This window comes from Aquarana catesbeiana, linkage group LG11 (genome assembly GCF_042186555.1).
Source record: "Aquarana catesbeiana isolate 2022-GZ linkage group LG11, ASM4218655v1, whole genome shotgun sequence".
Taxonomy (NCBI): Eukaryota; Metazoa; Chordata; class Amphibia; order Anura; family Ranidae; genus Aquarana; species Aquarana catesbeiana.
The window spans coordinates 231,609,417-231,667,296 of NC_133334.1; the positions used below are offsets into that span (position 1 = coordinate 231,609,417).

Consider the following 57,880-nt stretch of genomic DNA (forward strand, 5'->3'; position numbering starts at 1 on the left):
GCTGAAGTGGTTAAAGTTACAAAATTGTGCTTAGGCATTAAGATTTGTTTTAAGGTAAATCTAAAATCAGAAAAAAAATGCTTTTACATACAGTTAGAGACTCTGGGCTCAGCACCATCTTAGCAGTGGAGCACTCATGAATGCTCATATGCATGTGCAAATACATATACCAAGTTGTCCGATGTCTGCTGCAGCACATCTGCATCCTTCCATAGGTGCACTTCATTGAGCAAGAGAACATTTTGTGACATTAAGTGTCGGTTCACACTAGACGCGGCACGACTTGCAGGTCGCCTCACCGAGGCGACCTGCACACGACTGCCGGGGCGACTTGCAAGACAACTTCTGTATAGAAGTCTATGCAAGTCGCCCCCAAAGTAGTACAGGAACCTTTCTTCTAAGTCGGAGCGACTTGTGTTGCTCCGATTAGAACGGTTCCATTGTACAGAACGGGAGGCGACTTGTCAGGCGGCTAGGTCGCCTGACAAGTCGCCCCCGTGTGAACCGAGCCTTAGTCTAGGTTTCCACTTCTGCGCGATTTTGCCACAATTTTGATGCGACTTGAAGCAATGCCTGTGTATTCTTGAGGTCTATGGACCTCAAGTCGCATCAAAGTGGAACCACAGTAGTGCAGGGACTACTTTGAAGTCGCACATATATGAATGGTACTCATTGGAAATCATGGGGTACGACTTGTCATGCGACTTTGCAGTCCCAAGTCGCATGACAAGTCGCACTAGTGGTAAAGTAGCCGTAAACTGAAACCTACAGTGGATCTGAGCCCTGATTACGAAGGACCAGCTTCCTATTGTCATCAGAACAAAAAAATACAAAAAAGTACAAAAAAAAGAAGACACATGAGATGCCACATTACATATACTGTACGTAAGATCGCCATGTATTCAGACAGCCATGCAAGTCCTGTCCTGCCTCTGGCTGCCTGGCTTAAGCTCAGATTTTATTTAGGAGGAGAGTCAAAAAGAATGCACATACTGAAACAACTCCAGATGTGCTTATTTGGCAGTCAGTAGCAAGACGCTCACACACAAAGAACACCAGAGACCTCTAGAACAAGGAGAAGACCCTGGTGCAGAGTAACAATGGAGGATCTGCCCCTCTCTGACATCTCGCTCTTATGACAAGCCCAGTCTGGCCAGTTACCAGATCTTCCGTGGGGGATCCAGCGGTTGCGGCTGGCTGTTCCAGCTGTGTCCACAGTATAGAGATTCATGTTTTCTGCCACATCACGGACAAGCCTGGACCTCATGTATCAGAAATCCTGGAGGATCTAGCAACACTCCCATGGGCACCTAGCAATTCTGAGCTTCCAAACTTTGAGAGGGTAAGTGATCTACCATTCATTTTATATCCAATGTGTAGATTTTTGCTTCTGAACTGTCAGCTCATAAAGCTATATGTGCAATTGTTATAGACCAGACCTGGCTCCAATCTTTATTCAGAGCAAAACACCTGGTGCATAAAGTGATGGTAAGTCCAACATGGTGCAGGGTGTGTTCTGTGTGCGTTTTCCACACAACTTTCAGATGCCCTGTCCTTGCGATTTACATGCAAGTGCCAATTAAGTGTTAATGGCACCCCAAACACACATCGCAAATTCAGTGCGTATGCAGGCATTAAATCCCATGGTACTGCAGTGCCATTTGGTGTGGCATGTTTTTTAAAAGTGGTGCATGTACTACTTGTTCCGGGTCCTGGTGAGATTTGCAATCATATTGCACCAAACACGAATGTGTATTGTGAACTGGCCCTTAATCCTTGCCTGTGATCTAGTTTAAGCTGGAGCCAGTGGCAGCCCGTAATGCAAGGTGCAGGGGTGCCACCCCCCTAATCTATGCGTCTGGCCCCCTAATCTACATGCGGATTCCAATGGGTTTTTTTTTTTTTTTTTTTAGAAGCACGTGATTAGAGCCAGAGGCTCTAATTAGCTTAAAAAAAGGGTGGGCTTGGGGCACAGAGCACTGCGCCCCGAGCCCACCCAGTTGTGTGACAATAGCGAATTAACATTCGCTATTGTCTTCCTGATTCTCCTCCCAGTCAATCAGGAAGCGGGTCCTGAGCATCACCCGATTGGCCGAGAGGAGAAGTGATCCTATTGTACGCCGACAAGGAGAAGGGAGGAGATGCAGGGGAAGCCATCATGAAGCACCAGTAGGAGATGCCGCCCTCGACCTAGATGGGGTAAGTGCAGGGCTGGTGACCGACCGACTGGGGGGGGGTGTGTCTGCGGGTGGATGGTTTGCCGCCCCCCCTTTCCCCCCCAAAATGAAAACCCCAGCCGCCACTGGTTGAAGCCATGACCACTGCCCTAGGTTTCCTGTTTCAGGGCAGCTCCCTTCTCTTGCAGGGTCCTATGGAGCCACCCTTGCATGCCAAGACTAGAGCTGTATTTCCCTACACTGTGTGCATCAATAGAAACACACACCATAGCGTAGGATGGCCAAGGCATTGCCTTGCTACACCTCCTCTTTCCCCCCCTTACTCCAAGCTAACAGATTGACTCCAGACTCCATTAACCAGTAAGGATGAGCTGAACTCTCTCCCCCCCCCCCCGGTTCGGTTCGCACCAGAACATGCGAACAGGCAAAAAATTTGGACGAACACGCGAACACCGTTAAAGTCTATGGGACATGAACATGAGAAGTCAAAAGTGCTAATTTTAAAGGCTTATATGCAAGTTATTGTCATAAAAAGTGTTTGGGGACCCGGGACCTGCCCCAGGGGATATGTTTTAATGCAAAAAAAAGTTTTAAAAACGTCAGTTTTTTCGGGAGCAGTGATTTTAATAATGCTTAAAGTGAATCAATAAAAATGAAATATTCCTTTAAATATCGTGACTGGGGGGTGTCTATAGTATGCCTGTAAAGTGGTGCAGTTTTCCCGTGTTTAGAACAATACCACAGCAAAATGACATTTCTAAAGGAAAATAGTCATTTAAAACTGATCGTAGCTGTAAGGAATTGTCAGGTCTCGGCAATATAGATAAAACTCATTGAAAAAAACGGCATGGGTCCCCCCCCCCCCCCCCCCAGTCCATTACCAGGCCGGGGCCGATGCGAGTCGCGATGACTGGGCTCCCGCGATCGCTCGTGCCACCGCGAGAACCGGGATCTCTGTGTGACCTTTGGGTCTGGTATGAATATTAAGGATAACCCCGAACCAAAAATGTAAAAAAGAATTGCGTGGGGGTCCCCCCAAAATCCATGCTAGGCCCTTCAGGTCTGGTATGGAAATTAAGGGGAACCCTGCGCCAAATAAAAAAAAATTGGGGGTCACCCCCAAAATCCATACCAGACCCTTATCCGAGCACGCAACCTGGCAGGCCACGGGAAAAGAGGGGGGAACGAGAGAGCACCCCCTCCTGAACCGTACCAGGCAACATGCCCTCAACATGGGGAGGGTGCTTTGGAGTAGCCCCCAAAGCACCTTGTCCCCATGTTGATGGGGACAAGGGCCTCATCCACAACCCTTGTGGGGGTCTGCGGGCAGGGGCTTATCGGAATCTGGAAGTCCCCTTTAACAAGGAGACCCCCAGATCCCCGCCTCCCTATGTGAATTGATAACAGGTACATTGTACCCCTTTTTTACTAATTTTGACACTTTTTTTGTGAAATGGTAGGGGTACAATGTAAAGGGGGCTTCCAGATTCCGATAAGCCCCAAGCCCGCAGACCCACACAACCAACCAGGCAAGGGTTGTGGGGATGAGGCCCTTGTCCCCATAAACATGGGGACAAGGTGCTTTGGGGGGCTACTCCAAAGCACCCTCCCAGACCTGAAGGGCCTGGCATGGATTTTTGGGGGACCCCCATGCAATTTTTTTTTACATTTTTGGTTCAGGGTTCTCCTTAATATTCATACCAGACCCAAAGGTCACACAGAGATCCCGGTTCTCGCGGTGGCACGAGCGATTGCGGGAGCCCAGTCATCGCGACTCGCATCGGCCCTGGGGGCGAGCGGTGGCGCGTGCATGCCCCTAGTGGTCACAAATAGAAGCGACGTAACATGAGGGCGATTCGCGCAGCCGAGCCATGTTGCCGCAGTGCTACTGCGGCGGCTGGCCGGCAAGCGATTAAAGGAATATTTCATTTTTATTGTTTCACTTCAAGCATTATTAAAATCACTTCTCCCGAAAAAAACTGCAGTTTTTTGCCATGATACAGGTCCCCTGGGGCAGGACCCGGGTCCCCAAACACTTTTTATGGCAATAAATTGCCTATAAGCCTTTAGAATGAGAACTTTTGGTTTTCCATGTTAATGTCCCATAGACTTTAACAGTGTTCCGCGGCTTTCGAATTTGCCGCGAACACCGCATAATGTTCGCTGTTTGGCGAACAGGCGAACACCTGTTCGAATCGAACATCGGGCTTATCCCTATTAAAGAGGAAGTAAACCCTGATGTGTTTTACTTTCTCTCTTTTTCCCCTGCAAAGTAAAAGCATACTTAGTTTGCCTGCAAGCAAAGCCTGCGCTGTCCCCTGCGCTGTCCCCGCATCCATCTTCGCCCCTCTTCCTCCCGGGGGGCCACAGGCTCTGGCTCTGTGACTGACCGGAGCCACGAGATGTCACATCCGCGCATGAGCTATCAGTCACGGCACTTGTGAGTGAACAAACGGCACGGAGGTCCGTTTCTTCACATCGCATGCGCCGATGACATCATTAGCGCACTACAAGGTAAATATCTCCTAAATGGTGCACATTTAGGAGATATTTCCACTACCTATAGGTAAGCCTTATTTTAGGCTTGCCTATAGGTAAAAGTGACAATCGAGGGTTTACAACCACTTTAACTCTTTCATGTGAAAACCAGATATTCAGGGAAGCAGCACTTACAGAGCAGAAGCCAGCAGCATTGAAAGTTGTAAACGGCAAATGCCAGGGTAAGAATTTTAACATATAGTTTACTGGGAATGTTTATTTTATTGTGCTCAATTTGTTAAGATAAAACACACTGAGGGTTTAAAACGATTTAGTGATAATCTGCCCTGGGGAAAGACAGCTGTCATCTGATTGGCAGCTTTGTGCAGCTCTAATTTGTCTTTAATAAATCAGCTCTTCGATATCAGCATACAGAATTTTTTTTTCCATACAACATTTTGTAATACAGTATAGTCAGAGCTGAAACTTACACTTCTTCCAGCTGGAGTACATAGATCACAAAGGTTTGCTCTTCAGTGAAGGAGGAGGAAGAACATCACAATCTCCCCTCCTCTGATCACAGAGATCATGTTGAAAAGAATGCATGATATTTTCAGAATTGTCGAGCTGCCAAGCAAGCGACCCACAATGATCTGTGTACTCCGGCCAGAACTGTAAGTTTTAGTGTAGGATGTTGAGTGCTGACTGTACTGTACAGAGGAAATGAAAGTACGATTATTACATGACACAGCAGGGGCCACACACTGAAGACACAAAGCACAATGACTTAGTGGTTAGCACTTCTTCCTTGCAGCACTCAGGCCATCGGATACCAAACATGACGCTAACTGCATGGAGTTTGCATGTTCTACCTGTGCTTTTATGGGTTTCCTCTGGATGCTCCGGTTTTCTCCAACATTCCAAAGACATGCTGGTAGGTTAATTGACTCCTGTCTAAATAAAGTGCCCTAATATGTGTATTATGCATGTTAGGTAGGGACCTTAGGTCGTAAGCTTGTTGAGGGCAGGGGCTGATGTGAATGTGTATATATACACTATATTACCAAAAGTATTGGGACGCCTGCCTTTATACATACATGAACTTTAAATTAATGACATTAACTTTTCTGTTAAAAAAAAATTAATGACATTAGGAGGAAACACAATATTGGTATAATGTTCAGCGCTAAACCATCTGATGAAAAATATTAAATATTTTAATGAAAAGGCATGCATCTGCATGCTGATACATGAAGGTGCAACCATGTGAATGGTGAGTGGATTGAAAGTTCTGGGGGATGAACCCCTAAAAATTTGTCTCTAAAAAAAGTCTCTAAATGGAGGCTGTAAAGGGAGCGAAGCTGCTTCAGGCGTTGGCTGGAGAACCCGATCACTGAACAAAAGGAGGAGAGAGAAGCGCCAAGCCAATCCTTTAGACAGCTTAGGAATTTATTCAGTATATAAGTATAAAACAACACTAAAAACTTGCGTGAAAAATGTTGGAGCACTTGCAGAGGGTGGGAGCTTCTACATGCAGTGTCACAGGAGCACAGGAGGACCGACCGAAAGTCTCTATTGAGGGATCCACGAGCGCCGTGTGTTAGCCGCAGCTGGAGCCTCGATAAGCCTCAGGGAGACGTTGGCTGTGTGTCTCTGGGTGGGAGTGGTCCAGGGCTGTCAAACTGGGGAGCCGCCCACACGCTGTCTGGCCAATCAGAACGCACTTCGAAGGGTACATATCTGTACCCACTACAGATAAGGACGCTCCTTATTCTCTTAGATGTACCCTGTACCCACTACAGATAAGGGTGCTCCTTATTCTCCTAGATGTACCCTGTACCCACTACAGATAAGGGTGCTCCTTATTCTCTTAGATGTACCCTGTACCCACTACAGATAAGGGTGCTCCTTATTCTCTTGGATGTACCCTGTACCCACTACAGATAAGGACGCTCCTTATTCTCCTAGATGTACCCTGTACCCACTACAGATAAGGACACTCCTTATTCTCCTAGATGTACCCTGTACCCACTACAGATAAGGACGCTCCTTATTCTCTTGGATGTACCCTGTACCCACTACAGATAAGGACGCTCCTTATTCTCTTAGATGTACCCTGTACCCACTACAGATAAGGACGCTCCTTATTCTCCTAGATGTACCCTGTACCCACTACAGATAAGGACGCTCCTTATTCTCTTAGATGTACCCTGTACCCACTACAGATAAGGACGCTCCTTATTCTCTTAGATGTACCCTATACCCACTACAGATAAGGACGCTCCTTATTCTTCTAGATGTACCCTGTACCCACTACAGATAAGGACGCTCCTTATTCTCTTAGATGTGCCCTGTACCCACTACAGATAAGGACGCTCCTTATTCTTCTAGATGTACCCTGTACCCACTACAGATAAGGACGCTCCTTATTCTTCTAGATGTACCCTGTACCCACTACAGATAAGGACGCTCCTTATTGTTCTAGATGTACCCTGTACCCACTACAGATAAGGACGCTCCTTATTCTTCTAGATGTACCCTGTACCCACTACAGATAAGGACGCTCCTTATTCTCTTAGATGTACCCTGTACCCACTACAGATAAGGATGCTCCTTATTGTTCTAGATGTACCCTGTACACACTACAGATAAGGACGCTCCTAATTGTTCTAGATGTACCCTATACCCACTACAGATAAGGATGCTCCTTATTTTCTTGGATGTACCCTGTACCCACTACAGATAAGGACGCTCCTTATTGTTCTAGATGTACCCTGTACCCACTACAGATAAGGACACTCCTTAGGCAGACCATACACGGTGCAATTTTTTTCCTGCAAGCACAGACAGTTTTGACAGGGGAATCCCTCCTACCATTATATTCACCCGGTGGGGGGGTGGGGGAAGCCTTTCAAGCCGGGAAAAGACAGTGATTATTGCTAGCGGCTATAGCAGCTGCTAGTGAAAATCGCATGTAAATCAGGCAGGCTGGTTGTACCCAAGTTGATTGATCGATCAATTTGGTACATTCAGCCTGCCCATGCATGGTTCAAATCTCGGACGGTTCCTGCTGAACCAGGCGAGATTTGAACTATCTATGGCCAGCCTTACTCTCCTAGATGTACCCTGCACCCATTACAAAAAAGGGCTCTCCTTACACTCTTAAGCCTCGTACACATGATCAGATTTTCCGACAGGAATTGTGTGATGACAGGCTGTTGGCAGAAAATCAGACTGTGTGTACACTCCATCGGACAATTGTTGTCGGATTTTCCGCGGACAAATGTTGGATAGCAGGTTTTAAAATTTTCCGCGGACAAATGTCTGTTGTCGGATTTTCCGATCATGTGTACACAAGTCTGTCGGACAAAAGTACAAACACGCATTCACGGAAGCAAGGACGAGCCAGAAGCGGTTGGTCTTGTAAACTAGCGTTCGTAATGGAGAAAAATATCATTTGTGACGTGGGAAATTATGAAATCTCGAAATGCAGCGCACAATTTTCTTCTTTAATGGGATAATAATGAAGCTGCTTTGCTGGTGATACTGATGGAGTTATTGCAAACAAATTTTCAAGGGCTTTTTTTTTCTAGTGATATCAAGAATAATATTATGATTTTTTTGTTTTGTTTTTTTTTTTGGGCAAGTTACCATGCCATTATCCCGTACTTTTTAAGATCAAATATACAACTAATTTGGTGTCCCTTGTCAATTTTACATTGTATTTTTTTAAATGTAACTGCCGACTCCAAAAATGTCATTTGAAGTAAAACACATAGCCAAGTATTATTCTCCAAAATTGTTTTATTGTGCATTTAAAAAAAAAAAACAAATAAAATTAGACATGCTATCTGCCAATAGAACTTAACAAAAAAGTGCATTTTATGCATCCAAAAATATAGAAAATCTACCAAATCAAATCATTATTATTCAACCCAAAAAATAATGTCAAAGCAATAACTCCAAGGCCGATAATAAATAACACATTATGTTTTATTTATTATTGGCCTTGAAATTATTGCATCACAACATGTCTGGTTGACGAATGGCTGTTCAGAAATTAACTGAAATGCACAAAATGAAAAGCGCTAAATGAAAAGCCCGAATCAACACTCACCAAACTTCTACTAACATGAAATTAGCAGAAGGAGCCCAAAGAGTGGCGTTAAAGAGCTGAAAAACCATGTAGCACGTCACTACATTCGTAATTGTTGGCCAACAATTGTGTGCCGTGTATATGCAAGACAAGTTTGGGCCAACGCCCTTCGGACAAAAGTTCATGTTTTTTTTGGCCAACAACCCGATCATGTGTACGAGGCTTTAGATTTACTCTGTACCTATTTCGTTCCCGGAAGTGGCTGTAAAGTAAAAGGGTGCTGAAGCAACCGCTGGCTGGAGACTAGAACGACTCAGACCAAAGAATAGGTCACCAGCACACCAAGAATCTCCATTGAAGGGTCCAATGCTTTATTAAACAATCACATCACAGCAAAGAACAGCTGTTCTTTGCTGTGATGTGATCATTACAGATAAGGTCTCTCATTATTCTCCTAGATGGATTGCAAGTTGTACTCTGTACCCATTACAGGCAAGGGGGTACCAGCACTCTACTTTTGTTTTTAACCACCTCCCACCCGGCCAATGCACATATACGGCCGGGTGGGAGCTTCCTCCTTCTGAGTTGATGTTCAGGAACGTCCCTCAGAAGGAGGGGGATCATGCGTGTGCGTGCCCTCGCAGCGGCGCGATCCCGATGCGCTCGTGTCACCTGGCGCATCTCCGATCGGCAGGAGGGCTCTGTGATTGGCCCTCCTGATCACATGACGACTGTGTCCAATCACAGCCGTCATGTGATGTAAACAGAGAGCTGGTTGCTAGGCGATCGGCTCTCCTCTCCTCACACAGAAGTTGTCAGTGAGGAGAGGAGATCGCTGCAGCCAGCCGGTGATCAGTGATCGAGTATGAGCTGTTTTTTACAGCTTTTTACACACTGATCACTGGCCCAGTGTCCCCACACAGTGTAGAATCACAATGTCCCCAAAACACTGTCCCCACACATGTCCCCACACATTAAAAACAGCTGTCCCACATATGTAACAGTAAAATCATCTGTCCCAATGATCATTTGCACACATATGTCCGTGATCATCTGCGCACATCTGTACATGATCATCTGCGCACATATGTCCGTGATCACACAAATCAATTATTATACACTTAACAGGATTTTTTTTTACCAAAGACATGTAGCAGAATGCATTTTGGCTTAAATTTATGACAAAATTTCATTTTATTGAATTTCTTTTAAAACAGAAGGTAGAAAATATTGTTTGTTTGTTTTTTAAATTTCCGCTCTTTTTTCTCTTATATCGCAAAAAATAAAAAACTGATTTATGAATAAATACCACCAAAATAAAGCTCTATTTATGTGAACAAAATGATAAAAATTTCATTTGGGTACAGTGTTGCATGACCACGCAATTCTTATTGAAAGTGCGAGAGCGCTGAAAGCTGAAAATTGGCCTGGGAAGGAAAGAGGCCTGCCCAGTATTGACGTGGTTAATTAGACTGACTCCATGCATTTGTGAGCATGCTCCGATTTCATCAAACATCCAGGGTAGCAAAGAAAAAAGTCTCAATAATGTAAAAATGGCTCAGACAGAGCACACAGCATGTACAAAATACCTTATTAAAACTTCAGATGGTTTTTTGTATTACAAAAACACTATTTGGAAAGAACACAAAACCAAAACGGTTGCATGCTAGGAAGTGTTAGGAATTTATAAAAATAGACAATCAGGTTTAAAACCGTACCGATGAACAAAAAAAAAGGAAAAAAAGAAAGAAATATCAAAAGGCAGTGGGGGTTATTTACGAAAGGCAAATCCACTTTGCACTGAAAGTGCAGTTGGAAGTGCAGTCGCTCTAAATCTAAGGGGTAGATCTGAAATGAGGGGAAGCTCTGCTGATTTTATCATCCAATCATGTGCAAGCTAAAATGCTGTTTTTTATTTTCCTTGCATGTCCCCCTCGGATTTACAGCGACTGCACTTCCAAGTGCACTTTCAGTGCAAAGTGGATTTTCCTTTAGTAAATAACCCCCAGTGTCTAGTATTCATAGTCCACCTTTCTAACATGTTTCATCCTGTCATCAGGGTTCAGGATGTTCAGCGCTGTGTCCTATTAAGAGTATTGCATAACAAAGCAGCAGCCACATATTGCACACATTTTATTAGGTTCATTTATTTATTTATTTTTTATTACATTTTTATTTATTCATTTATTTTTCCAGTGCAAATAGGCAATAATTGTTTTGGCTGGAGTTCAGCTTTAAGCTTAGTATAAAATTAAAGATAAACTCCAAGTTTATATATATTAATATATTTTATATTATTAAAAAGCACAAGGAAATAAAGATGTGAATTTAAAGGGTTAGTTCACCTTTTCCAAAAAAATGAAAAGGTGAACTAACACCGTACACTGTGTCTGTCTGTCCCCCCACCCACCCCCGGTCCCCACTGTACTTACCTCTGTGAGTGATGAGCTGTCAGTGCCCACGGGGACAGGGATGTCAAATCCACACTATTCTCCCTCTTCTCTATGCAGCACTTCTAAGACAGAGCTGAGCAATTCTTTGTGTCTGCATTGACCAATCAGAATCAATCTGGACTGTCTCCACAGTGCTGTATAAAAAAGAAGGAGAAGACCAGGGATTTCAAATCCCCAAGCCGCTGCACCTTCTACAGTATGAGGACACTGATGGTTCATCACCAACAGAGGTAAGTACAGCGGGGACCTGGGGGTGGGGAGGGTGGAAAGTGAACTTACACTTTACATAAAAATATTGATATTTATTTTAAATGCATCTGATAAACATATCTTGTTATTCTACTTCCAATATTTAACATATTTAACCACTTTCCACCCACGCTATACAGTGCAGGCTTCCAGTGCTGGGAGGGCCTCAATAGGCATCCTCCCGTGATCAAGCTGCTTGCGTGCCCCTTGCAGCACGCGGGCGGCACGCTCTGTGATCACTGGTTCCTTCGGACTCGGCTGATCACAAAACAGGGTAAAGGGCCAATCACAGCGGCCCTTTACCACATGATCAGCTGTCAGCCAATGACAGTTGATCAGGGAAGTAAACAGAAGCCGGTTATCTGCTTTTTTTTCTCCTCAAGATCGGCGTGAGAATAGAAGAAAGACGTAAACCAGCTTCTGTTACAGGGACATCGGTCCCAATCTGTGCCTGCCAGTGCTGCTAATAAGTGCCAACCAGTCCCACCAGTGCCACCTATCAGTGCCCATAACTGCTCACCAGTGGCACCTATCAGTGCCCATCAGTGCTACCAATCAGTGTCACCTATCAGTGCTGCCTATCATTGCCGCCTATCAGTGTCCATCAGTACCACCTCTCAGTGACCATTAATGCCACCTCTCAGTGACCATCAGTGCTGCTTATCACAACCCATCAGTGCAGCCTCATCACTGCCCACTAGTGCCACCTATCAGTGCCCATTAGTGCAGCCTCATCAGCAACATCATTAAAGGAGAAAAATTACCTGTTTGCAAAATTTTATAACAAACTATGTAAAAAAAAAAAAATTTTTTTTCAACCTTTTTTGGTATTTTTTGTTTGTTTCTTTAGCAACAGATAAAAAAACCAGTTGTGATCAAATACCACCAAAAGAAAGCTCTATTTGTGTGAAAAAAAATGATAAAAATTTTGCTTGAGTACAGTGTTGCATGACCGCGCAATTGTCATTCAAAGTGCGACAGAGCTGAAAGCTGAAAATTGGCCTGGGCAGGAAGGGGGTAAAAGTGCCCGGTAACCAAGTGGTTAAATCATTTCCCCCTTTCTCCCCTCTCAACTGCTAAGGTTGGGAGGTATGTGATCAAGAGCCAATATTGTGAAAACCTAAAATACACTCATTTAAAAATACAGCCTGTATGATTATCTTTAAAATTAAAAAAGAGGCAACAAGAAAGCATTTATTCGGTCCACAAAATACCTAAAATGCTGCTTCATCGCGGTTGCGTTTGGCATGCTTCTAAGTCCAACATCCAAATACACAAACTGTAATCCTGCACCAGTCCGGCACACAGGAAAGGTGTACAGTTGTAGGATGTTTAATTAAGTATTTAGGACATCATGCAGGCTGTGAAATAAAATAACCATGTACTGTATTCATTTTTCACTGAAGGTCCTCCTAAATGTTCTGAAAAGCTGAAACAATTTTATTTGGCTGCTATTGGGGCCAAGTCATAAAAGCTGGACGGATGAAAAAGGAGCTTTTGCCAACAGAAATCATACCTTTCATTTCATGGAAATATTACACAAGATGTCTGCCATGGGCAACAAATCCACTAATTCTTATTTTCTTTTTTTGACTTGCTATGAATTATCCATAGCCTTAAGCCTCGTACACATAATCGAAATGTTGGCCAACAAAATTTCAGACTTTTGTCCGAAGGGTGTGAACTTGTCTTGCATACAAACAGTAAACAATTGTCGTCAACAAACACGAACGTAGTGACGTATTACGTGGAATTTCAGCTCTTGGGCGCCACCCTTTGGGCACCTTCTGCTAATGTCGTGTTTGGTGAGCACTGATTCCGAGCATGCGTGTTTGTACTTTGGACTTTTGTGTGACGGACTTGTGTACACATGAGACAAAACTCTGACAACAGACCGCTGTCCGCTGAAGAATTACTAGCCTGCTATCCAACATTTGTTGGCGTAAAGTTGAGCAACGATCGTCTGATGGAGTGCACTAACAGTCAGACTTTAGGCCAACAGTCTGTAATCACACAATTCCCAGACGAAAATCTGATCGTGCGTACGAGGCTTTAGGGTCCTTTCACACGGGCTTCTGCCCGGTGGACTTTGCTTGCTCAGCAGGAGATCGCTCCATTGATCCCCGCTGAGCAGGCAGATGACAGATCCGTCTCCGGTTACTGTGCCGCTCACTGTCCCCTCTGTTTTCATCCGATCCCAAGCGATCCAATCCGCCAGACGGCTGGAAAATAGGGTTTCCATCCGTCTGGATTTCACGGACAGGATTGGATAGCAGCAGACATGACATCCACTGCCCCATAGAGATGAATGGAGGCTCTGATCAGGTCCACCTGAAATACTGACTGGTGGACCTGATCGGAAAGCCCGTGTGAAAGGGGCCTTATAATTTGGAATGAGTGAATCTGTGTGGGTTTGATGACTGTTTGATATTTACAAAACCTTAACTTAGTAGTGGATCCTCTTGAAGTTTATGGGGGTCATATCTTGATATTAAATCCCATTTTCAAGACTAATAGGCAAGATTTTGTAAAAAAAAAAAAAAAAAAAAAAAAGGCATTGGAAACTAGGCACTGCCCTTGGAAGCATGTGCCAATGCTAAAAAATACAGTAGAGACAGGGTCTTGTTTATGCAGCTTTGCAGACGACAATTTTTCTTTATGGAGATGGTTCACATCTCCACTCCAAGTCGCCTGAAGCCAAACGCCTGAAGCTCAAACAAGTTCTGGGCCTTTTTTTGTCGCTCGAATCGGGCAGATTTGGGTGTTTTGTGCGTTTGTTTTCCCATAGAATTGAATGGGAACAAACAATTTGCGCGGTTTTGCGTGTTTCTGCACGCGTTTTTGTGCAATTTTCTGCTCAAATGAAAAAAAAAGTAAAAAATAAAATTAGTACTAATATATAAATAAATAAATGTAAAAGAAAATACACAAATAACTAAAAATCATCATAAATAAGTAAAATAAATGAATAATATGTAATAATACATTAATAAATAATAATTAACCTCTAACCTTAAAAAATATTAAATACATTATTAATAATAAAATAACACCCAAACTCTAACAAAAAAATACATTAATAATAATAATAATTTTTTTGTGTTAGGGTTCGGGTGTTTAGTTATGTATTATTATTTTATTTTTTAAGGGGTAAGGGTTAAAGTTAAGGGTTAATTATTTATTTATTGTTACTTAGTATAAATTTATTGAATGTATTTATTTTGTATTTATTGGTGTATTTATTTTACATTAGTTTATTCATTTATTATTATTAGTATAATAATAAATAAAATAAAAAAATATATAAAATAGAATAATAATAAATAATCCTAACCCTAACCTAAACTGAACTCGAACCCCTTACCCCAACGAAAAAACATTATAATAGATGAATAATAATAAAAGAAGAAATAAAAGGTAATGGAAAAGCTAAAAAAAATCTCAAATACCTAGCAACAAATGATGCAACAGATAATAGTTTTCTCTGTTGGTTAATAAAAAACGCCAAAGCCCAAAAATGCTACATACAAACGCGCAAAAATGTGCCAACAATGTGCAAAAAAACACCGGAGAATCGCTCAACGACGCTACGCTCAGGCATGAATGGGGGAAGTATAGGCAGCATCAAATGTAGGGGAGAAGTTTACAGCCAGGGGAAGAGCAGGCAGTGTAGGAGATAACCGGCGCAGGCTCAGGGAGAACATGCAAACTCCGCACAGGTGGTGCTGTGGTTGGCATTGGAATCAATGACCCTATTGCTGCTAGGCAGAAGTGCTAACCTTTGCCACTGTGCTGCCCTTTAACATAATATTATTGGGAAAGTCTTTATTTTTTTTAATTCTTAGCTTTCATAAAAATAACAGCTGGTGATACTGACATAAAGGTCCTTGTTTGTGCACTTTATGTTATGCGGTGACAATGCTCCGCCACTGTCCCCCTACAATCTCCCAATTGTAAATCACCCCGTCACATGTTCCCCCAAAGGAAACTACGAGCTTCTTTGCTAATGTACATTGACCAAGCACACTCCAGTGTTGTCATCATTTAACTGCTTCATTTTTTGCAATAAGGCACTGCGTTACTATAACTGACAATTGTGCTGGCGTGCAACGCTGTACCCAAAATGTATGTTTGTTTTTCTCCCACAAATAGAGCTTTCTTTTGGTGGCATTTGATCACCTCTGTGGTTTTTATTTTTTGTGCTATAAACAAAAAAAGGTCATCAATTTAAAAAAAAAAAAAAAAATATTTTTTACCTTCTGCTATAAAACATGGGGAAAAAAATGGAAAAATCTAATTTCTTCATCAATATAGGCCAATAAGTATTTGGCTACATATTTTTGGTAAAAAAAATTCCAATAAGCGTATATTGATTGGTTTGCACAAAAGTTATAGCGTCTACAAACTATGGGATAGATTTATGGAATTTTTATTTAGTTTTTTTTTTTTTTACTAGTAATGGTGGCAATCAGCGATTTATAGTGGGACTGCAACATTGCAGCAGACAAATCGGACACTAAGTGATACTTTTTGGGGACCAGTGACACTAATAGAGTGATCAGTGCTAAAAAAATATACACAGTCACTGTACTAATGACACTGGCTGGGAAGAGGTTAACATCAGGGCCGATAAAAGGGTTAACTGTGTGCCTAACATGTGCTTGTGTACACTGTGTGAGGTGCTTGTACTATGGGAAGGCAGAGATCCGTGTTCCTGCTTTGCAGGAACACAAGACCACAACCTTCCCTTCTCACAGAACGGCGATCTGCCTTGTTTACATAGGCAGACTACTGTTCTGCCTGTGTCCCAAACGATCGGCGGGTCCCGGCTTGAAGGACATCAGAAGCATTGAGATGTAACAATGGATGAAAAAAAGGTCCAAACTCCTCTTCCCCCTCCCCAATTATCTAAGATAGAGAGAATTTTGCTACTTACATGACATTCAGTAAAGATTTACATCTACTTCAACAGACCTTATCAGCAGCGCTTCCCTTACTATACCGCAAAAAAAAATACAATGAATGGGTGTGTTGACATCTTAGTGCTTTTTTCGTTGGCAGGACCAACAGCAAAAGAAAAATTGTCACACAAATCAATCAGGTCTGTTCATAGTTTTGTTATGCAGTGTAATGTATTATAAAAAAAACACTGCCTGTATAAATTTTGCGCCGTTAATATGTGTTCTGGAGTCCATAGATATTAAAGCTGAACTGCGGTTAGCTTGTCAAAAATTGCCCATTGGTAGCTCCCCCTTCTTTAGTAAGCCTCTAATGCTCAAGTGTAAGGGGTGTAACAAAAAAGCATTCTCTGACACCACCCCCCCACCCCCCCCACACACACAGCTGGTGTTCTCCTTTGAATCTGCAGTGTAGGAGGGTTCTTGACAAATTTATAAGTGATGAGGTTGGTGACCAGTCCCAAGAATCCACTTGTATGTTGGGGTGCAGCGTGGTGCAGCAACAATAATTCACACAGTCAGGTGTAATAATAAACTTGTATTGAAGCAATACAGCAACAGTTCACAACATTCCCGGTAGGAAGACTGCCCGACCAGGCGCACTCACAGTTACAGCAACGTGAACAGCCATAATCACAGCGTCTATAGAGAGGGGCAGAATGCGGCCTGGCCGTCTCATGCCCAGTCGGGAAGATGTGGAGAAGAGATGCAAACCTCTGCTTTGTCTCCTCATCAGGAATCTTTCCGTACCATTACCACTGTCCCTAACAGATGGTACCTGTCCCTGCACTACCCACTTGCATAAAGCAAGCCAATCACAGGAACCAGGGCCTTAAATAGGCTCTGCCCAACCCAAGATGGCTGCCAGAGTCACATGGGGCAACAGCATCCAACTGGATCACTTCCCCAGTGACCGAGAAAACCATAGAGTAATCAGGTTCTTCCTCTCCAGTTGGAGAGCTGCTGTGGTTGAGCATCACCTGCAGTGGAGAAAAAAAACTGCACCTGCCTACACACTCATCCTCTATAACAGGGATATGCAATTAGCGGACCTGCAGCTGTTGCAAAACTACAAGTCCCATCATGCCTCTGCCTCTGGGTGTCATGCTTGTGGCTGTCTTGCTATGCCTCATGGGACTTGTAGTTCTGCAACAGCTGGAGGTGTGAATCCAATCCTAACCTTAAAACTCACATGTACCTTACAAAATAATAAAAAATGTATTACCCCACAGGAGTTAACATAAAAAAGTAGATCCCACAGTCTGCATTTCTCACCCTTTGGCATTGTCCCTCACAGACTCACCGATTCAGTCGTTCATTGTCGGTCTGATTAGAGTCATTCAACCCACCCCCTGTGAGCCCATGGCATCAAGCACATGCCCCCTTGGGGTAGGTCATCAACTTGTCCTGGGCTCTTAGGAGAATGCAGTAGGGAAGGACACCACATCATTGCCATACTCTGAAGCATTCAGGATCTGCCCAGGGAGAAGAAGAAGACCCAAAAGTTATGGAAACCATACCAAAGAAGAAAGGAAAAAAACATATGTTTCGACATTTGAAATATATAAATAAATCAATTAATAAATAAAAAGAGGAATTAAAGAGTGCAAATATGGGGAAAAAAGGGAAGGGGTTGGGAAATGGAATAGAGGAACCCTGGAGTGACTTCACCGCCTATCCATGTCGTGTGATTACATTGGTAAAAACTAATACTAGAATGGGCTGTTGGGGGCCTATTGTACCCACCATAAACAAGAGCCTTCTGACTCCTCTCAGCATCCCCGCACCAAATTCCATATACAGTTCTCTTGCTGAATTTAGTCACAAATGTCTAGAGGTGGACAGAATAAAGTAATACAGGGACAACATTGGCACAGGTCATAACTGTGGAGGCTTGTTGCCACCCCATTAACCCATTTGCTGTAGGATGTGCCCTCTAAGTGGCATTATGGTAAATATAGCCCTGCCTGGCTAAACACAAAGGCCATTCTTTTACTCATTTATACAAAATAACTTTAATCCTGTTGATCTGTGAGTCATGTTGATTGTGAAAGCAGATCTGGTAGACAGATGAAAATAAAGAGCCAAGTAAACACAAATTGATGCTGGGAAGATCAGGGCAATGAGCTCATTGTACAAAATTAGTTAAATAAAGATTAGTCTTTTTAGCTACATAGAGTAACAATATATAAAATATAAGTATTGGAAAATAAAAACATTTTTATTCCTACATGGAAGCACTCATTTTAAAAATTGTTCTCATATATCCTAAATATTCCTAGATATATTCTCCACTGCAGTGGGTCATTTTTGTAGTCCTAAATACTTACCTCACTCGATCCAGTGCTGTGCCATCTGTAGCGGCTCTTTCTACATTCACAGGACAGAGAGCTCCCTATGGTGGCAGAAGGAGAAGAGGAGGACCCGAACTGTCGGTGGGGGATCCCAGAAGGGTTCGGGGCTGCTCTGTGTAATACTTGCACAGAGCAGATAAGTATAACATGTGTAGCCAGGTACTGGGCTATACCAACATGGAGAAGTAGACAATGTCCTTTGTTGCCCGACTATTTAGTGATGCTGCACTATTCCCTCCAGCCAGCTGAGGGAGAGCCACAGCCAACCCAGCCCATGGACTCCTATGCAGAACACTGAGAATCATGAAAGTTGTAGTTTGAGATGGCAGCCATACAGTGGGGCCAATGGATTCTTTCACTACGGTTCCCAAGAGACACTGAGGAGTAGGGGGAGTGGTGAGATGGCTTTTACTGACCTGCCCAGGAAACATTGCTTTTTTGGCACCACAGGACTCGGGAAGTACGCATCTGCACGACTGTGGGGCCAAACCCGCAGGATCAAGCAGAGGCCCAGGAGGGTAGAGACGCCCTTACCTTGCAACACAGACCACAGTGATTGCACTGCACAATTGCCACAGGGAAACTGGAGTGTCCTCTCCCCCTCTGCTTCCCACAGCGAGGGTCTGGAGGCATCAGAGGGGGGGGAGAGAGGGCAGGGTGCCCCATTCCACAGTAAAAGCCCGCAGCTGCAGAGTGGGGACTGGTGAGAGGGCTTATCGTCTATCATTCACACTGTTATCAGGAACTGAGTCATTGGAGACAAGACATGAAGCATAACACATCCATACTGCCTCTGTGCCTTACTCATTCAGCACCTATACCCCATTGATACTGCACCTGTGCTATATCTGTGTTACACTTCTACCACCCTATACTGAATGCGTATTTATTAAGATTGTCGCCAAGTGCACCACAGCCTCTTAAAGGGTCCCAATGATAGCCGGCTGAAAGGACTGCCCTTACTGTTAAAGGACTGTCACTCCCATTAAGCCATCCTACAGGTCCTTTTGCCCCCCCCCCCCCTTATCCCCTTTTTTACTATTTTTTTTTTTATCGATAGTACCTTCAAACCAGCCAACAATGACAACTCCCATAGTTCTGTCATGGCTAGTTACTTTTAAGTCAAGCTGGCATTTTTAGCCTGCATATCTGACTGACTTCTAAGGTGTATGAGCAGTCTTGGGTCCTGTTCAAATCTGCATGCTGCAGAGCAATGCAAAAAACCCATACAACACACCTGCAATGCAGTGCATCCACAGAAATGCTAAAACAGATATGTATGACTAAAATTGTACTGTTTTTTAGTGGTGGAGGTTCCATCTCTCAGGCTCCTTATGTCCTGCTAACTGAAGGCTCCTACAGTCATGAGCATAGATGGCTTGTATACAGGTTTATGGTTCCAACCAAATCTACTTTTAGTTTAAATCAGATAAATATGTCCCTAGGTACATGAAAAATGTGTCTTCTTTGGAAAGCAGCTAGTCTGTGTAAAATAAAGTCTGTTCCCTGGAAGCAGCTGCAGAGCGGGAACCTTGCTCTGTGTGTTGAAGCAAAGGGGTCCGACAAGTCCCCTATTGAGTCATACTTTGGCTCTGCAATCAGATATCTACTCATCAGACAGCTCTAGCTGTGACTCAGCAAGGGGTATGTTGGACTTCTGCAGGGTGATTAATGCTTCTTTGCAGCATGCTGGCAGGGGACAGGCATTTCCACTCAGGCTGTGGCTGTTTTTTTAAGAAAAATTACACACTATTGCAGCGTGGCTCCATTCACATGAGTGGGTTGTGTTTAGCGGTGGTGCTTTAGACCCGTGGAATAAAATTTGACGCACCACAGCAGTGTGTACTAACATGGCTGCTGGCCGTGTTAACTTGTGTCTCAGTTGTCGGGGAGATAGTAATACTGGCTCAAAAGCCCATTTTTTTGCCCCTGCCCGCCTGTGTAAATGAGGCCTAAGGATTCTTTCACACGGGTGGTCCGCCCGGCGGACTCCGCTTTGCTCAGCGAGGGGATTGCTCCACTAATCCACGCTGAGCAGGTGGAAGACAGGTATGTCTCCACTCACTGTGCAGAGACAGACCTGTCAGAGCCCCGCACACCTCTCTGGGGAGATCAGATGAAAACGGACCATCCGATCCACCAGACTGATGAAAAATAGGGTCTCCATCCGTCTGGATTTCACGGACGGGATTGGATTGTATAGCAGCGGGTGTCAGCAGACATGTCACCACTGACATCCGCAACTCCATAGGAGTGAATGGAGGGTCTGATCAGGTCCGCCTGAAAAACTGACAGGTGGACCTGATCAGAAAGCCCGTGTGAAAGGGGCCTAAGACCTTCCACATACACTCACTGGCCACTTTATTAGGCACACCTGTTCAATTGCTTGGTAACACAAATTGCTAATCAGCCAATCACATGGCAGCAACTCAATGCATTTAGGCATCTAGATATGGTGAAGAGGACTTACTGAAGTTCAAACCGATCATCAGAATGGGGAAGAAAGAGACGGGCTACAGCAGCAGAAGACCACTCCTGTCCCTTAAGAACAGAAAACTGAGGCTAAAATTCGCACAGGCTCACCAAAATTGGACAATAGAAGATTGGAAAAATGTTGCCTGGTCTAATAAATCTCGATTTCAGCTGCGACATTCAGATAGTAGGTCAGAATTTGGCATAAACAACATGAAAGCATGGATCCATCCTGCCTTGTTGTGGTGTAATGGTGTGGCGGAAATTTTCTTGGCACACTTTGGGACCCTTAGTACCAATTGAGCATCATTTAAAGGCCATGGCCTACCTGAGTATTGTTGCTGACCATGTCCATCCCTTTATGACTACAATGTACCCATCTTCTGATGGCTCCTTCCAGCAGGATAATGCACCTTGTCACAAAGCTCAGATCATCTCACCACTGATTTCTTGAACATGACAATGAGGTCACTGTACTCCAATGGCCTCCACAGTCACCATATCTAAATCCAATAGAGCACCTTTGAGATGTGGTGGAACAGGAGATTCGCATTATGGATGTGCAGACGACAAATCTGCAGCAACTGCATGATGCTATCATGTCACTATGGACCAAAATCTCTGTGGAATGTTTCCAACACCTTGTTGAATCTATGCCACGAATAATTAAAGCAGAGTTCCAGTCACCTGTGGAAAAAATAAAAGTCAGCAGCTACAAAAACAGTAGCTGCTGACTTTTAAAAAACAGCCACTCACCTGTCCCACGATCCAGTGGTGTGCTCACCCCAGTCGGTCTCACCCGCTGTTTTCGGTCCCCAGTGCCGGCATCTTTACTATGGGCACCTGGCTGTGACAGCTTGCGGCTTCACAGCCAGGTGCCCACTGTGCATGCGTGAGTCTCGCTGTGCATTGTGAGTGGTGAATGCAGTCTTCTGGGACCTGTCAGTGTCCCAGAAGACTGCAGGGGGGAGGGAGGAGAACTATCAGGCTCCTACTTACCAGACCGGCGAGTCCTGTCGGGCAGAGAGGAGGCTCCCTTACCCTCCGACTATCGGCCCCCTGGTAGAGTAAACAGAGGGTACGAAAGTACGGAGTGGTATGAAGGCCTGTATTGTAGTCCCGGTATAGCAGTCCAGACAGTGCAGGGTTAACAGGTGAGTAGGCTGAAGGAGGCTGGAACACAGGCACAGAGCTGAGCCGGCTTTGCAAGGACAACAGGCTGGAAGTAAGCTGACCAGCAGATAGGATCCAAGGGAGCAGGCAGACGGATGGTCAGGAGACAGGCCGGGTTTGGTAACAGACGGTCAGCAAAGGTACAAAGGAACAGGCAATCGGATGGTCAAACAAGCAGGGGTCGATGCAGGCAGAGTTCAGAGAGAGATCGGGGGACAAGGCCGGGTCAATAGGTATTTCAGGAACAGGAGAGATACAAATCAGGCTCTAGGACGACTAGCTGTTGATTAGGCAGCACTGGACACAAGAACACACCGGCTTAAATGGGGCTCTTGGCGCCAAACGACGTGCACGCGCGCGCCCCGGCACACACAGGCACGCGCGCCCGCCAATGCCCGCGCGCGCGCCCACGCACACCGGCGCGCACAACGGAACGATCCTGAACACACGCGCCGGTGCCGCGAGGAACACGCACGGCGAGGTCCGCTCCGCCTGCCGAGGTAAGCCCCCTGACAGTGCCCCCTCCTCAAGGGCAGCCTCCGGATGCCCAGCTGGGGCAACCTGGGTGCATGGGAGTTCTTAAAGGCACGTAACAGTTCGTTAGCATGAAGGTTACTCTAGGGTTCCCAAGAGTTATCTTCGGGTCCATACCCCTTCCACTTAATGAGGTACTGGAGCTGATTCTGCCTCTTCCTACAGTCCAGGATTGCTTCAACTTCAAACTCCTCCTCATTGTTGACCAAAACAGACTCCGGTGGCTTGGCCTTACGGTCAGGAAAGGGATCAGGGACAACTGGTTTCAATAACGACACGTGAAGACCGGGTGAATTCTAAGAGACTCTGGTAGACAAAGTTCAAAGGCAACATCATTCACCTTTCTTTTCACCTGAAACGGGCCCAGGAACTTAGGTCCCAACTTCCTGGAGGGACAGGCCAACTTTAGATTAGTTGTGGAGAGCCACACTTGGTTGCCAGGCTCAAGGACGAGTTCTCCTCGCCTTTTCTTGTCAAACATCCTTTTGAAGGAAGCCTGAGATTGGGCCATGGTTTCCTGCAGGAATTTACAGTTACTAGAGAAGAACTCCATTGTTTCCGTTACTGCGGGTAGGGTACATTCCGGAATAGAACTGGGAAGGAAAGAAGGATTGAATCCGTAGTTTGCAAAGAAAGGAGTCTGGTTAATGGCAGAATGCAGGGAGTTATTATATGAGAATTCAGCGACCGGTAACAAGGACACCCAGTCGTCCTGCGAAAATACAGAAAAACAACGGAGGTATTGCTCCAGCGTCTGGTTAGTTCTTTCAGTCTGGCCGTTCGTCTGAGGGTGGTAGGCCGAGGAAAACGCTAATTCAATTTCCAGGGCGGCACACAGTGCTCTCCAGAACCGGGAGGTGAATTGGACACCCCGATCGGATACAATATTCGCAGGTACCCCATGTAATCTCACTATTTCTTTGATGAATATTTTCGCCGTTTCTACGGCTGTGGGAGTGCCTTTCATAGGGAGGAAGTGTGCCATCTTGGATAGCCTATCGATCACCACAAAGATGGTTGAGAAACCTTCGGAAGGGGGCAACTCCACAATGAAGTCCATAGACAACATTCTCCAAGGTCTATCAGGAATCGGTAAGGGCCTCAATAAACCCCAAGCCCTTGAGCGGTTGCATTTATTCCGGGCACAGGTGTGGCAAGAACCCACATACCTTTTACAGTCCTCCAGGAGACAAGGCCACCAAAAGGTGCGTAACACCAATTCCGAGGTTTTCCGAGCCCCGAAGTGACCCGCCAGCTTGTGGTCATGGCATAGTTCCAGTATCAGCACTCTAAGTTTTTCAGGTACAAAAATCTTGCCTTCATGCCAGAGCAACCCGTCATTTAAACTGGTTCCGGTAGGTAGGGGAATTTCAGAGGAGGCCTGTTTAATCCTGGAAATTAAATCTTCCTGGAGGAGTAAGAAGTTTCCTGCTGGCAAAATAGTATCGGGAGGAGCAATTTCCTTGGAATCGTGAAACATTCGTGATAGGGCATCAGGTTTTCCATTCTTGGATCCGGGTCTGTACGTAATATGAAAGGAGAAGCGGGAAAAAAAAAGTGCCCATCTAGCCTGTCGTGGTTTAAGTCGCTTGGCTGCCCTTAGGTATTCCAAGTTCTTATGATCGGTAAAGATGAGAACCGGATGTACAGCACCCTCCAACAGATAGCGCCATTCCTCCAGAGCCGCCTTGATGGCCAACAGTTCCCGATCTCCCACGTCATAATTCTTCTCAGACGATGAGAGTTTACGGGAAAAGAATGCTACGGGAAACAGGAGGGCTTTGGGACCCTGGCGTTGAGAAAGTACCGCCCCTACTGCGATCTCCGATGCATCCACTTCCAGCACAAACGGTAGCGCAGGGTCCGGGTGTTTGAGGATAGAAGCAGAAGTAAACAGTCCCTTTAATTTCTCGAAAGCTGCCTGTGCCCGGGGCGACCAGCAGAATCGTACCCCCTGTCTAGTAAGTTCAGTAATTGGTGAAATGATCTTAGAGAAGTCTTTAATAAACTTTCTGTAGAAATTAGAAAATCCTACGAAGCGTTGGACCCCTTTTTTGTCTGTAGGAGCAGGCCAGTCCAGGATGGCCGACACTTTTTGTGGATCCATCTTAATTCCATCTACCGAAATAATGAGTCCCAAGAACTGAATACTCTGGCGTTCAAACTCACACTTGTCCAGTTTAGCGTATAGGCCGTGCTGCCTGAGCCGGGCAAGAACATTCCTGACGTGCCTGCGGTGATCAATCAAAGAAGAGGAGAAGATGAGTATGTCGTCCAGATAGACAATGACGTAGAGGTCCAAGATTTCTCTAAAGATGTCGTTTACAAAGTGCTGGAACGTTGCTGGGGCATTACAGAGACCGAAGGGCATAACCTGGTACTCGAAATGTCCAAAGCGAGTGCGAAACGCTGTCTTCCACTCATCACCCTCTCGGATGCGGATTAGATTGTAAGCACCCCGAAGATCTAATTTAGTAAAGATTCTGGCAGTGCCCAGCCTTTGGAATAGTTCAGGTACCAGAGGGAGTGGATAACGATTTTTAATAGTTATCTTGTTCAATTCACGGTAATCAATGCATGGCCGCAGAGAATGGTCTTTCTTTTCCACGAAGAATAAGCCCGCACCGGCCGGGGAGGTGGACGGGCGGATAAACTTTTTCTTCAGATTTTCATCTAGATACTGCTTCAGGGTGCCCAGCTCCTGCTCAGTCAGGGGGAAGATCCGGCCAAAGGGTACCTAGGTACCTGGAAGTAATTCAACTGGGCAGTCGTAGGGCCTGTGTGGAGGTAGTACTTCTGCCCCCTTCTTACTAAACACATCCGCAAAGTCTTGATAAGGCTCAGGGATAGCTTGAAGCAGATCAACATCCGGAAGTAGACCGAGGAGTTGGGTACCCTCACGGCCAATCCCCTGTAAACAGTGTTGAAGACAATATCCAGAGAGGAACTTGACATTACCAGAAGCCCAGTTGATTTGAGGGTTGTGCACCTGCAGCCAAGGCATTCCGAGAATGACAGGAAAAAGGGGGGACGAGATGGCGTCCAAACAAAGATATTCTCGGTGACGTTGGCCAATGATGGCTTCTAAAGGGATAGTTTCATGAGTGACCGGACCGGAGCAGAGAGCAGATCCGTCTGCAAGATGAACAGCTAGGCTTTGAGTCTTGGGTTGGAGTGGAATGGCATGTTGGGAGGCAAAGGTCCGGTCGATAAAACAGCTGCAGGCTCCGGAATCAATGATAGCTGGGACTTGGATGGCCTCTCCGGGAAGCTGTAAAGTGACAGAAATGGTTAGATGCGAGCCAACAGTGGGTACAACAGTAGCACAGATACGATCAGCAGAGCGACACTTACGTGTCTTGTTGGGGCAGCCGTTGGCGTAGTGCCCAGATTCCCCACAGTAGAGGCAGAGATTGTGTGCCCGTCTGCGTGTCTTCTCTTCAGGGGTTAAAGAAGGGCGGAATAGACCGAGTTGCATAGGTTCTGGCGCTTCATTGGTTGTGGCAGGTGGAGGAGCGAGAGATCTGCTGGGAGGACAGGGTACTTGTGGAATCATCCAGGTGGGGCGAAAGGTACTGGTGGTTCTTTCAGCACGTCGCTCTCGTAATCTTCGGTCTATTTGGATGGACAGGTTGATAAGCTCCTCCAGGGTCTGTGGTACCCCTACCCGTGCCAATTCATCCTTGAGGGGATCTGATAACCCCATCCTGAACTGATGGCGCAACGCGGCGTCATTCCACGCAGTGTCAGAACTCCATCGTCTGAACTCGACGGCATAGTCTTCTGCTGCTCGACGGCCCTGACGAAGGGCCTGCAGGGAGGCTTCTGCGGTGGCGGTAAGCTGGGGGTCTTCGTATAGTTGGGACATTGCACCAAAGAAGGCCTCCAGGCTATCCAAGACGACTGACTTTTGCTCCAAAAGTCGGTGAGCCCATGTTTGTGGTTCACCAGAAAGTAAAGAAATAACGAAGCCCACCTTAGTGGCTTCAAGGGAGAACGTGCGTGGCAGTAGGGCGAAGTAGAGATTACAGGCATTCCGGAAGGCACGATACCTACTTCGGTCTCCGAGAAATCTTTCAGGTACTGGTACTTTTGGCTCAGGAGGTAACATGACCACGGAGGGTGCTGAGGTGGCTGCTGCGGACCCTGGTGGACCGGTAGGTGCGGACAAGGCCTGTACACGTTCTTCCAGGCTGGAGTATCCCTCTTGTAGGCTCTTCACTGCCTGGGTTAACCCCGCCAAATGTCGGCAAAGTTCGTCCATGGGGGAAGCCCCCTGCCCGGACTCGGTCATGGCTGCCTAATACTATCAGGCTCCTACTCACCAGACCGGCGAGTCCTGTCGGGCAGAGAGGAGGCTCCCTTACCCTCCGACTATTGGCCCCCTGGTAGAGTAAACAGAGGGTACGAAAGTACGGAGTGGTATGAAGGCCTGTATTGTAGTCCCAGTATAGCAGTCCAGACAGTGCAGGGTTAACAGGTGAGTAGGCTGAAGGAGGCTGGAACACAGGCACAGAGCTGAGCCGGCTTTGCAAGGACAACAGGCTGGAAGTAAGCTGACCAGCAGATAGGATCCAAGGGAGCAGGCAGACGGATGGTCAGGAGACAGGCCGGGTTTGGTAACAGACGGTCAGCAAAGGTACAAAGGAACAGGCAATCGGATGGTCAAACAAGCAGGGGTCGATGCAGGCAGAGTTCAGAGAGAGATCGGGGGACAAGGCCGGGTCAATAGGTATTTCAGGAACAGGAGAGATACAAATCAGGCTCTAGGACGACTAGCTGTTGATTAGGCAGCACTGGACACAAGAACACACCGGCTTAAATGGGGCTCTTGGCGCCAAACGACGTGCACGCGCGCGCCCCGGCACACACAGGCACGCGCGCCCGCCAACGCCCGCGCGCGCGCCTCCGCACACCGGCGCGCACAACGGAACGATCCTGAACACACGCGCCGGTGCCGCGAGGAACACGCACGGCGAGGTCCGCGGGAACGCGCGCGCCAACGCGCGCCGACGCGCCCAGACGCACACCACCGCGGACGCTCCGCCTGCCGAGGTAAGCCCCCTGACAAGAACATCAATTTCTGACCGCCGCGGCGGTTGTAATGGAAGTGGGAAGCAGATACCTGTCAAAATTGGGTACCTGCTCCCCCCACTCCCCAAAAGTGCAAATTGTTCAAGAGAAGCAGGGAATGAGTCCCTAAAGCGAAACTTCCCCTTTTGGTTGGAGCGCCACTTTAGGGCAGTTCTGAAGGCAAAAGGAGTCCAACCTGATACTAGCAGGGTGTACCTTAAAAAGTGGCCAGTGAGTGTATTTTCTTTTGATAGATCTGTGTTTAACTGATTTTAAACCAAAATTTCAGTTGACATAAACAGACGTAAGATGGGACACTCAGTAAGGCTGTATGCCTGGCAAAGAATCCACTGAGATGGTTTCATCTAATTGATAGGGACAGAAATTGCACATATTTAGAAATAATGCATCCCAGAATAATAAGCCGTAGGGACCACATGTCCTGGAACCTCTTTGCATAACTAAGTCTGCTCCTCATCAGGCTCCGGAACATTTTCCTCCCTGGTGGGGATACCTCCCTTCTCACAGATGTGTCCCACCTAAATTATCATTAATTCTCTGTACAGCATGGGGCAAAGTGTGTCCACTGTCTGTTCTATCTGTCTGCTAGGAGGGGACCTAACATTCCATTTTAGCATAGGCGGTGCAATTCAGAAATTACAAGGACATGCCGAATGCTTCATAGAACAATGATGAGGTTCTAGCACTAGAAATATTCCTTCTTAAAAACAATAAGCCATAGACTTCAAATGGCCGCTTTATGTATTGGAATGATCTAGCTATGGAAACATTGTTTTAGGTCATGTTCAACCTCCACACATAGGCATGCGCATGGGGTGTGCCTGGGCACACGCTAATCGCCCCATGCACATTAGCATTAGTGCCCTGGCTCCTCGCCCCAGCACTGCTTCCCTCCTCTCCTTTCCTGCCGGTTGCTGCAGAGACACAGGGGGACCTTCAGGATGGAGAGTGGGGAAGGGGCCGGTAAATATGTAATTTATGAATGGACAGGAACAGGACCATTTTTAAGGCAGGGTAAAAGGGGCCGCTGCCTTGGGCCCCATCATTGATGTGGGGCCCATAGCAGCTGCCTCATATTTGCCAACTATCACAGTTTAAATTCCCTTATCCCTTGAAGTTTTAGTCCTGTGCTGTGTCCCGATATCTCAGTGTAAAGTTCTGTTGCTGCTGCCCAGCTCTGCCCTAGTGCCATGTACAGATGACTCACCTGCAGATCCTGTGTTTACATGTAAATAGCCTGCATTGATATGTAAATAGTGGTTGCATTAATATGTAAATATTCGTAGACCACGGCATTGATATGCAAATAGAGGTGGCATTCATATGTATAGCATGTCCCCCTGAGGTCATATCTACCATCAATTCTGCTGAATGCTGCCCACTGGAAAGGTAAAGGAGCATGCTTGAAAGTCCTGCCTACAACTATGGTCATTAAGCCTAACATTAGCCTGTTCTGCAAAGGTAAGTAAATTGGAGGTGGAACCTTTCTTTAAAATAACATGGTGCCACAGCACCCTGATTTTTGGTGCATGTGATTATGCACATCCCAGCCAATGCATGAGGGTGTCATTAACAATTAATGGCACTGCTGTGCATCTGCTAAAGGGCAGCACATTTCTGTGGTGTCAGAAAAACGATTCTGCATGTATTTCCAGCACACACAAATCTGAACGCAGGCTACATTTCTCAATTACATTGGTGGTCAGTGTAAATCTTCTCATTACATTGGGACTTGGTGTACAATCCTTTCATTCACACTAGTGGCCAGTGTGAAGGTCCCACCTACATTGGTGGTCAGTGTGGTGATTACTGTGAATGCTCCTATTACATTAGTGTTGAGTGTAAATCCCCATTACATTGCTGGCCAGTGTAGAAACTCCTCTTTATATCGGTAATCGTTAAAAAAGAAAGACTTGCATTTGTGGTCAGTTTCCAATCCTCCCTTACTTTGGTTGTCCATGTAGAAGCCCCCTTTAAATTGGTGGTGAGTGTAAATCCCCCTTACATTGGTGGCCAGTGTAGAAATCTCCCTTTATTAGCTGTTGATGTAAAATCCCCCATTACATTGGTTGTCAGTATAAATTCTTCATAACATTGGTGATCAGTGTACATTTCCATTTACATTGGTGGTAAGTGCAAAATTGTCCTTACACTGGAGGTCAGTGTAAATACCGCTTTACATTGTTGGTCATTGTAAATCCCCCCTAACATTGGTTTTTGGTGTAGAAGTGTCACCTTACATTAGTGGTCAGTACAAATCTCCTCAACAATGGTTGTAAGTGTAAATTCCCCCTTACATGGAGGTCATTGTAAATTCCCCCTTACATGGAGGTCATTGTATATTCTCCCTTACACTGGGGGTTGGTGTAAATGCTCTTATTACATTGGTGTCAGTAAAGAAATCACTCTTTTCTGTTGGTGGGTGGCGTAAAAATCCCCCATTACATGGTGGTCAGTGCAAATTCCCCCTCACATTGACGGTCAGTGTAAATCCCCCCTCACATTGGTGGTCATTGTAAATTCCCCATTACATTGATAGCATTCCCCTCTAAATATTTGCCAAAGATTTCCAACTTTGATTTACTAACTAATCCCATCCCCACCCCCACCCCCACCACTGCCACTGATCCCATCAACTCCACAGCATTGCCACTGAACCCCCCCCCCCCCCCCCGAATTGCCACTGATCCCAGGAGTTCTAGGATTCCTAGGAGTTTTCTGTCAATTGATGGGGCCCCTCACCTCCCCAGTCCATGATGTGCAGACAGTGTGGAGATGATGTGCTGTAACCTTTGGCAACCAATCAGTGAGCAGTAATGCTGTGCACTAACCTCTTGCAACCAATCATTGAGCGGTAAGGATATGCAGTAACCTCTAGGAACCAATCAGTGAGTAGTAATACTGTGCAGTAACCTCGAACAACCAATTAGTGAGTGGTATGAATGTCCAGTAACCTCTACCAATCAATCAGTGAGCAGTATTGATGTACAGTAATCTCTAAAACCAATCAACAAGCAGAAGTCATGTGCTGTAACCTCTAGAAAATAAACAGTGAGCCATAATGTGTGCTGTAACCTCTAGCAGCCAGTCAGTGAGCGGTAATGATACACTGTAATCTCTGGCAACCAATCACAATCACTGCCTGATCTGATTCAGTAAACTGATTTTGATTCTAGCTGCTATTTATTGTATGTCTCAAAGCATGTGGAGAGTGAAATTGCAGGGAAGAGGGGGCCCAAGAAAATGTTTGCCCAGGGTCCAGTCAATATTAAAGATAGCCCTGGACAGGAAGGCTGTGCAGAAAGAAACTGGGGAGTGTGTTTCCTCAGTCACTTGCTCTGTCTGAAAATTGAGACTTCAGGGGTGATGTTTTACCAAAGCCCCACGCCCAAAATACAAAGCATTGTGAAAAAAATGTAAGAAAAAAAAAATTGCATCTAATAATACATGTAAATGTAAAAATAATTCAAATGTAAAAATTAAAAAAAAAAATGAAGGGCTCTTTCACACAGTTTCTCGTTAGGGTTGCCACATCATCCCTTTATTCCAGGACACACATTAATTACACAGGTTCTGTGGCTGATTAAGGTGATAATTATATATATATATGCAGAGGGATGGTGCTGGAGGGGGGTATGGGATCAGTGGCAGAGGGATGGTGCTGGAGGGGGGTATGGGATCAGTGGCAGAGGGATGGTGCTGGAGGGGGGATGGGAATCAGTGGCAGAGGGATGGTGGTGGAGGGGGGATGGGATCAGCGGCAGAGGGATGGTGGTGGAGGGGGGCTGGGATCAGGGGCAGAGGGATGGTGCTGGAGGGGGGATGGGATCAGTGGCAGAGGGATGGTGTTGGAGGGGGGCTGGGATCAGGGGCAGAGGGATGGGATTAGCGGCAGTTGCACTGACATCTGACAATTAGTTACTTAGTCAGTTGATTCCCCCTCAGTATTCACGTGCCTCCAGGGATGCCTCTGTGTCATGGGGTCCCCCTTCACTCTTTTAGTCGTCAGCTGGTCAGCTGATGCCTCCTTTTTAGCCTTTTAGTGCTTACTGCTCAGCCTCCCCTCAGCGGTAAGCAGGCGGAAGCCCGCCCCCCCAGTGGCGGAACGAACGAGTGGACGGGCGGGCCCCTCACACTGGCACAGCCAGAACGGGCGGGCCCCTCACAGCGGGAGAACAGGTTGGCGGGCGGGCGGCCTCCCACAGTGACAGAACTTCAGGGCCCAGTCGCAAGTGCGACTGTTGCGACCCTGGTAGTTTCGCCACTGATAAACCATAAGCATTGGAAAATAAACCTTTTTATTATTCCTATATGGAAGCGTAATTTTTTTTTTAATTGTTCTCATATATCCTAAATATTCCCCTCTGCAGTGTGTAGTTTGGTTATACAGAAGCTACTGGGTCTTTGCATTGGAAGGGGACATTTAAGGTGGCCTGAGCTTTTAACAAGCTTTGTAGAGGCCCAACACGTCCCCTACTGAGTCAGACCTATAGCTCTCCAATCAGATCCATGCTGATCAAAGAGTTCTAGCTGTGGCTCAGCAAGGGGGATGTTGGATTTCTGCAGTGATCACTGCCTCCACACCTAGAGAAAGGGTCCTTCTCTGCAGCATGCTGGCAGAGGACAGGCAGTTCTAGTCAAGCTGTGGCTGTTTTTTAAAGAAAAATCACACATGGTTGGAGTGTGGCTCCACTCACTAGAGTGGGTTGTGTTTGGTGGAAGTACTTTAGACCCTTGGAATAAAATTTGCCGTACCACAGCAGTATGTACTAACATGGTGGCTGGCCATGTTAACTTGTGTCTCAGCAGCCAAAGGACGGTAAAACTGGTTCAACTTCGTGTTTTTGCTGCCTCCGCTCACTTGTGTAAATGAGGCCTTATACACACGAGCGGACTTTCCAGCATACTTGGTCCGGCGTACTGGATTTCGTCGGACAATTCGATTGTGTGTGGGCTCCAGCGGACTTTGTTTTCTCAAAAGTTTGACGAACTTAGATTTGAAACATGTTTCAAATCTGTCCGACGGACTCGAGTCCGGTCGAAAAGTCCGCTCGTCTGTATGCTAGTCCGACGGACAAAAACCGACGCTAGGGCAGCTATTGGCTACTGGCTATGAACTTCCTTGTTTTAGTCCGGTCGTACGTCATCACGTACAAATCCGTCGGACTTTGGTTGATTGTGTGTAGGCAAGTCCGTTCATTCGGAAAGTCCGTCATAAAGTCCGTCGAAAAGTCCGCCGGGCAAAGTCTGCCGTAAAGTCCGCCCGTGTGTACGCGGCATTAGACTTTCTACATATTTTTCTTTTGATGGACCAGTGTTTAGCTGATTTAAACTAAAATTTCAATTAACATAAACAGACGTAAGCTGGGACACTCAGTAAGGCTTTATGCCTGGTACATATTTAGAAATAATGCATCCCAGAATAATAAGCTGTAAGGGACCACATGTCCTGGAACCTCTTTTGCACAACCTAAGTCTGTGTTTCATCAGTCACCGGAACACTTCCCTCCCTGGTGGGGATACCTCCCTTCTCACAGATGTGTCCCACCTAAATTATCATTAATTCTCTGTACAGCATGGGACAAAGTGTGTCCACTGTCTGTTCTATCTGTCTACTAGGAGGGGACCTAGCATTCCATTTTAGCATAGGCGGTGCAATTCAGAAATTACAAGGACATGCCGAATGCTTCATAGAACAATGATGAGGTTCTAGCACTAGAAATATTTCTTCTTAAAACCAATAAGCCATAGACTTCAAATGACTGCTTTATGTATTGGAATGATCTAGCTAAGGAAACATTGTTTTAGGTCATGTTCAACCTCCACACGTAGGCGTGCACATGGGGTGGCCTGGGCACACCCTAATTACCCCGTGCACAGGATGAGGATGAATTTCAGAAATTACAGGCACATGCTGAATGCTTCATAGAACAATGATGAGGTTTCTGGCACTAGAAATATTGCTTCTTAAATACAATAAGCCGTAGACTTTAAATGGCCATTTTACAGTGGTGGCTGGTGTTTTTTTGTTGGGGGGGGTGTGGCAAACAACCTCCCCCCACCCGCTTGCTGTCTGCCAGTCAGTTGGGCACTTACTTCATCTAGGTGGCAGGTGGCAGGCATCAGAAGCGAGCATCAGCATTGGGCATCGAGCAGCGGTTTTTGTGTTCTTTCCTCCATCACGGCGGCTGTGCGTCTCCTTCCCTCCTAGGCATCCAATAGGATCACCTGTCCTTTCAACAAATTGCGTGACTGGTCTCAAGACCTGCCTCCTGATTGGCCGGGAGGAGAATCAGTGTTACAATAGCTAATATTCGAGAATGCAAACCATGCCCACCCTATTTTGAAGCCTATTAGAGCCTTTGGCCCTAAACAGGTTCTTCAAAAAAAACACCCCACCCACCATTGGAATCCATGCATCCCGCATCCCGAAAAGAGCTGGACGCATGGATGGGGGGTGGCACTCATGCGCCCTTAAAGGATGGGTCGCCCCTGCCATTTTATGTATTGGAATGATGTAGCTATGGAAAAAAATTTTAGGTCATGTTCAACCTCCAGAACATTTCCAATATACGCCCCTTCTTAACCAATGATACCCCAAAGCTTTGATAGTAATTCACTGCCCAATTATCTTCTTCTTTATTTTTTTATGGCCCTTCATACATTTCTAATCAAAACAGATAAAAAATCAAATCAAGCCAACCTGAAATTAACATCCCAGTGGGTTTAATATGAAATGACTCTGTGTTTCCAGCAGTGAAGAGACCTCTGTACCCATCCCACGACCTGCCCTCGGGACAAGAAAATCAGACAGATGCGGTTTTTATTAGTAAAATATGAACTGCAATAAAACAACAGGAAATAGAAGATCCACACAAAGCCAGGTCATCTGGGGATTTCTCCCTAAAAGTATGCATAGCCATGACTGTACGGCTGTACTGGTAATAACAGGCGCAGGAACTCTCAGATACGAGGACCCTTCAGATCAACAGTGCAGGAAAGGCTTGGCTCAGCTTAAATAAATGAACCCCAGGTTAATTCAGAATAATATTAGAACAGTATTAAGGCCTCTTGCACATGATACCCCTTTGTGAGCATCTACTTTTTCAGACGTAATTTCAGGCGTTTTTTTTTTTTTTTTTATAAGTATTTGTGCGTATTTTCGCATATATGCATTTATTCTTATTCTGTACAATATGCAAAATGGACATTGCGCGTATGAGGTGTAAATTACTGACCAAAAATGCAGATTTTTCTATTTTCTTTTTCTTTTTTTACTGAACAATGCACGGCGCTTGTTTGCGTGCCTGTGTGCATAGGCACATTTCAGTTAATGGGCTGTATTTTAGCTCAGTAAAAAGAAAAAAAAAGCTGTACTGAGCTTTTTCAAGCTGCAGTGTGCAAGAGGCCTAAAAGACCAATAAAGAGTACAGTAACCCATAACAACCAATAACTTTGACAATAAAGAGGATGTAAACCTCTCCTATACCCAGTAAAGTGAACAGCCTCAGATGATACACAGAGATGACACAAATCTCCCTACATAAGTTTTATATGTATATCTGCTGTCTTTCCCTTTCTGCATTCTTTGGAAAGTGCACATCATGCTATAAATCTTTCTTCCTCTTCCAGCAGTGGGTGTGGAGTCTGGGCATACACTGTGTGAGAGCTGATTTTAGGAAAGCCCCCCCCCCTCCGGGCCCCTCCACATAGGCAGAGGAACGAAGAAACATGCAGAGCTGTATTCTGAATAGACAAGCTCTCTGCTAATCTCCCTCTAAGCTCCCTCCCTGACACTAATTTCCAGCTGCTGTTATCGTGTGTGTCAGAAGTGACTCATGCTGATAATAGAGGAATGGAGCACCGGAAAGTAATGGCACTTAGAGCTTTGGAAAGAGATAAGTAAACACTACAGATAGATGTAGGTCAAATTTCATGAATGGGGTTTACTAACACATTAATGCAATATGGCCAACTGAGTCTCAAAGTAAGTGCACATTACTACTATTATTGGCACAGCCTGTTACAGGGATTTACATCTTATTCCTCATAAATGTCTGCTGTACATTGCAATGTGTGTCGCCATGTGTTTTTTGAAAGGCCTCTTTTAACAGGCCTGAATGGAAAATGAAGTTCAGAGTACTGAAATGCACCATGCAGTCATTTTCTTCTAACATGAAGTGTGAACCAGAGTTCATCTTCAAGAAACGGTCACTTTACTCATCCAGGCAAAATATTGGGTCTACTAAAACTTCAGTCCTGGACCCATTTATAATTCCCCAATCTCCCCCGCCGTCCCATTGTTCCCTTTGTAAACTCTCCTTGAATGGTGTAGGCCCTTACACAGGGTTGAAGTTGTCACCCTCTTGGTCAGGTGACAGTGTTTGGGCCTGGCAATTGGCCGCTCCGGCACAAGCACTGCATCCTAGGAAGAGGCCACATGCTCCCTCGTACCCAGAAATACAGGATATTAGTGAGTATAAGTGGGTCAGAGGTTGGCTACTAAAAGGCTCTTAAAAGCACTTAAAATTTCCTTCAAGAGCTGAAGTCTGTATTTGCCTATTTAACTACTTAAAGACGGCCCACCGCATATATACTGTGGCAGGGCGGCTCTATTGCGTGAAACGATGAACCTGTACATCATTTCGTGCATTAGATACTGTGGGCATGTGTGCTGATTGGCCAGAGGGGGAGCCAATCAGCAGGCCACACACGATCGCTCCCCAGAGAGATAGGACGGCGGTCAGCCGATGTAAACCAGGCAGGCCGCCGTTCTGTCAGAGATGAACACAGTGATCTTGTGTTCTTGCTAATCAGGAACACGGATCACTCTGTTCGTCTAGTGAGTCCATCCCCCACACGATTAGTAAGCACCCCCTAGAGCAGTGATGGCGAACCTTGGCACCCCAGATGTTTTGGAACTACATTTCCCATGATGCGCATGCACTCTGCAGTGTAGTTGAGCATCATGGGAAATGTAGTTCCAAAACATCTTGGGTGCCAAAGTTCGCCATCACTGCCCTAGGGACACACTTAACCCTTTGATCGCCCCGAGTGTTGACCCCTTGGCTGCCAGTGTCATTAGTACAGTAACAGTGCATATTTTTAGCACTGATTACTGCAGTAATGTCACTGGTTCCCAAATAAGTGTCAATTAGGTGTCTGATCTGCCCTCCGCAATGTCGCAGTCCCGCTAAAAATCACCACCACTACTAGTAAAAAAAATAAATAAATAATAAAAATGCCATAAATCTATCCCCTAATTTGTAGACACGATAACTTTTGCAAAAACCAATCAATATACGCTTATTGAGATTTTTTTAACAAAAAATATGTAGCAGAATACATATTGGCCTAAATTGATGAAGAAATTGGATTTTTACATTTTTTTTTATTGGATGTGTTTTATAGCAGAAAGTAAAAAAAAAAATTTTTTTTTCAAAATTGTCAGTCTTTTTTTGTTTCTAGCGCAAAAAATAAAAAACGCAGAGGTGATCATATAACACCAAAAGAAAGCTCTATTTGTGGGAATAAAACAACATCAATTTTATTTGGGTACAGCGTCGCACGACCGCGCAATTGTCAGTTTAAGTAACGCAGTGTTGTATCGCAAAAAATGGCCTGGTCATTAAGGGGGTAAAACCTTCTGGGGCTTAAGTGGTTAAGCACTCCAGGGCTGCCAGCCACTCTGAAAGTGATGTGAAGTACATACAGGTATTCAAGAGGCCTGATGTCTGCTGGCAATTTAGCAATTTGAAAGCAGAATTACATTAAAGTGAATCTCCAGAAAGCCTATTTCTACCTGAATTTGACTTGGTATCAGCTTCCTGTATTTTCCTGTACAGCTGTACTCAGACTGGAAGATGGTGGCAGCAGCAGCACTTGGATCAATCTGGTGTCCTGCATGCACATATGCTGACAAGGATTGGATACTTCTAAAAAAAACCTGGTAAATCTCAGGAATGGATGATTAAAAGTACAAATTTCCTTGATAGGTACATCTTCCATATAAGTACTGTTTATTAAAGTGCCTCTAAAGGAAATCTTTTTTTTTCTAAATAACAAACAGGTTATACTTACCTGCTCTGTGCTCACTCCTGAGCCATGTTCTGTGTGTCCATTCACACACAGAGAGCAGCTTGGCCCTGCTCTCTATTCATTGGCTCACTGGCTGTGATTGACAAAAGCAGGAGCCAATGGCGGTGTGGTCCAATGAGGAGAGAGAGATCCAGGAGAGCCTCTGCTCTCGTGAAGATCACTGGATCAAGATGGGGCTCAGGTAAGTATTAGGGGGGCTGAGGGGGGAGCAGCACTCAGAAGGTTTTTTACCTTAATGTATAGAATGCATTAAGGAAAAAAAACCTTGAGCCTTTAGAACCTTTTTAACTGTTGTCTGAAGTTCAGCTTTAAAGAGATGCACTGTATTAGATGTACCTATATTCATTAAAGGAACACATACCTCCCAACTTTTAGACATGGGAACGAGGGACAAGTATGTAGGCAATAGGACTTACCCCCTGCCATGTACCCTTAAAAGAGAATTATACAAAAAATGATTGATAAAACCCACAAGTGCTTTTTTTTTACCACTACTATTTATTTATATTGGCTTTTAAAATTAACAAATGCAGCAATTTAGAAATTGGATGAAAGGTTTAGCACTGGGAAATGATTTTTGATAGCAAAAAAGTACATTTAAATATCAGGCCAAAATGAGGGACAAATGAGGAGGAAAGAGGGACAGAGGAACTTTGTTCCAGATCATGCATAGTCCCTCAAAATCAGGGACAGTTGGGAGCTATGGGAACCTACAATCTGAATGTGTCTACAGACAGTGCCGGGACAAGGTCTACCAGTGCCCAGGGCGAACATGTCAAGCTGCACACCCCCACCCCCATGACCAGTTATCTTACACACACCTGATTAATCATTATAACTACATATAGAGTGCAGAGGTCAGGATTGGATGCGTTACAAAGTACAAGGATTATTAGGGGAGTGCTGGGGAGGCTGCTACACACAGAAGGCTTTTTATCTTAATGCATATAATTGAATATTTTTTCAGGTAAAAATTGTGCATTTATTATCATTTAAAACAGGAGCCTGCAAAGTATTGCACTGGTCATTTGCAGATCACGGGTGCAATGTCAGGCTCCTGCAGACACTGCCTACAGCTCTGTTGCCTATACAATACTTCTATATGGGCTGACAGAGTAAATGAACTACAGGCATGCTGATCAGTGTGCGCTTTGATTTGAGAGGGTAGAACTACCTCTTTAAACCATAGGCTTGAACGATTACTTGTTGAATCCATTTAGAAATAGTAGATTTCGATGCTGCCTGTCCTCTTAGGACCTTCAGGCAACACAAACAAAACATCAGTTTTTCCGAATCTGAGCAGTCGCCTTAAGTAGACTTTGACTGCTCTCACCACATCAAGAGAATGTAGTGATTTTTCTTCCATAGTACAGGGTTCTGAAAAAATGAAGGTAGAACAATATCCTGGCTTGGATAAAAACCTGATATTACCTTCAGTAAAAAGTTAGGATGAGGACGCAATACTACCTTATCCTTGATCAATAAAAATATGGCTCTTTACGAAAGAGCAGCCAATTCTGATACCCTTCTTGCAGCAGATATGGTTACCAGAAATAATTTTTCCTTGTCAAAAAAGGACCAAGGGAATATGTCGTATCGGCCCAAAAAAAGGCTGTTTTGTAATGCGACAAAACTAAATTCAAGTCCCAAGGGTTCAGGGGTTACCTAACCGGAGATTAAGCCGTGTTACCCCCTGAATAAAGTTACGAACCAAAGAATGCGAAGCAAGTGGTCGTTGAAATGAGGCCGAGATCTGTCCTTAGAAAGCACTCAATGCCAGCCTTATTTCTCACCCCATCTGCAGAAAGTCAAGGATTCCATCTTTGAGCTATTTCCTGGGGTGCAACTCCTGGTTTCACACCAGGAGACATATGTTTCCCAGACTCCATAATATATAATTATGGAGCCCGGCTCCCTTGCATTAACCAAGGTAGAAACTACTGAACCTGACAGCCCATGCTTCTTCAGAGTGTGGGTCTCCATAGCCAGACCGTTAAATTTAGCGTTTGTAAAGTAGGATGGAAAACCGGACCTTGCGAGAGAAGGTCTGGCCGTGATGGTAGGGCTCATGGGTCCCCTACTGCCATCTTTATGATCTCTGCATACCAAGATTTCCTGGAACCCGCTGGGGGCCACAAGAATCAATGACTTCCCTTCCTGCTTGATCCTGCGAAGAAGTCGTGGACGCAGGCAGAATAGGAGGGAATGCATACATCAGTGAGAACCGATTCCACGGGAATAGCAAGACATCTGTTCCGCATGCTAGCGGATCCTTTGTTCTTGATAAAAAGTTGTCGATTTCTTTATTGAACCTGGATGCAAACAGATCTATGTCTGGGATCCCCCATTTTTGACATATTGACAGGAAGATATCGGGGTGAAGGAACCATTCTCTCGGAAACAACTGCTGGCGACTCAAGTTGTCCGCCTGCAAATTTTCTATTCATAGAATGAAGACTGCCAATAGGCAAAGTACATTGTTTTCTGCCCAAGATAGGATATGATTCACCTTTCTCTGGGCCGCACAACTTCTTATGCCCCCTTGGTGATTAATATAGGCCATTGCTGTGGCATTGTCGGATTGAATCCTGCCAGGACAATACTGTAAACTGAACGTTCAAGCCCTCAGGACCAAGAGCTCTGCCTTAATTTCAAAAAAGTTTATGGGCAAGGTCATTTCTGATCTGGGCCACTTCTCTTGGACAGTTGCCTCTTCCAGGACTGTTCCCCAACCTAAACAAAAAAGGTTGGCATATGTTGTTACCACTTCCCAGGTAACTGAAGGAAGGATTTTCCCCTTAGTAGATTTTTGAATATTAACCATAAACTGAGGCTCCGGCACAACCAGCCTACAGCGCCTGGTATTTCCAGGCAGTCTCTCATTCGGGTACTAACCAGGCCTGACCCTGTTTAGCCTCCAAGATCAGACGAGTTCGGGCGCTATCATGGTGATGTGGCCATAGGCTTTGGAGTCAGACACATTGGGAATGTAGAGCTTGAACCCTTTGATCCAAGCCGATAGGATACTGTTTTGCAGCAGTCTCAAATGAAACTGAGCATAAGAAACGGCCTCGAATGAAGCCACCATCTTTCCCAACAACCTCATGCAAAGTTGAATAGTAGAAGAAATTCATCTTGCTTCGACCACCTAAATCAGTTCCTTTATGGCGCTGATCTTTGCCTGGGGTAAGAATATCCTTTTTTGGGTGTACCTATGATTGGACCCAAGTATTTTAGTCTTCTTCATGGTTTTAAAGAAGATTTCTCCTAGGTTGAGAATCCAACCTAGAAATTCCAGGTAGTTGAATGTGGTGACCATACTTTGGTCTGAGCAGGCTACCGACTGGTCTATCAAGAACAGATCGACTAGGTAAACCATAATCGTTATACCTTCGGCTCTTAATCTGGCTAGAAGAGGGGCCAGAACCTTTGTAAACACTCAAGGTGCAGTAGCTGGACCGGAAAGCAGAGTTACACACTGAAAATGAAGATTTTCCACCCCTAAAAGTAGATATTACTAGTGAGCAGGTAAATAGGCATATGGAGGTATGCATCTTTGATGTCGATTGACGCCAGAAGTTCTCCTCCTTGTAGGATGGAGATAACTGATTTGGATTGACTCCATACAAAAAAAGAGTGGTTATATTCAGGAATTTAATTTAGATTTTTGAGATCCAGAATGTCCATTTGGATTTGGCACCGTGAAAAAAAGAGATTTGAATCAAACCCAAACCTCTGTTCTTACATGGAGACCCCCATGATCACTTTTTTTTTTCCTCTGGATCCTTTGAAATGTTTGATCTGAGAAAACGAGGAGACGGGAACTCTTGGAACTCCAGTTTGTACCCTGGATCTATTGAGGAAGTCCCCCATTCGTCTCAACACTCTTCCTACCTTGAGAACTGCAGAAGAATTCCCCCTATTCGATTTAACCTGACGGTGGAAGCCGCTGTGACTGCCTGGAGGCTGATGCCTCTGGCAGAGGAGAAGGAGCTTTAAAACGAAAATACATTTACTCCTTTTCTTAAATGGCAAAAGGGGTGCTTTCCACTAGAATTTCTTTGGATGTATTATCCAAAACATCCTCAAATAGCTGTTTCACCGCAAAAAGGAAGACTAGCCAGGAGCTTCTTACAAGACGCTTAGCGAAGGGCGCAAGGCCTGAAGGATAGAATCTCTCATAGCAACTATTGCAAACATAAAGCTGCCTCCTGGGCCTGCTGAGCAGGATAACCTTAAACACCTGTTTAAACTGGTCTCTCAATGATTAAGCAATTACTGTCAGCGCAGGCTGAGACACTCAATCTGCCAGAGAAAAAAAGTGATTTTTTTTCCAATAGGAATTCCACCTTTTTAACCATTGGATCCCTAAGCATTTGAGCATTGTCTGCCGGACAAGTCAAACTTATCCACAGAGGATATAGCAGCGTTAATTGCTGGTATACCCAACTTAGTGAATTTCCTCCACCATAGGATAAAGTGTGAAAACTTTTTAGGAGGGAAAAAAATGCTTATCTAGGTGATCCTCAGATACAAAAAGCTTTTCCAGCAATGAATGGACAGGAAAAGGCCTGCACAGCTTGAGGAGGCTTTAGTGAACCCAAACAGTTAAGGGTACATAAATGTGGAGCGATCATTCAACAAGAAATTGTACCATCAATCTTAAGATTGGAACAGCTGATTCTCCCGCATTTGACACCTCAGAAGAGGAGTCATCAGCCTCACCACGGTCCCCTGAGGGAATTCGTCTTCTCCTGCCCCTAGTTCCTCAGTTTAAGTGGCCTTGGTAATTGAAGAGAACCTGTCGCATTTTGACCGACACTGGGATGCGATTAAAGTCGCTAAACTTTTTTTTTTAAACATCATAAAATAAACAGGGGCTGCAGTGTTAAAAACAGTTGCAGACATTTCATGGCCTTGATGCTTACTCTGACCAGCCACCCCCTCTCAGGGGAGGATGCCATTGTAGAGATGAATAGGCTTTCCAGAGCTTGAGGGAGACCTTTTTAGCTTTTTTTTGGGGGTGTTTCAACCCCCCATTCTGGCCTTTGCACGATGCACAAAGCAGAGGTACTACCAGAAGAAATCGCATCCACTGCTTGAGCAATTGTCCAGCCACAGCCGCTGCTATTAATGCTCAGTCTGATGCAAATAGTAAATGTGTCAAATAGGAAATGCCTATATCACCAAAACCTCTTTCATGCTTTTCTTTGCTCTTATGTCTCTCTGACAATTTTGCAGCCAGCATAAATGGAGTTTTTTGTTTTTTTAAAAACACACTCCCGCGTTGGAGGACGCCAACGCCGGGCTAAGCCCCGCCCCCACCGTCGTATCACGCCCCTCTCCTTTCTTTCTCAAGAATGGAGCCTAAGAGAGAGCCAGATTTTTTTCTGGAAATGGCTGTAAAGGAGGCAGACATAGAGCAAGGGCACATCCTTTATTTTTTTTTCTTCCTTCCTCCACCGCCGGGCAAATCAAAAAGTGCAGCGCACTTCGCACATGCACAATAGTGGACCGGGTGTAAAGCCGGAAGGCTTCACTGCTGGGTTCCCTTACCTGGAATGGTGGCGGCTACACCCAACAGTCGATCCAAAGATCGGCTGGGGTGCCGATATCGCAGGCTCCCTGGACAGGTAAGTGTCCATATAGTAAAAGTCAGCAGCTACAGTATTTGTAGCTGTTGACTTTTGTTTTTTTTTTCCCCAATGCGGAACTCTGCTTTAAAGAGGTTGTAAACCCGATTTAAAAATAAAACAAAAACAACCTCTAATACAAAGGCATAATGAGCTAGTATGCATCGCATCATAGCTCATATGAAATACCTTAGAACGAAGCCCTCCAGCAGTGCCCATTGAGATGGCTGACATCTTTCCTGGTGCTTCTTTCAGGTTTGCAGGCTCCGGCTCTGTTACTGGCCGAAACTGCAATGACGTCATTCCCGCGCATGCGCAAGCCACAGCACAGGACCCTGAAGCAACGACGGGAGTGGCCGTTCCTTCAGAGCACATGTGCCAATGACGTAATCAGGTCAGTATACAGTAAATATCTCCTAAACGGTGCAAGTTCAGAAGATAGTTACAGCCCCTATAGGTAAGCCTTATTATAGGCTTACCTGTAGGTACAAACAAACAAGGGGAGTTTACTTCCTCTTTAAAGCCAGATAAGGGAATGGTCATATGTCTGTAGGCACTGACCATGGTAGACACCCAAGTGTCCTGGATTTACAGCCATGTTGTATTTTTCTCAGTTGTCTGCTAAGCTGAGCACAAGCTTGTGTTTGTACCACGATCTTTTGTCAGAAGGATTTTCATCAGCCAGACTTTAAAGGGTCGGCCCACCCAAAGTGATCATTAGGATACTAGTGGAGCCTGCTTGATATGTGTTGGATACTCCTACACTGAAATCTCCCTGAGTTCCTCCCATTTAAAAGTCAGCAGCTACAAAAAGTGTAGCTGCTGACTTTTAATAAACAGACACTCATCTGTCCCACGGTCCAGCGATGCAGGCAAACAAAGCCTCGCTCCTCTTCCCCTCCTCTCCGCGGCACCGGCTTTGTAACTGTGGGTGCCCGGCTGTGGCTCTGCACTATGCACTATGAACGGCCGGGAAATCTTCTAGGATCTCTGACGTGTCCCAGAAGATTGCAGGGAGGGAGGAGGGAGAGGTGAACTTGCTTCCGGAACCGCGGCGCCAGGGGAGGAAGTGGAAGCTGGGTGCTTGTTAAAACTGGGTACCCACTCCCCCCCCAAAAAAATGACATTCCAAATGTGGCATGCCAGGGCGTCACCAGTACTTAAAGCGGAAGTTACATTTTTAGGTGGAACTCTGCTTTAATTTGGGCCGACTGAGGAGCTTTGGGTGTTCTCACCCATCTTTATGTGGTTTAGCTCCTCCTGTTGCCTTCTCCATATTATAAAAATACAAAAAAATTCAAGCGGGACCCTGTCATAATGGCCACAGACACCCACAAACCTTCTTTCTCGGGGTCTTCTCACTGATGATGTAACTTTTAGGGTCCTCTTCCTTCTCACTTCTTCTCCAGCGATAGTTCATCCTTAATGATGCAGGTAGTGTGCACACAGGGTGTGCTAGGTGTGCCTGGGCACACCCTAATTACCCTCTGTGGCACAGATTCCCCCTGTTTGGGCCCCTGATATTTCACCAAAGCAACTTAACAAGGCTCCTAAAAATATTGTAAAAAAAGAATTAAAAAAATAAAACGGTAGAAACGAATATAAAATTGCATTACCGGTATAATGATGTCAGCTCCATTCTCTGCAGATTTGTACTGTGAGCACAGGGTGACCCGATCATCTACCCCCAGTGGTGAGTCCATTAAAGTGGATGTAAACCCCCAAAAAATTTTTAATTTAGGCTTGTAACTTGTACAGTATAGGATGTCATATCATCTGTGCCCAGTATTGCCACAAAGAGCTAATCCAGCTCGGAGCAATCCTCTTATCTTTTTTCAGTGAGATAAAAAACTGACACACAGAGAAATAAGAGTCAGTTCTTTCCCATTGCTGTGAGTGGCAGGTGCTCCACACCTAGGCACGATTGGGCATTCTGAAGTCATGTGGTGACTTTTCTAGGTTTTGACTGGATGTTAGGGATCATAGCAGAAGTTCAGTGTAAGAAATACACAGGAGAAAATTCATGTTGACAAGGGGAGTGTAGAGGTGGGCGGGGAGTCTACTGACATCACGACTCCACCCACCGAGCTCCAGACAACAGGCCCACCCACAGAATCTGCAGTTTTTCGGGTCTAATAACAGACAGAGGGGAGACATTTGACAGGTAAAGATACATGCAGGAGGCATGTATATCCTTACAGATAACCCCTATGGCAGTAGTTTAGAAAGGATGAGAGTGGGTTTACATCCACGTTAAGGTTCATGTCAAAGAACTTTCTAGTCAAACGCTGCATTTTCTTTTTGAACACATACAGCTGCATTCAAATGGAAAATGCAGCGTTTGACCTGCTTTGCCTACAGTACAGATGCACCTAATAGGACATGCTGTGTCTACAAAAATGTAGCGCAACACAAAGCAGGTAAAGTACAGCCTCTGAACTGCATGTGTACTGCTAAATTAAAGTCAATGAGACATTACAGGCGCACATCAGTCGCAAGAAAATTGATGGATGGCCGTTGACATGAGCCCTTAAAAGAGATGTATGGGGTTTACAAAAAAAAACCTTATACTTACCTAGGTGGATGCAGCATCAGATCGCTGCCTCTGCACTGAAAACTGAGCGATCAAACACTGCTGATCACTCGGTTCTCCCCTGTGCTCTGAGCAGAGAGTGGTGACTATTACTCTCTGCTCTGCCCCTCTAGCACTCACTAGAGCATTGGGCTGTGGAGGGGACAAGAGCGGCTGGCTCAGTCTCCCAACGGCTCGCTGAGAGGTTGAGCCAGCTGCCTGTCCAGGCATCTGGGTGGATCCCGACTATAAAGAAGGGATCTTTCCCCAGCCTGGACTGGCTGAGTGAGGTTGGCTAAAAATGGGTCACAGGAGTGCAGAACGAACTGCACTTCTGTCATCCATAGGAGAAGTATAGCCAAAAAAAGCTTTGGCCATACTTCTCCTTTAACTCTGGGCTCACGGGTAGTGAATTTAATGACACTGGTTGTCATTCAACCAAGAGGAGAACTGGTTAGAAACCAGAGAACAGTGAATTTGCTGAGGACATTGCAGGCATAAAGCATAGTATTGTCCTAAAAGCAGATTTTTTTTTTTGTTTGTTTTACATTGTGCTGAGCAATGGATTTAAAAAAAAAAGTCTCACTGGAGCTGAGCTTTAACTTTACGAGTTTTCAGATCTTGATAAAACGTAGAATAGCATAAAACCAATACATTTCCTCTAATTGAAACCACATGACCGCTCTTCATCAAAAGTAAGTAAGATTAGTCACAATAGCCACGTCTCCTCCATATCACTGGAAAAGGTCCATTGGGCAGTTGGTACATGAGTCTGAAATGTTCATCACCATTCTTCCATGTAATGCGGGAATCCCTTTTCTGGACTGGTTAATGGCTGGCAGGCTCTTAAGCTTTCTCAGACGCTCGTAAAGTTCACAGTTTGGTTTTAAATCCCAGACCTGAAAAATGAATGCAAAACGAACTCCTGAAAATTAGGCTTGACACAAGGGCGTATGTTTATCTTGATGGCACATGATGCATAAAATCTAGAGGTCTTCTTAAAAGCTAATGACATTAAGCCCTGAAATGAATGATTACACATAGGGAAATATTGCGCACTGTGCCAAGCTCTGCACTTTTGGCTTTGTGGTCTCAGTATTTTAACAAACTCTGCTTTTTTATACGCTTCCAAGAGTTTGACAAAGACATTTCCCAGATGTTTTAGCCAAGACTGAAATTAAGCTTTCCAGGGCTGACTCATTGTAAAAAAAACACCCTTTGGGTGCCTGGGAGCCACCAAAAGGTTTTGCATATAAATATCTAACTTCTCATACTGTAATCAGGAGACCTTTAAAATAGAGATCCAAAAACACAAACTCCCAGTAGACTTATAAAATATTACATTTTTAATTTAAGCTTTAGAAGTATTCACACTGAAGGTTAAAGATCAGTTCCCAGATTTCCAACTAAGCCTCGGTTCACACCAGAGGCGGCACGACTTGCAGGTCGCCTCACCGAGGCGACCTGCACACGACTGCCGGGGCGACTTGCAAAACGACTTCTGTATAGAAGTCTATGCAAGTCGCCCCAAGTCGTCCCCAAAGTCGTACAGGAACCTTTTTCTAAGTCGGAGCGACTTGCGTCGCTCCGATTAGAACGGTTCCATTGTACTGAACGGGACGCTACTTGTCAGGCGACAAATCGTCCCAGTGTGAACCGAGGCTCAGAGCTTGAAGGTAAACCAAATTACATACACTATGGGGGTTATTTACAAAAGGCAAATCCACTTTGCACTACAAGTGCAAACTACAAGTGCAAAGTGCACTTGGAAGTGCACTGAAAGTGCACTTGGAAGTACAGTCGCTGTAGATCCGAGTAGGCCATGCAAGGAGAATAAAAAACAGCATTTTAGCTTGCACAAGATTGGATAATAAAATCAGCAGAACTTCCCCTCATTTCAGATCTACCCCTCAGATTTACAGCGACTGCACTTCCAAGGGCACTTTCAGTGCAATTTCAAGTGCACTTTGCACTTGTAGTTTTCACTTGTAGAGCAAGGTGGATTCGCCTTTCGTAAATAACCCCCTATATTACCATAATGTAGCGACATCCCTGACCTCTAAGGGCCTAATGATGACCTCCAGAGTTAGGGAGAGCTGACATCCTTCTTTGTAGTGTGGGTTACTAGACATGGTGGGTGTAATGCAAGATAGAATGATTGGGCACCAGTCACTTTTTGAATGCAAGAAAAAGAGATTTATTGTCTCTTAACAGAACTGGTGGAGAGAGGGTTAGGGCCAGGACACCCTTAGGCAGATGCAATAGTAATTGTCAGACTCTGAGACAAAAATAGGTGGACAGCTTTACAGGTAGAGGGCCTTTAGGCTGGATGCAGCAACTGTATTTGTAGAACTGCTGTACCCTAGTGGAAACTGAACTTTCAACAGTCAGTAGAGATCTGTACACGTAACTCACAGTAACTCGTTATAGATTTTCTCTCACATCTCACAGTATTCTACTGTAGATCTTCACTCACTGAGCTCCCGGTCTCTCACTAGACTTCAAGACCCCAGACATGACTGGATCCCCTGAGCTCTTCCACAGCTAACCTGCTGTATACTCCTCAAGCGTCATCCCTGCTAACTTGCTGGGTCCCTGGCTTGGCACTCTACTGAAACGTTCCCACTTCTTCATCGTCCCCGACTGGTGAAAAGGCTACTCTGGTACTTCTTCAGACTTCCATACACTGGCCTCTGATAACAGGAGTGGTTGTCCCTTACTGGCAACTGCTTCCCCTTTACCTCTGGCCTTGGTCCTCACTTGCCCCTAGCGACAGGAGTGGTCGCCCCTTATGCATACCTCCAAACATTTTGAGATGAGGGACACCTACTAACAAACGTATGTAGGCATATGACACGTCCCCTTGCCACACCCCCTTAAAGGAGAATTAACCAAAAAAAGGTTAATTAAATCCACAAGGGCTAATTTTTACCACTGCTAGTCCTTTATATTGACTTTTAAAAGGTACAAATGCAGCCATTTAGAAATTGGATGAAAGGTTTAGCACTGGGAAAAATCTTTGAAAGATAAAAAGTGCATTTTATATACAACTATATGGATCAGACCAAAACAAGGGACAAATTAGGAGGAATGAGGGACAGAGGGACATTGTTCCAAATCAGGGATAGTCCCTCGAAATTTAGGGACATTTGGGAGCTATGCCTTATGGCAACTGTTTCTCCCTCACCACTGGCAACAATTCAGTTCCCCGTCCGGCGGAAACTCTGCAATTCGGCTGGGCTTCAGACCTGAAGCTTCCCAACCCCGCATTGCTTCTCTCAAACCTGGATAGGCCTCAGACAGCCTAGCAGCCAGGTGCTCCCGGGATAGGCCTCAGGCATCTGGCCTAGCAACCCGGAGCCTTATGACACACATCCACCCATGCAGCTGTCCAAGTGGCATAGAACACCGATCATCTGACTCCTCCTGAATAAATGGGCTCTTCCAGCAGGCCAAGGGACTAAAAAAACCCCTGCCAATTGGCTGAAACAACCCATCCACTCCTAGTCTGAATTCACTAGGCCCTGGTCATTCTAATGCCACAGGGAACAATGCCACCTAGTGACAGAAGAGAGAGAGGTGCATCAAATCCAGAGTCAGGGAAAAGCCAGTGAATTCCCTTTCAATCAGCCAGGCTAGTTACCACCTAGCAAGCTAAATTTGTTAGCAACCCTGCCTACTACCAGGGTGCTACATCAAGTATTGGGACACATGTCTTTACACACACATGAACTTTAATGGCATGCCAGTCTGTAGGGTTCAATATTGAGTTGGCCAACCATCTGCAGCTATAACAGCATCAACTCTTCTGGGAAGGCAGCTCACAAGGTTTAGGAGTGTGTCTATGGGAATGTTTGACTATTCTTCAGAAGAGCATTTGTGAAGTCAGGCACTGATGTGGACGAAAAGGCCTGGCTCGCAATCTCTGCTCTAATTCATCCCAAAGGTGTTCTATGGTGTTGAGGTCAGGACTCTGTACAGACCAGTCAAGTTCTTCCACCCCAAACTCGCTCATCCATCTTTTTATAGATTTTATGCTCCCAACTTTGTGGGAACAGTTTGGGGATGGCCCCTTCCTGTTCCAACATGACTGCACACCAGTGCACAAAGCGAGGTCCATAAAGACATGGAGAGAGGGTGACCAGCCAGTGACTTAACAGAGAAATGAGAAGCAGCGCACTGATGCGCTCATCTCTCTTCTCCTATTAGCATTTTCTTGCCAGCACATGAACCCGGCCGCACAACTGACTGAAACTTTGTGCTGTTGTAACACACCACAAGGCACATATGTGAACGATATATATCTGTTGAAGTGCAATGAGCTTAAAAAAAATAGTGCATGTCCATTTTTGTGTGCGTTAAGGTGCACTGGCAGCCTATTTAAATTGAACAGGCTGCCTTAATGCTGTGCAGTGCAACATGCAGTAATGTGTTGTGTTATCAAAATGTGTGTGGGGCCTTAAGGAAATACAGGTGACATTGCTTTTTGTAGATCTCCTTTTAAAAACACTACCTACCTTACTGTCATGTTGATCCTTCGGCTTCAACAATTTCTGAATTATTGACCTGAAACAAGTATGCACCCAGTGAAGGCAGGTGTTCTGAGCTGCATGCTTGTCCCATAATGACATGTTTCATTTAAAGGCCAGGTCCTTTGAGTGCTTTTCATTTTTACATTTAGAATCAGCTATTAAAAATTCCACACTCTAGTACTGTACTGAAAGTCTTCGCATCGTTTTATTATTCAGATCAGAAAAGATAATCACCAAAAACTGTAATTGGTACAATACACTTACTTCTGAAACAGAGATCTTCATATGGAAAATTCAGGGGTTTGCTCACCTTTACTCCCTGCTGCAGTCTGCCAGTTGTCAGCAAGAGCTGACAACTAATTCCAGCCAGATGCAGAGTGGCATGCTAGAAATGGATGTAAGCCAGATCCTAATATTTATATGTGAAGATTTCACTGGTGGTCATTGTAGTGCCCCCTAACAATGGTAGTCAGGATAGAAGGATCCCTAATATTGGTGGTCAGTGGAAAATGCCCTTAGATTGGTGGCCAGTGTAGCGTCTTCTGATATCAGTGGTTAGTAGAAAAGGGCCCTTACTTTGGTGGTCAGTGTTGTGTCCCCTGATATGGGTGATCAGTGGAACAGAACACCCCAGGGGCGCATCTAGAGCATTTGGCACCCGGGGCGGATCCTATATCTGGTACCCCCCCAACCTTTAAAATGTAAAAACACCCCACTGTGCCCCTGCATACCTCTGCATCCCCCAATATCCCTCTGTCACTACTTTGTACCCCCTCTCCACAACTTGACCCCTTTACATTACACAGACCCTCCCCCGCAGCTCTGGACCCCTGCACATTACACAGCCCCCCCTGCAGCTCTGGACTCCTTTACATTACACAGCGCCCTGCACCTCTGGACCCCTTTACATTACACAACCCCCTGCACCTCTGGACCCCATTACATTACACAACCCCCTGCACCCCTGGACCACATTACATTACATTACACAGCACTCTGCACCTCTGGACCCCTTTACATTACACAACCCCCTGCACCTCTGGAGCCCTTTACATTACACATCCCCCTGCACCTCTGGACTCCTTTACATTACACAACCCCCTGCACCTCTGGACACCTTTACATTACACAACACCCTGCACCTCTGGACCCCTTTACATTACACAATCCCCTGCACCTCTGGACCCCTTTACATTACACAACACCCTGCACCTCTGGACCCCTTTACAATGCACAACCCCCTGCACCTCTGGACCCCTTTACATTACACAGCCCCCCCACCCCACAGCTCTGGACCCCTGCACATTACACAGCCCCCCCACAGCTCTGGACCCCCTGCACATTACACAGCCCAACCCATAGCTCTGGACCCCCTGCACATTACACATCCCTCCCCCACAGCTCTGGACCCGCTGTACATTACACAGCCTCCCTCCACAGCTCTGGACCCACTGCACATTACACAGCCCCCCCAGTTTTGGAGCCCCTGCATGTTGCATAGCTCTGCCCATTCCTACCTCTTCCTGTCCTCTATTCAGCGCTGCCCCACTGTCTCTCGCTCTCCCTCCCCTGCCGTACAAGAGAGCGAGAGACAGTGTTTCCTTTCTCCTGCTCTGGCGGCCAGTCCTGCGTGTCACCCGGGTAGCGGTACAGTCCGCACCCGACCTGGGCACCCCCTGCACCCTGTCACAGTTGGGCTCTCCCTGTGCTGTCAGCCTGTCACATTGCCACTGCGCTGCCAAGCCCACCCCGCTGACACTGTTTCATACAGGGGAGGACGGGGGCGCCGCCTGACACCCCCCCCCCAGTGTGTGGCACCCGGGGCGGACCGCCCTCCAGTTAGTACACCACTGACTGCACGACTAATAGTTGTCTAGTGGACAGATTCTCCCACCTGAGCTGTGGATCTCTACAGCTTCTCCAGAGTTACCATGGGCCTCTTGGCCGCTTCTCTGATTAATGTTCTACTTGCCCGTCCTGTCAGTTTAGGTGGACGGCCATGTCTTAGTAGTTTTGCAGTTGTGCCATACTCTTTCCATTTTCGGATGATGGATTGAACAGTGGTCCATGAGATGTTCAAAGCTTGGGATATTTTTCTATAACCTGACTCTGCTTTAAACTTTTCCACAACTTTATCCTGACCTGTCTGGTGTGTTCCTTTGCCTTTTTGATGCTGTTTGTTCACTAAGGTTTTCTAACAAACCTCTGAGGGCTTCAGAGAACAGTTGTATTTATACTGTGATTAAATTCCGCACAGGTGGTCTCTATTTACTAATTAGGTGACTTCTGAAGGCAATTGGTTCCACTAGATTTTAGTTAGGGGTATCAGAGTCTGAATACAAATGCACGCCACACTTTTGAGATATTTATTTGTAAAACATTTTGAAAACCAATTATCATTTTCCTTCCACCTCACAATTATGTACCACTTTGTGTTGGTCTATCACATAAAATCCCAATAAAATACATTTACATTTTTGGTTGTAACATGACAAAATGTGGAAAGTTTCAAGGGGTATGAATACTTTTTCAAGGCACTGTATATAAAAGGCAATGCATCATTTCTGTTTTGATAGATATGTGTACAACCCATAATGGCTGACACCCCCTATGAACATTACCTGTATACCTTCATTGTAATCTCATTTACCACACATAGAAACAAATCTTGAAAAAAAATGCAGAAGCATACAATACATCCATATATAATAAATGAATTGTTAACAAATATTGTTCTAATTCATGTTCTTTGTTTCAGATGGGATCATACAAACTTTTATATGATACAAGTACGTAACCACTAAAAACGCCCAGGTAAAAATGAGAGTTCGTCTTAAAGGGGATATTCTCTGCACTCTTTTTCTCTTAATCGCTCTATGTACATTATTCTACACTCTGATGAGACCAACGTCAAAAATATCCCCTGTTAAACCAAAGCAGGTAAAGATTGTGTCCAAAACTGCAAAGCCGAGGAAGTTTTTGGAGACAAATGAAAGGGCGAGTAGTGCCAGGCTTCTCTCCGAAGCATACCATGTAGAGGAAGATATTGAGGAGAATAAGCCTACTGATCAGGCTGCAGTTACACCACCAGTGTTTGACTTTCATCAGTATCTCAAGAGTAAAGACCAGCGAAACTTCACCTTGCTGATCAACCAGCCAAATAAATGTTCCAAACCCCCAGGAGATTCATTCCTCCTCATTGCTGTAAAGTCTATTGTGGAAGAATTTGACCGACGAGAGAGTGTGCGCAAGACCTGGGGTCGAGAAGGGGTTATTAATGGGGCAAGGGTTCGAAGAGTGTTCCTTCTGGGAACGCCCAGGAATAAATCTGCTGTGTCCATGTGGGAGTCGCTCATGCAACAGGAGAGCCATTACTACAAGGACATCCTACTTTGGGATTTTCTTGACACCTTTTTTAACTTGACACTGAAAGAGATTCACTTCCTTAGCTGGGCAGAACAATTCTGCGGCAACGTTAAGTTTGTATTTAAAGGAGACACTGATGTTTTTGTTAATGTAGAGAATCTGATTAGTTACTCACAGACTCAAGATCCTTCCAAAGACTTGTTTGTTGGTGATATTATAAATCGTGCTAAGCCTATACGATCAAAGAAGAGTAAATACTACATACCAGAGACAATGTATGGATTAGGCATGTACCCAGCATATGCGGGTGGGGGAGGATTCCTAATGTCAGGCGTGACCATGAAGAAACTATCCAAATCCTGCAATGAGGTGGAGCTCTTCCCCATAGATGATGTCTTTCTTGGCATGTGCTTACAGAGAGTTAACATCACGCCAGTGCTACATGAAGGGTTTAAAACTTTTGGAATCACCAAACCCTCAGCGGCCCCCCACCTGCAAACATTTGATCCTTGCTTCTACCGGGACTTGATGGTGGTACATAGCCTAAAGCCTGCAGAGATCTGGCTTATGTGGAATCTGCTTCACAGTCAACAACCACCATGTTCTCAGAGACAGCGGATAAAGAAACTTTTTCATTGGAGGAAGAAGAAGGCAAAGCAAGCAATAAAAGCAGTTACAAACAAAAAAATGAGGACAGAGGTCCCAGATACAGGCTCACAGAATCAAATATTGGAAATGTTGGGACTAAAAAAACAATACTATTAAATTACTAAGGTAATGGGGTCTGCAACACAAATTAGTTACAGGCCCTGATTACTCAGGATATTCCTAGATCATGGTGACAAAATGGGCAGTGTGCCATTCATTAGTGGGTGGTGCTCAAATTACCATGATTGAAAGTTGGGATTGGCCATGTGGTCTCCACATTTGTTCGAGGAACTGGAGTGTTTGCAACCATGCAGTTGTAACAAAGCCTGGAGGAAAAGAAAAATGCTTGGTCTTCTAAACTTTTTGGCAAAATGATAAGTGGAATCAGAGCAGTTAATACAGGCACACCCACTTCCTCCTTTTCAATAGCATATCTTACAAAGAATGCAAAAGTTCTTCTCACCTGCCATAGTGAAGAATAGCAATAGTTGTATCAAAACATGTTTCAAAAGAATTGTAATTACAACGCTTTCACAATACCTGCCTTTATATGTAACTGCTTTTAAATCACCTGCAGCCATGTGGGCTGCATTAGAGTACATCATAAGAATGAGGCCTAGTATTGCACAAAAAGAATATAATTTATGTAAATATACAAACAAAAAAAATACTGTAGTGCGGTCAAATGGATTATTTTTCGAAATAAAAATGTTATCTAAAGTCAAGCTATGATGATTAACACTACATGTTGTACAAATTGCTATCACAGTATTAAAGTGGAAAGGAAATTATGTATGGGCAGCCCCTAGAAAGTGTATGCAGCTCACCTGCACTGGAGCAGTACCTTGTCTTATGAATTGTATATGTGTGTTTGGGTTTTAGAATTTTTGTTTTCTGTAATTTCCACTTTAGAATGCAACACTATTTAAAAATCAAAGAATTCCCTTCTACTGACTTCTTGGAAACACTGCAGAATGCCAAGATGAAGATTATGTCCCGTTCTTTTTTTTTTTTTAAAGATATTTTTATTACATTTGTACATCAACATACAAAAGAAAAACTTTGGTTATTCATAGCATTGCATTTTGCATAGGTACACTTGAGTGGTCAATAAACAGATTTCAATTTACATGTCTCTTGTGGTTATTAAGTACAAAGTTACAGGGAATGATCAGCATGCACTTCTCCATTTATGAAGCAACCAGGGGGGTTGACATGGTAAGGAACAGTACACAGCAGAGTATCTACCTGTAGTAAGGGTTAGAGGACTTGCCAGTCATCTGCCCCATATTTTGTGAAAGGTTTTGGTTGTTTTCCGAACCTCAAACATGAGTTTGTATAGAGGCAAAGAGTCATTGATCAGTTTTAGCCAGAAGGATTTTAGAGGTATTTGTGATCCTTTCCAGGACAATAGAATGGCTTTCTTTGCGTAGAAATGGAGGATGTGAAGGAGTCTCTTTGCATGGGTTGAAATGTGAAGATCCTCAAAAATGCCTAGGAGGCAATTTTTGGGGTGGAGAATGTTTTGTGAGGCCTATTGCCGATGAGATGAAAGACCCTATCTCCATCCAAAAGTCTCAGATTATTGGACAAGTCCAGAAACAGTGTAAAAAGTCTGCCATTCGGCCACATCCTCGTCTGCTGTGAGAGCCAATCCCATTTTATGTAACCTAGCAGGGGTAAGGTGGGATAGGTGAAAAATGTTTATATTTATGATACGATCTTTGGAGGATATTACTGAGGTCTTGTATGTGTCACTGAATTAGAACCAGTCATCTTCTGTAAGTGTACTGTCCATAGAGGCCCATTTCGCCTGGGCCACTCGGAATCTAGGGTTACAGTCAGTCATAAGGGCAGCATAGTATGCGGAGATAAGTTTAGTAAGGTCAGGGTGTCGTAGTATTTTCTCTAACTGAGGTATAATGACAGGGTTTTCTAAAGAGCCAAACTGGGCACGAATAGCGTGTCGGAGTTGGTAATAGAAGAACATATATGAGTGTGGTAGGTCAAAATCAGCATGCATCTGTTGAAAGGACTTAAATCCCTGCTTATCATACAAATGACACAGGTATTTAACTCCTTTGGAATACCAACGTTGTGGGTCAGGTATAGAGCACAGTTCTTTCAAGTTTGGATTGAACCACAGAGGGTCGTTAGGGAACGCTGACCATGACTCCTTTGAAATTTTTGAGACAATTATTTTAAACAGGGAGAATGAGGTATTTAGTATAGATGTGCCTGGGCTGTCCGGAACACGACCTCTGTATATAATGTTATGGAGGGTCTCTAGAGAGGATGCGATAGCTCTCTCAGTGGATGTACAGGCGTTTGCCGCAACGGGGTGCAGGCAGTCATGAATGTGGACCAGTTGGCCAAATAGTATAAGTCAACGCAGGGCCGCCATCAGGGGGGGTACAGCCGTCACAGGTGTAAGGGGCCCCGGGGCCCGCCCGGGCCAGGAGAAGACAGGATGGGTGGGTGGAGGGGAGCCGTGCTGTGCATTACACAAACGATCTCCCAGCTTCTGCTGTTCTTGTGTCGCTGACACTGAACTCTGACATCAAGCTCTTGACCAGTGTAGTCCAGATTTTCCCCCATTTTAACTTATTAAAAGCCACCTAATACTCCGCCCCTTTCCTTCCTCAATAATGAGACCACACCATATTTCTGGAGTATAAAATGGCCACGACAGCCTCTTTATTAAAACAACCGTATAAAATTACTCCAATATCAAAATTTAAATATATAAATAACATATATATATAACATATATATATAACCTTAGATAAAGTTCAACATATTTTAAACCAATCTGTTGGTCAGTGACGGAGCTACACCCCTTTTTACCACCCATCAACAAACAGTACACTGCGAGCACCATGATTTAAACTGATAAGGCCTCCAGCTGTACCGCTCGGAGACAACCCCTGCCCGCAGTGCAACATACCGGTATTCCGTTTCTGAATACACAGGAGGGGCCATACTATTGATGA

The 57,880-nt window shown here is 45.0% G+C and overlaps 1 protein-coding gene across 5 annotated transcripts; it reads left to right on the forward strand.

Annotated features, from left to right (window-relative positions):
* Positions 1 to 722: 722 nt before the first annotated feature.
* B3GNT9 (UDP-GlcNAc:betaGal beta-1,3-N-acetylglucosaminyltransferase 9) lies at positions 723 to 56,016 on the forward strand. Of its 5 annotated transcripts, XM_073605482.1 has the most exons (3): positions 723 to 1,342; positions 44,025 to 44,163; positions 53,632 to 56,016. In XM_073605482.1, the coding sequence occupies exon 3, from the start codon at positions 53,694 to 53,696 to the stop codon at positions 55,002 to 55,004; it is 1,311 nt and encodes a 436-aa protein (XP_073461583.1). In that variant the 5' UTR covers positions 723 to 1,342; positions 44,025 to 44,163; positions 53,632 to 53,693; the 3' UTR covers positions 55,005 to 56,016. The 5 variants fall into 5 exon arrangements, with proteins under 5 accessions (XP_073461583.1, XP_073461582.1, XP_073461584.1 ...); XM_073605481.1 differs by lacking the exon at positions 44,025 to 44,163 and having other exon boundaries at positions 915 to 1,342; XM_073605483.1 differs by lacking the exons at positions 723 to 1,342; positions 44,025 to 44,163 and adding an exon at positions 5,235 to 5,329.
* Positions 56,017 to 57,880: the final 1,864 nt, after the last annotated feature.

What these genes read in the sequence shown, in the direction of transcription:
- B3GNT9 (XM_073605482.1), top strand. Translation starts at nt 53,694, where the DNA reads ATGAGAGTTCGTCTTAAAGGGGATATTCTCTGCACTCTTTTTCTCTTA.